This window comes from Eulemur rufifrons, chromosome 15 (assembly GCF_041146395.1).
Source record: "Eulemur rufifrons isolate Redbay chromosome 15, OSU_ERuf_1, whole genome shotgun sequence".
NCBI classification, from domain to species: domain Eukaryota; kingdom Metazoa; phylum Chordata; class Mammalia; order Primates; family Lemuridae; genus Eulemur; species Eulemur rufifrons.
This window is the reverse complement of record NC_090997.1, coordinates 73307661-73379749: the sequence shown is the minus strand read 5'-3', so window position 1 is coordinate 73379749 and position 72089 is coordinate 73307661. Positions and strand designations below refer to the sequence as shown.

Here is a 72089-nt window from a genome sequence, read left to right as displayed (position 1 = left end):
GTTGATTACCATAAAACCAGTCATGGAAATGGGCTATCAACACCGACTAAAGTTGCTTCAGCAAGACATGTGGATCCTCAGTGTTATAGTCCTCAGATGAGAGCATTGGCAAAACCACTGTATCTCATTGCATTCAAATAAGCCTCCCCTGACCAATACGTGGTACCAATGAGCAATGATATATATAGGTGAGGTATATGGGGACTAGCCCATCATTTGTATTAAAGCATATAATCTGCTGTAAGCAATGTAATCTGAGCGAGAATATCCAGAACATTACGAAAACAGGAAGAACCATTCTATTCATCTTAACCCTCCAAAAGAAGTGTTGAAGTGTTATTTGCTCTCTGTTAGTGCACAGAAGCATTTGTAGATAAAAATTAATATAACCACTACAAAAACTGGGGAGGGAGTTGATGGAAGTTGTTAACCAAGTCCCAAAACAGAGAAAACTGATGTACTGTGCCCAAATTTCAATAAACTGAAAATGATTTCTTCCCCAAAATTCAGTCTCTCATTTCTCTTCCCTCCATTATAGAACCTTGATTTTCTTTAAAAAATAAATAAATAAATTTATTGGTATAGTGCGTAGCATTTAGCAATTCTTAAGGAAAGGCAAGCATCTGTTGCTCTTTACCCAGGCTTTCTTCTCTTTCCCTGAAAGACCAAAAAGAAAAAAAAAAAGAAAGAAAGAAAGAAAGAAAGAAAGAAAGAAAGAAAGAGGGAGGAAAAAAAGGCAGCAGGGAGAGGCTGCTGGCGCTGCCCGGGTCACTGTCATGCGATGCTGATGTCAGGCGCTGGGGGCACACTGACTGGCTGCCTCGGAACTGGTCATGCTCTCTTCACACATGCAGCAGCAATCAGCTTACAACTAAATCACATCTGAGCACAAGCTGTCTCCACAAAGGCAGCCAAAGCTGCAGCATTCAAAGGCTGACAAAGCATCCCTAAAGCAGGGAAGAAAAGGAGCCCCTGAGGCTGCTGACAAGGCTTCCAACATTCATGCCCGGTCTACTTGGGCACTGCGCAGACCACGGAGGGGGAGGAACTGATGGAATACTATCTGGAGTTACACTTCGGGGAGCGGCACGCTTAACACCAGAAGTGGGAGGAAAGTGTCAAGATATAGAAAAAACAAATAAGACAGAGAAATAAAACTAAGAAGGGAAATTCAGTGTCATGGGATAACATGGGATTGATAATATCTGTTGCATTTTGGGCTTCTAGTAGGCTCAATTATTTCCGAGCAGGAATTCTATGAATTGCATACACTTTACATGTCATTTGCTTTTAATATCAGCATTAGGAAGAGAGTCATTTCTTAAAAGTGCAAAGGACTTTCATTTGGCAACACTTAAAAAATCATAAAACCTGACTAAAAATCAAGTGATAACTAAAATATAGACTAACCATAATAAATCTGTTCTTCCTGGGAAGATTGTTAATTAATATTTTAAAAATTATTTACAGTCACATCACTGGTGATCTCAGTAATGGATTGTACCAGAAGAAACATACCAGCTCTGACTTAATGTGGCCCTGAGATCTGAGCCACTTCTCTTTACTCATCTACTAATCTCATCTGTGCACTTGTCCCCCATCCCTTCTTATGCATCTTTCTGTCCCTTCAAGCCCTCAGCAAGCAGCTCACTACTTGCTTGACTGTGTTTACCTCTTTGTCAACACCTCCTTCTTAAAAGACTTCAACAATACCAAGTCCTACCCTTTTAATATCCTTTCAAAGAGATATTGGTAAGATCCATTTATGGAACCTGTTTAATTTTAAGTTGATAGCATGCAAATATCAATCTCCTTCTAATTGAATAAACAAAATCATCAAAACATTGAGCGCACTATAAATTGAATGCGGGATATACAAAGATTTTTATACTTGGAATAAAAAATATAGAGATTCGTTCACACTTGTGCATAATTCACCCCATTTATTTAATAATGATAATTTACATTAGGTAGTACTTACTTTTTTCCAGATAACAACTTTATAAATAAGGAAATTGAAGCCCAGAAACTTGCCAAATTCCTACAGCTAACTAGTGGTAGAGATGGCATTTGAAGCCTGATGGCTCTGTAATGTGTCAGCTAGGCTAGGCAGAACTGTTTTTCCCAGAATTCTCTTTCCTGTATGTTTCTAGTAAGGGTGGCCCCCAAAGAGAGCCTTGTGGGAGTGGAGACCAGAGGACAGAAGTGAAGCAGCAGCCATTTTTGTAGCTCATGAACTTTGTTGCTTCTCTGTCTGCTCACCCTGTTGGCACGGCTCAGTAGCCCGATCTGCCACTTCTCCCCCTGCCCTCGGATCCTCCAGGTCGTCTAGCTCCTGGGACATGTGTGTGTTTGGCTCTATGATGAAGAGCACCAGCCTCTGCCGGATCCCCACTTCATTATGGTTAAGAGCAGTGAGAACTGACGTAGACTCCAATCTGTCCTTTCTAAGCTTATGCTCAAGAGACCCAGCTTTTTCTCACTCTCCCTAACTTCACATTTATTTCCCCTTCCAGACTGAGACAGGACTTCAAGCTCTAGTAGCAGACACAAAAGCAGCCACCTTGCAGAGACTGTTTAACCAGTTCCCAAAATCACATAGGATTAAATCCTTAAAACAAACCCCTTGTTTTATAAAAATATATACATTGATTGATTAATAAATGATAGAGGTATATAGATAGACAGACCCCCCCATCGTTTTGCATCTCTGATTGAACCCTAAACATTGTAGTGAATTAATACCTATGATTACTCTAAGTAATATTAGTATAGAAATGCCAATTCATTTTTGAATTCCTTCCTAGTTACAGTAGTGATCTAGCATCAAAATTATTTTTAACAATCTATCAGTATATTAATAGCAAAGAATTAGAAGTCACCTGATTTGCAAAAGGATTTGCTTTCCAGTCATTTGAAGTATTCACTTTCTCAACACTGCAATATTTCTAAGTGTCCTTTTATTTGGTATCTGGGAAATTTTTATACCCTGGGGTCATGAACCATAGAAAGATCCTGAATAGATGAGGAGAAAGCCTTTCTTTATGGGAGAAAAATGGTTATGAATGGGGCAGTGGAAAAGAAGAACTGGCCTGATGCTTTTATCATAAGTGCTTCCTTAGGCATATACATTTTAGAGAGCAGGTATCTGGAAAATTCTTGTCATTATCTGGGAATGAAACTCTACTGTCTTTAAGCTTTCATTGCTATGATCACATAATTCTGGAGATAAAATAAGTATCAGGAATTTCATCAAGCACTTCCACCTATATTCAAATAAACAAAATTAATGCAATATATGCAAAAAAAATCAAAACATTTCTTGGACTTTTGTGTAAGGTCACAACTTCTTATTACAAATGACATAGGAGGTTTTTAGGTAATGACCCCAGCCCAAAAGGTTTCTTCATTTGCAATGAAAGACGTTTAAACCTTTTCTCTTCCCAATATAATAGTGTAAACCACTTCAGTAGTCACCACTTATCTGTGGTTTTGTTTTCCTCAGCTTCAGTTACTGGGACACAAAAATATTACATGGAAAATTCGAGAAATAAACAATTCATACGTTTTGAATTGTGCATTGTTCTGAATAGGTTGTCCTGACTGGAACGTGGGTCATCCCTTTGTCCAGCGTATCCACGCTGTGTTCACCACCTGCCTGTTGGTCACAGCCGTCTGGGCTGTCAGATTGATTGTCTAGTATTGCAGTGCTTGTGTTCATGTAACACTTACTGTATTTAATAATGGCCCAAAAGCTCAAGAGTAATGATGCTGGCAATTTGGATATGTCAAAAAGAAGTTGTTATTTTCTTACTGTGCCTGATTTATAAATGAAACTTTATAATATGTATGTATATATGTATAGAAAAAACAGTATATACGGGGTTTGGTATTATCTGTGGTTTCAGGCATCAACTGGGGGTCTTGGAACATATTTGCCATGGATAAGGGGGATAGCTTTATTTCATTATAAATCTAAGATTCTTCAAAGAGAAATAGAATCAAAGGGAAACAGGCTTGGAGTAACTATGGTAGTAAGAGACACAGTAGGACTGATTAATTCTGCCTTAAAACTCTGCATTGGAAAGGAGGTATCTTAAAAAAAAAAAAAAAAAAAAAAATCCCCTGCTGCTGAAGAGCATATTTGACAAGGACATAAGAGCAGCAAGAAGCACCAGGAAATGAAGGAAACCCCAGGTCACGTTATGAAATGTGATGAAATATTATGAAAATACAGTTGACCTTTAAGCAACATGGGTGTTACAGTTCTGACCCCCAAGTAGTCAAAAACCTGTGTGTGTGTGTGTGTGTGTGTGTGTGTATACACATGCACAAACATACTTAATATTTATATTTTACCTCAATAAAAAAATTTTAAGAAAATCTGTGTATAACTTTAGATTCTGAAAACTTAACTACTAATATCCTCTTGTTGACAGAAAGCCTTACTGATAACTGTAAGAGTCAATGAACATGTATTTAGAGTACTATATTATTATATACCATATTCTTATAATAAAGCAAGCTAGAGAAAAGAAAATGTTACTAAGAAAATCATAAGGAAGAGAAAATATGTTTATTATTCATTAAGTGGAAGTGGATCATCATAAAGGTCTTCGTCCTTGTCTGCTTCACAAGTGGGCTGAGGAGGAGGAGGAAGAGAAGAGTTGGTCTTGTCTTACGGGTGGCAGAGGCAGAAGAAAATCTATATATGAGTGAAACCTTGAAATTCAAATCTGTGTTACTCAAGGGGCAACTGCACTCTAAAATAGTGCTGGGTAAGCTCTTTCATTATCACCTGCCAGTTTTTGTCAGTAAAACCTGAAAATACTGAAAATATAAATTGGTATATTTGATTGATTTTGCATAAGACATTAGGTAATCACAACCACATACACAAAAGAAAGCTTTATACTTCCTCCTCTAAGCTTCAAAGGTAAACTAAGAGCAGTACCCTTTCCCCAGGAAAATGCAGCTTATAATCATATAGCTTCTGACTACTCATTGTTGAATTAATATGTGAAAGAAAGAAATATTTTCTTCTGGACCATTTCTATAGAGGGACCAGAATGCCTTAAAGAGATGTTGAAAATGGAAAGACGCAATGCTGAGCAAGGTTATCCATTTTAAAGGTTCAGAAAGAAACTGAAAATGGCTGTGGGAAAGGTAAGAGAACGATTCATACAGATCTTGAACTTGGCCTTTTGGGAAAACATACATTCTGTGCTGTGCTTACAGAATCTAATCCTGATCACCTCTGCAAGAAAGCCTGTAATGAAAGCCGATTACCTCACAACATGCCACTAGAAAGAATGATCCATCTAATTTCCATTGTTTACTGAGTTCCAAGGGGTTACCATGGCTCAGGCAACCTCATTACAAGCAATGCCAAACATGCAGACTGTGAATGGAGAGTACATAAAGGCACCAGGGATGATGCTGTATGAAATCCAATGGTCCCTTGTTTTATAGCAACAAAGCAGATTTCCTAAATGGTGAGCATAGCAAGAGAAAAAAACTTCAAGGAAATATAATTGTCACATCCTATGTGAAATTTCATAAGCTACCTAAAACAATTAAGATAGTTTATGATACTAGGCAAAAAAAAAAAAAAAAAAAATGGACATTTTAAAGAGCTTGCCATAGTAAAAGGAGTATAAATAAAACAAAGCCTCACAAATTTTGTCCTTAATCTTCATAACTTGATTAAATTAATCCATTATTTCCAAGCCGCAGACTAGAGGTAAAACAACCATTGCAGGTTCAGTAATTTTTGTTTTCTTTTGTTTTGTTTTGTTTCATTTTTTAGCTTGGGACTTTTTCTTGAATTAACTTCTCCACATTTTACTTTTGAACATTTTAATTTATTTTAATGTATATGTATTTGTGTATGTATATATACATGTATGTGCATGCATGCATGTGTATGCTAATTTTATCAAATTCAGGAGACTTATTGTTAATACAATATTATACAATACACAGCTTATTTTTAATTTTCACCAATTATCCCAATAGCATCTTTTATGAAAATATTTTGTGCCAATCCAGGATTATGCATTGCATTTACTTGCCAGGTCCCTTTAGTCTCCTTTAATCCAAAATGATTTAGTCTTTCTTTTTCTTTCATTATATTGACCTTTTTGAAGATTATAGGCCAGTTGTTTTGTAGAATGTCCCTCAATGTAGATTTGTCTGATATTTTCTTAAGGGTATGTTCATTTTATACGTTGTAGGCAGGAGTATTATATCATTCATGCATCACAGCAGGAGGTTCAGCTGTTTGTCCCCTTGTTAGTGTTGTTAGCTATGAATTCTTGGTTAAGGTGGAATCTGCCAAGTTTCTCCACTGTAAAGTTACCGTTTTAATCTTTGTAATTTGTTTACAAGCTGTAGAAAAAGACTTTGAGATAATGCAACATACTGTTCCTCTTCAGTAGTTTCAACAGCCATTGACGATACTTGCCTGAAATAATTATTATTGTGTTGGTTAAAAAAAAAATTTTTAATATATTTTGAAAAAACTATATTAGTAGAAACCAAGAAGAGAGTTTTGGATTGTGTCATTTCTCACTTTTATGCCTTTAGATGTATTGAGAGATACCTGTGCGATTTGATCAAACACGCAGTTTAATTCTTCTTGAGAAATACAGAAATATTTCTTTCCCATTCCCATGTGTTTCAGTGAAAAGCCTTTTCCCTCATGAGGGTACCTTAATGTGGGTGGAAGTGTGTGTGTGCACAACAGTTTTTATTATTCACACTTCCTAAGAAAGTTCTGGGGCATAATATAACCTATATTTGAGTGTGTTTTTTCCAATATTATTCTCCTTTCTTTAACGCAATTATAGTGTTTTTACCCTTCTTAACAAATGAACTGGTGAGTAAGTGCCCAAAGGATGAATTATCTTTTAATATAAAATGCTCTGGGGCCCCTCGATAATCCTGTACCAGTGCAGAAAGTTGAAAGCCATTCCATAAACTGGAGTGATCGGGAACTAACTGTGAACCTTGCATAAAATGATGATAAATAGGCCATGTTAAATGCATAATTGACTGAGACTCATTAAATATATTAGCAGATTATCAGCACGTTATTAGCAGATAAAAGAAAGCTTTCTAGCAACATACTTGAAAGTAGTTATGCATTTAATATATGATAATCAAGATTGAAAAAATAATTATCTAAAACCTAAAAAGTTCCCTTTAACCTACTCCAAAGTAAAGGAAAAAGGATAGGCTCATTCTTGAATGATTCCTAAATTATATCTTGGTCAGAAGAAAAAGGAAACCAAATTATGAAGCAGGTGTTTTAATTTAGTAGAAGCTGGTCACGAAACATCACACAGCCTTAGTGTTCCTTGTATTTTCAACTCACCAGGCACAATAAAGTGAGTGTTTCCGCATAAGGAGGCATGCAGTATCAGAAGTGTGTTTATACTAAGCACTCAGTATAGGCAAATTCTAATAAGACAAAGAGGCAAGAGTTTTACTGAATAAACACAACATTTTAAAATACTGACAGGCAATCTTGGAAAAAATCCATTGTCTAACTCAATTGTTTAAAAAAAAAACAAAACCCTGAAATTGTTTTAGTAGAAGAGTTTATTATCCATTGCCCTGTGAATCTAATGAATTATTCATCAGTGTGGAAAGTGCTGGAAATTGCAAATTTGACTAGTATAATGGAATTAGTGCTGAACTTGAAGTCAGAAGGCTTGGGTTTGAGTTTCAGCTGCTTTACTTAATTAGGCATATCCCTTAAGCAGTTTACTTAATCTTCCTGAGCCAACTCTGCCCATACATAATGTGATAGAAGGACTAAAATGCTTCTGAAATATTAAAGTACTAAAGGAATTATTATTTTGAAAGTCCATACAGGAAATAGATAAAATGCTCTAGTTTTATTTAACAATTTAAATCTCCTTAATGAGTAATTTGTGGATATTTGAATAGATTGGACTGGTAATGACCTTAATATTTGAAATTCACTAGATATGCTGAAAGTGTTTTAGTTTGGACTTCAGTGTCAAATCTATCCAGCAACTCTTGTTACTGCTACTCCATGAATTCACAGAATAATATTAAAAGGCACAAGAATTTAAACTTCATAAAAGCAGGGATATTTTTTCTGTATCCTCAGTGCCTAAAATAGCAACTAGTATATAGAAAAAAAATCCATAAACATTTGATAAAAGAATAAATTAATTAACCAGGACTAAGAGTCTTACTGTTGTTAGAATCTGGAAAGAATTTCAACTGACAACTGGATGGGAAGACAAATAGTGACCTCTGCAAAATATATAATAAAGTAATGCAAACCTGCTGCCTTCAAGAAGAGAAGCCTTTGTCCTTACTTCACTATCTGACAATGACAGAGAAGCACAAGACATTTACCAACCAGAAATCAAGGTATATACCGCCATCCAGTCACAGTGTGGTACCCTGAGTGTTGGTTTCTGCTATGGTTTGAATATTTGTCTTCTCCAAAACTCGTGTGGAAATGTAATCCTAAGTGTGGCAGTATTGAGAAGTAGAGGCTTTAAGAGGATTTTGGGTCATGAGGGCTCTCCATTAATCATGGATTAATGGGTTAATGGATTAATGGGTTATCAGGAGAGTGGAATTGGTGGCTTTATAAGAGGAAGAGACACCTGACCTGGCACAGTCAGCCCCCTCGCTGTGTGATACCCTGTGTGGCCTTAGGACTCCGTGGAGTCCCATCAGCAAGACGGCCCTCACCAAATGAGGCTCCTCAACCTTGGACTTCTCAGCCTCCATAACTGTAAGAAATCCCTTTTCTTTATAAATTACCCAGTTTCAGGTACTCTTGTTATAAGCAACAGAAAACAGGCTAAGAAAATTTCTCCATCTTCAATCAGTCTACCTCTTTCGTATAAAACTAGTGACTAGGACCTCTAGAAAATAATTAGGTAAGAATTGTGAAGGAAAAATGTAAAGATCTGTGAGATGCAGTCCCCACAAATAAAATTATAAGTACGTATGGAGGCAGGGTGAGCCTATATGCTACTAAACATAGGAAATTATGAGTTGTCTCATAATTATGATGTTTTAGCATCTCAGACAACTAAACAGTAAAGAGAAAATAAGATACCAGCCCCCAAGTCCAGGGGGCTTGCTGTAATTGAATTTCACATGCTGGGTGGTCAGCTAACTTACTATCAAGAATGCAGGGCCCAGGATCAGTCAGCGAGAGTTCTAATCTAGAAGCTGTTGTCCTTTGTTAATTAGCATACTGGATCTCAGACATGGGGTTTTATTGGTCAAAATAATGGCCTCTGGATTATAACTCTCAGTGATGAAATGAAAGATGTGAAATATGTAGACGCTAGTGTGTGTGTATTCATATATTTCTTTCCAGAGACCTCACTCCTCCTAACATGCATAAGCAAGGTAGAAAGAACCCTGAAATGATACCTTGAACTAAATTCCTATCCCCTCCAACCTCCAGAGGTGAGCTCCTGAGGGATTTGAGTAATGCCCTATCAAGCCTATTGCAGCCTGAGCTCAGCAAAGAAAAAACTGTGTTTCCTTATCTACACTTACAAAAGTATTCTCCTACATTTTGAACTAAGTAGAAAAAGTTAATAATATCTTTACAATCAAAAACCTTGGGCACATAAATATCCCCATGTTGCCCACTGTGTTGCCCGATGGGATTGCCTGCCGTTGTCTACCCTTATAAAGCCATCCTGGCAAACTGGAACCACTGACTACTTGGAAATGACTTTTCTTGTCGCACAGTAATGTGGAGACATATACAACAAACAACAGCCTGCCTTTATTTAAAATTTTGATATTTTGCTCATAATTTTTTTGCGTTCACTTTGATTTTTAAAAATACTACCTTAAAATATTATTACTGAGTTTTTGGTGCATTTTTAGATTTTGCACCTGTGATGAGTCCCTCACTGCCCTGATTTTGAGCATCTGAGGAAGCTTCAAGGCTGAAATACCTTGTCTCTAGAATTTTGGCATTTGGCTGCAGTGAAACTTTCATTCAAGGTAGTGCTCAAAGCACCTAATGGACGGAGAACTGGGGCTACCTAGAGACTATAAAATGAGCTGTACAAAATATTTGTTGTTTTAATTTTTTATGGTTTTATTTGTTCTCTTATTTAGAAATATTTAGTTAATAAATGCCTATATGTGTGGTATAATTTGGCTGACAGTTTCATTTTAACCTGACACCCAATAATTTAGGGATGACTCTATTTCTACTAAAAAGAAACAAATGGTAAGTTGAATTAGGTCAACCACAACCCAATAGACAATGACTGGGATCAAGGATAATGTATATTCCATTTTATTTAAGTACATTTTTGTAACACTTACTATGTGCCAGACGTTGTTTTACATGCTTTGTAACAACTCTAATCTTCAAAACACTCTATATGAAGTACTGTCTCTATTTAATAACTAAGAAAACTCTTTTCTTTCTCTTGGTGAAATTCAGAGTTAGGTGTACCTCATTTGATGCTGGCTGGAAGAAAATGTCCACCATGGATATTATAGAAAAGTAATATAACAAAAGGGAAAAATTCATCTCTAAGACTCACAGGGGTACTATGTTTCTAAAATAACCCATCACAAGAACCAAAAATAAATAAATTAGAAAATTTGTTAAAATCCTCAATTGAATGCAAAAACCAGGAACTCAAAACACAAAGGATTGGCCAAAATATGACAGCTCAATCGATAAAATTTCTCTACTATAATATTTCTAAACTTTTTCTATGTATGTATAAAATACATATGTAGAATATATATGCATAAATACATTTCATGAGCACATTTCATGTGTATGAAATGCATGTGTAAAATTCATATTTCAGATATCTCTGTACCCCATACCTAGCACAGGCCTCGCACATGATAGGCTCCAAGAAAACGCTTGATGAATAAATGCATGAATCCACCCCTCCCTTTTCCATAAATAATTATGGAACATAGGAGTAACTTAAATAAACACATTGTAGCCTCTAAACAAAGTAGCCCCCAGTTTAATATTCTGTGGCCTAATATCCTCAACTGAAGAAGATAAATAGTATCTTAAACGTGCCCTTATGGAAGGGATCCTGTTTTGCATCTAAAGCATAAAGATTCCAAATCAAAGATTTTGGTTCCTTCTAGTGGGGCAAACATACCCATTAAACTATAAACAATTACTAGATGGTATTTTGAATTTTTAAAATCACTTTTTTATATTTAAAGGATTTTAATATCCATATATTCTAAAATAATTACCACCAACCCTTCCCAAACAAATGATTATAAGAAACCTGATAGATTAAGATTCTAGCTAGATTGGAAGGGGAAAGGTGATTAATGAGCTTTCAGATGAATAGAAGCTACCTCGGGTTGTTGCTATGGTGCTTTGACACTGCTTGGCAGCAATTTGAAGGCTTAATAGGAAAGAAGACAAATGAACACTACAGTGAAATTCGCCAGGTAACACTAGTCATTGTTCCAACCACAATTCCATTGTGGTCTGAGTGATCTGAGAATAAATGCTTCCAAGGCACATCCATAAAAAAGGATTTTGTGAGTATCAGACAGGTATCTCAATATTGACCAGCGAAATAATAAAATCTGCTAGAGAGACTAATCAGAAAATAGATTTTTCTTCTATATTGTGATAATCATTTCCATGTTTATATCATTATATGATTTTAAACAAACCAGTCATTTTAGTAACATTTCATTATTCTCTCCAAAGATTTAAGACAAGTGGACATCTTTGTATTAAATAATGTAGCTGTCATTATTTCTGACATTTTTGTTTTGTGACATGACAATCACAGTCCCTATTATTTAATAATTAGTTCTCTGGTAATGAAGTGCATTGTAATGAAGGTGACTGTGTGAAAATATATTAATTATTAAATCAGTTTTTATTATCTGTGATGTGGCTCAAAGACAGTCAGTGTTTCCTCTAAGCTACACACACACACACACACACACACACACACACAGATGTGGCACTATTGGGTATGCCAGAGTGAGCTCCCCCAGGGCAGGAGTCTTTGTTCTGCTGAGTGCTATATCACTAGCACCTAGGCAGTTCCTGGAACATTAACACAACTCAATCCATATATGTGGAGAAAATTGTGTCAGTTTAGGAAAAATCTCCCACCCTTGTTATCTGACCACCCTTGATATTTCAGCATGCTGGCCTGCCTTCAACAATGATCCTATCAAGTCGGTACAGTGAGAAATCCCCTTTTCTTTCCTGTTTCCTTCTAGTAATTTTCCATCCACTGACCCTCACCGGGCTTCATGGTTATAAACCCCTGCTTGGCCGCGTTGCAGTCAGAATTGAGTCTACTCTCTCTCCCCCACTGCACTGGCCCCAACACCTATCACCATGGCCTACCTTGAATACAGTCTGCCTTATCATCTCTAACCAGTGTCATGAGGAATTTTTTTTCCTTTAACTGTCTTCTCCAGCAAGCCAAAGTACTGGGGCATACAACCTTATCTTCCCTTAGGTCCCTCAGCCTCCCCCTCCTCTCTTCTACTTTAATTCTCCCAGTTTGTCTAGAAGCAGGAAACAGCCTGAGCTAGCCATTGAAGAGCCCTAAAAACAATCTCCTTAAATAAACGTTCATTTTTATCCCCTCTTGAAATATCATGACAAAGAAAATTCCACCACTGCCTGCTAGCATATTTCTTTGAGAAATGGTCATAGCTTTGGATTCAACAATTATTTAGGAGGTACTGGGCACTGGACTAAGAACCAGGCCTCGCACTAGTACTGAAGTTGCAGTAAGTACAACTTGTGACATTCTCACCCTCTTACAGTGTCAAAGACTCATGGAAGGAAGAAAGCTAGGCAATACCTGCCCCAGTATGTTTTATAGACTCGGCCATGACCCTAAGGAGACCTTGGTATTTTCTCAAGAGAAGATTATGCATTTAAACAGTGTTAACCTAGTTTATACATGAGGCTTTAACAAGAATGAATACAAAGATTGAAAATTATCATCTTAAGAATACTTCATCATATTTTGGGAAAAGTCCTTTGCTTTATTGTATAAATGACAATTTCAATAAGAGTATAAATTAGATATAATTATATAAACTTGAAGATGGGATATTTACATCTAAGCATCATTCTATTAATGGGTAGTTTAAATATATTCAGTATAATAAAAATTTAGAATGCTAGAGATAAGAATTCTGCTTGCCAACTCAGTAATTCACAAAGATTTACATAAAATTCCCACAAACTGATCTCAGAAACAGCAATGTTACATTTTCCATGAACATGAACTGTGAAATACTAATGATTGTGCTTTATATAATACTGTCTGAGGCAATTTTCATAGGAAATATGATCAAGATTCATAATTGCACAAATTTGAAAGGCCTTACATGTCTTATCACAAATTATACTGCTGTCATAACTCACAAAGTAGTAATTGTAGTATTTCATAAACTGCTTACTGTCTAGAATTGCAAATTGTTTAGCTAATCCGTATAAACTTTCTGGCTGCAAATCTTTGATGCCATAGGTCTGGGTCAGGATATACTCCAGCTTCCAGTTGGCCTCTCCCTTGAGATTTGCCTCGGTCAGGTTCAAGTAATACTGCCACATATCCTATAATTAAGAACAGTAACAAAGTCTGGTTTATTTTTTAGCATAGGAAGCACTGTATAAGAGTCCATATTAAGATTTCTGTGACATTCTTAATTTAAAATTGTAGTCATTAAAAGCAAAGCAGGAGCCTGGACATGGTGGCTCATACCTGTAAGCCTAGTACTCTGAAAGGCCGAGGCAAGAGATGGCTTGAGGTAAGGAGTTCGAGACCAGCCTCAGCAGGAAGGAGACCGTCTCTACTAAAAATAGAAAAAATTAGCCGGACATGGTGGTGTATGCCGGTAGTACCAGCTACCAGGGAGGCTGAGGCAGGAGGATCGCTTCAGCCCAGGAGTTTGAGGTTGCTGTGAGCTAGGCTGATGCCACAGCACTCTAGCCCGGGCAACAGAGTGAGATGCTATCTCAAAAAAAAAAAAAAAAAGATAAAATAAAAATATAAAAACAAAGCAGGAATTAGTTTTAAAGAAAAAGAGGCTTGATTAAAAAAAAAAAACTTGGTCAGGCACAGTGGTTTATGACTATAATCCCAGCACTTTGGGAGGACAAGGTGGGAGGATTGCTTGAGGCCAGGAGTTCAAGACCAGCCTGGGCAATATAGCGAGACTCCATAACTACAAAAAAAAATTTTAAATTTAGCCGGGCGTGGTGGTACGCACCTGTAGTCCAGCTACTCAGGAGGCTGAGGTGTGAGGATCAATTCACACAACCTCAGAGGTAGCCATTCCTAATCATTTGTATAAATCAGTAGCGTGCCGGAGGGCAGTTTGTACCAGCTCACGAAAAGCTGATTGTCACAGTTTTAGGAATGTTGTGTCAGCGTATGTCACTTTGGTAGTTTGAAATTGTCCAAGATGGGAGTATTTTGATCAAGGAAATTGGCAAACACTATAAATCAAGACATTTTTTTCCCTCAATGAGCCAGTTGTTAGACATTTACCAGCACAATAGTGTTGTTCTAGACTTTACGTACAAAGTAAACATAAATATTTGGAATATGTATACCTACTTACCTTTTTGGCTTACAAAAAAAATAATGGAGTCTTACTACACAAACTGTTTTGTATTTTAAAAATTATTTGGTACATGGGAGGGGAGAGAGGATCTGTGTGACGTATGCGTGGAGGAAGGACTCAGTATGACACTGGAATGGAGGCTAGGGATGACAAATGAGTGGACGAAGGGCTCAGTGTGACACACGAGGGGACTCAGTGTTTAAGATGAGTAGGCAAGGGCTCCGTGTGATACACGGATGGGGAGGGGTTCTAAGTCACAAGTGGGTGAGGGTCACATGCAGTGTGACATGTTAGGGGAGATGCTCCATGTGACCTGAGAGTGAAAAAGGGCCTCAGGGTGACACATGGATAGGGAAGGGACTCAATGTGACAATGAGGGGGACTCCCTAAGACACACAGATGGAGGGGGGGCTCAGTATGACACATGCATGGGGGAAGGGGCTCAGTGTAACACCTGTGAAGAGGGAGGGGTCACAACACAAGAGTGGAGGAGGGATCAGTATGACACAAGATTGGGAGACTAAGTGTGACACATGAATGGGGAAGGGGCTTGGTATAAAACACAGGTGGAGGGGAATTTCCATGTGACACAAAAGTGGGGCAAGGATGCAGTGTGACAAGGGGGTGAGAGGCCCTATGTGACACAGGGGTAGGGTGTCAGGCTCTGTGTGAACATGTTGGGAGGTGGGACTCTATGGGATGCATCAGCACGGGAGAGGCTCCATGCGACACATGACCTTCAGTAAAATTATATCAACTCTAGCTTTAATTGAATTTTTTTAAATTATATTTGTAGGAAGGGGCAGTTACCCAAATTGAAGTATCCATAAGCCAAATGGCCAACCTGTTGTGCTCAACCGTTCTAAAGCATAAAGACATGAACATGTTACAGAGAACTTCTGTCTCAAAAATAAATGTTCAACTTAAATTTTTTCTTTAAAATAATTTTTTTTTTGTTAACACTTATTGAGCACTTAGTATGGGCCAAGCATTTTTCTAAGTGCTTTACATATAGATTTGTTCATGGAATCCTCATAGCGACTCAGTGAATTCAGTAATATTTTAATTCCCATTTTACAGAGGAAAAAACTGGGACACAGACAAGTTGAGTAACATGGCCCATGAGAGTACAGGTCCAGAGCCTACACTCTTCTTCATAGTTCTGTTCCAGAGAAGAGGCATTAATATGGTTTAGTGAAAAGTTTCAATGTGTATACAAGTCCCCAGATATGATAGTATCTAATGAAAGCTTCATCTAAATAAATGTGAAATCCTTAGCAGGAAAGAAACAGCCTCCCAAAGGCTAATGTCACCAGCCACACTAAGTTCTGACAAATATTCCAAGTACAAAAAATAAGAAAGACATCATGAGATTTCAACATAAAATACATCTCACATAGTTGTGCTGAGAAACATTCAACTAAACTAATGAAAACCGCAAAGACATGCATAAATATGGGGTCAACTCTGAAATCTGCCGACTTACCAATAATTTATAGTCACGAGGATCATACTGAAATAGTCTGACACCAGGATTGTTGGTCTGTTTTTCCAAAACACTCTTCACTGGCGTGACAGCAGGAGCCACAAACAAAGAAGTTATTGGACTTCCTGGAAAAAAACATTCATATAAACATATATTTTTCAAAAAATTGAGTTTAACTGTATTAAAAATATAAACAAGTTCCAGATTAAGAAATTAACAGAGTCAAATGATGTGTCATTATTGATGTAGCCTTACAACCATAAAGAGATAATTTTGAGAAAATAGGGGAATTTTTATTATTGATGTCAAAGAAGTATTGTTGGTTTTTTTAAGTAAGTTAATGTTATTGTGATGTAAATTATCCATATATTTTAGTAATGACTATAGGGATGAAATAGATATTTGAGATTCATTTTCAAATTCTTCAGAAAACAATAAAAAGAATACAAATGGGATAGGCAAAGAAAATGTGGAAAAATCTTAATGGATGTTGAATATGGGTGCTAAGTGCATGGGAGCTCTCTTGGAACATTCTGTCTGCTTTTCTATGTATATGAAAATTTTCATAATAAAAAAACAAGTCTATCACAAATAACACACACAAATACAAATAGAAAACTAGCTTTTTCTATGCCTCTACCTAAAACAATATTCTAATAATTACATAATAAAAATTTGATTTAAGTGTCACCATGTTTTATACATATCTATTATAGGAGTAAATTTCTTTCCAAGTTAAAAAAAAATCTATCAAATGATGAAAAGTGGTCATTTTTACCAAGCCAATTCATTCTAGATGAGAGGTATACATTTCAAAAATGTTCCCCAATTACTGAAAAAAATGCATATTGATTTTTCTCTTCTCTGACTACTATAAAATGAGAACTCTTTTGTTAACTGTCAGTTTCTTGCTAGAGCTTCTTCTATTATTAATATTTTTCTTTTAATGCTGAGTAGGTGACAATGTCAATAAGGGCTTATAAGTAAGAGCTTGATATATTTTATTTACAATTATTATGTAAGATATGCTTTGCTTTTTAAATTTTGAGAAATGAACAAGTCATACCAAAAGCAACTTAAGTCTAGCAAGTTAATAACAAATAGTAATATTTCTCTAAACTCAAAGATCTAGAAGAAATTTTGAGGTAGCTGAGGGTTGCAGAGGCTTTTGTGTTGACAGCTAATAAATAATGCTGGCCCCGTGGAGCTAATAGGAGCTTCTGTTGAAACCCAGTTGCAGGCCTCACCTTATGATTTGAACACTCGTCATATAATTATCAAAGGTAACTCAGAAAAGGCTAATGCTAGCAGGTTTTTTAACGAAACTGTTAATGTACTGAAGCAGTAAATGTACTGGATATTCACTGCTTTGCTCCAGCCTCTTGGACTGAGGAAATGCAAACAGAACATCACATTACCTTTTGTGTCTGAAAGAACCATAATGCTGTCTCGGTGAGTGTGTCCATAAAATTGTCCTGCAATAATATCACTGTATTTTCTAAAAATGTTTAACAATTTCTCATTATAGTTTTCTCTCATTGCTGTGATGCTCCTTGACGAGGGCAAATATCCCACTGGAACATGTGCTATGATGTACACCTGGGGAAAGAAACACAAGAAGGATGCATGAGAATATTTTTGCACATTTATCATAACTAAAGGACATTTGGATACCCAAGATTGAAAGTATATTAATTAAAGTTCAGAAAGCAAATATCCCATCTCTCCTATTTATGACAAAAAGATGAAATATGAAACTATCAAGGTCACTATTTTTGTACTTGTCTCATTTATACTACCCTGATGATATAAGGTAACTATGACCCTGGTCACAATTTTTTGAATTGGCCTCTTTTTATAACAATACGTGTCCATTAATCCTAAAAGCAGTAAAAGCAAAGCAAAATAAAAGAAACAGAAGGGATGAGTTTATAATGTGTTTCACGTGAAAACATCTTCAAATTCTAATACTTCTATTAATATCTGAGTCCACCCCAAGATTAATAAATACACAAATTTAATTTTCTGCTTATCCCCTGATGATTTTGGTCTGTGGGCCATACCTGCTCTTTATTTTGCTGAGAGCTGTTCAGTGTACTTTCCAGCCATTCAAATTGATTTGCTGGGTCAGTCTTGTTCAGGGTCATGACATTTGGACCATAGTACAAGTTCGTGTTTAGACTGATAATCCTAAGGTTCGGATTAGTTCCAACTTTCTGTGAATAAAAGCCACCTATAAAAATAATTTGAAACACATTCGCACACATATTCAGACACTGTGAAAGCAAACTCTCAAGGCTTACAGTACAGTTGGGAAGCTCATACTCATGTCTCACTGTTTAGTCTGCATATACACAGGCTGTCGTTAGGTAAGAATCAGATATAATAAATATTGACTGAAAACCTACTATGTGCCAGGGCCAATGCTGGCACTTTCGCATAGTGAGGTAACAATTGTTGTATCCAGTATTCAGATGAAAAGATAACTAAGTGTTTGGGCAGTAAGCAATGAGATTGATTTTTATAAAAGAAAGATTTATACATCGATCCCTACTTTTATATGACTGTTGGGTTAAGATGGGAGATATTGTGAAACAGAAAATCCAAAGAATGGCAACACACATGGATCTTGCTGGAGACCACTGAAGGAAAGAAAAGGTCAGCTAAACCAGAGCTGTTATAATCCTAGTGGAGAAGAGGCTTGGAGGCATCACCCCAGTGCCCCCTCTGAACCAGTGGTGACAGAACACCCAAGGGACTGCTACGATGACACTTTCAGAGCTGGTCATTGGGATCTTCGCCCAGCTTTCTTTATCCTGGGCCCACTCAGCATCGACGCTTTTCCTTATCTTTCAGTCATGGCCGATAACTGCCTCTTTAATTTCCTTTATTTTTCCCTGTAGTCATAACACCTTATGATTTTTACTGTAATAGTGGCAAGGCAGATAGGTTTGAATTTGTTGGCAGTGATTTTTGAAAAGCTGCACTTTAGGCCCTAGCAGTAGAAGATAACAATAGTTTTCACTAGAGACTCTGGGATGACAAAATTTGAGGCTCTTCATGCAGAGCGTCTCTGCTCCAAATCACTTCTGCGTTTAAGATTTTCACAGAATGCTTTTTATGACTTTCAGCTTTAATATGACACTCCAGTGTTTAACTGGAGATTTGACAGATATCACTGGAATGGATATCAGCGTGAAACTTACATGGCTCTTTCTTAGGGCCAGCACCCCATGTGTCATCTTTTCTCTGCCTGCCCTTGTCTGCTTTAAGCTGAGCCTCCTTAGCATCCAGAGTCTCTTCAGGAATCTTGATCATTCTTTGTGGCTCTCCCTTCTACTTGCACAAGCTCTCCGTGTGCCCTGCAAGTTTGAAGGTACAGGACTAGATACAGTTCCCTAGAGTAATCAGGATCATGGCCTAATTCTAAGACAGCAGGTCTCAAATTCATATATATGTTGTGATTTGCTGAGTGCTAACAAAAAAAAAAACAAAACAATAAAATAGTGGCAAAGCCAAAAGTTTAAGAAAACCAGTGAAAGAAAAACTTTCCACTGACAGAAGTCTAGGCATTAACTTAATATTTGTCTCAGAATTTTAAATCACCAAAGTCTTAGTTTAACCACTGGGCACCTGAGGGAAGCTCACAAAATGTCAGGGATTTACATAATGATGCCTTGAGAGCCCCTGGAGCAGGGAACCTTTAGACATGACCTGGGGAAGGCCTTCCTGTGCAATAATTATGCATTGCCTTTCCAAGCACCTCAAAGTCTACGTTAAAAGCTTAGTTATCCTCATTTTATCAGCTATTTGTTTTATACAATTGTGCTGCTTGTTTAAATGTCAGCGTCCAGTCTCTCTTCTCAATCAATTTTCCAATTAGAAACATATACTTTCATTTACATTCAAATACAAAGTTCAGTTTTTGCTTCACGTGGGACATACCTACCTGATTGGGAGGAAAGGAAGGGAAGAGCTCCCTATAAGACAAACAGGTTTGCAACATGTGTCCCAGGCAGCGTCGCTACTCACTGTCCTCCAGAAACATTGTATACAGAGGCTCTCCAGAATTGGCACACCCAAGCAAACGTTAAAGATTTAAGTCATTAATCAATATGAATGAAAATGGAAGCAAAAGAAGGATAAGTAAGTCTCTTGCTTACCTCCCCTTAAAGTACGAACAGCCTCTTCATCTAGCCATGGTTTCCAGAGGTTTGCTACTGCATTGTACACTTTACTGGAGACCACAGGCAGTTGATCCTGGCCACAAACAATAAAATCCACCATTGAAACTTTAAAGATATACGGATTAATTAACTTAAACATTACTTGAATGCTGACTGCTATGTTAGGCATTTGGAGATGCAAGGATGAATACCAGATAGGCTTAGCCTTCAAGGAATTTATAACTTCGTTGGGGAGTGGGGGACAAAATGTAATCAATTAACTATAAGACAGTGTGCTGGGTGCTATCACAGAGGTCCTGGAGGCGCAGAAGTGAGAACAATCAAGTATGGCCCAGGAGTCAGGGTAAAAGGTGAAGAGAACATTTGAACCAGGACTTGAACAAGAATTTTACCAATTTAATAAGAAAGAGCATCCAGGCCGGGCGCGGTGGCTCACGCCTGTAATCCTAGCACTCTGGGAGGCCGAGGCGGGTGGATCGCTCAAGGTCAGGAGTTCGAGACCAGCCTGAGCAAGAGCGAGACCCCGTCTCTACTAAAAAAAAAATAGAAAGAAATTATATGGACAACTAAAATATATATAGAAAACATTAGCCGGGCATGGTGGCGCATGCCTGTAGTCCCAGCTACTCGGGAGGCTGAGACAGGAGGATCGCTTAAGCCCAGGAGTTTGAGGTTGCTGTGAGCTAGGCTGACGCCACGGCACTCACTCTAGCCCGGGCAACAAAGCGAGACTCTGTCTCAAAAAAAAAAAGAAAGAGCATCCAAACAGCAGCAATGGCCCAGACACAAACAGAGACACAGAGCCATGCAGTCCTAAATACAGAGAAAAGCTCGTGTCGTAGGATGGTCAGGGTATGCCAGGAGTGTGCTCATTAAAGAGACGCTGAAGGCAGGCTTGAGCCTGAATTACAGGGCCTGATGAAGCATGCCCAGGGAGTGGGAACAAATGATGATTTTAGAATTTAACAAAGTCCTCTGAAATGTTAAAGCTATTATGAAGTTTCTTAACTCCTTGAATGAAGATTTATAACCACATGCTTTTGATTTGGAGAAGTCTCTTTATGGCAGCCTAAATCAATATGTTTTGATTTTTTTAATAATATAAGTATAAAACATTATTTTTATTATCATAAAGTATCATTAAGGTGACTCTAAGCTCTAGAGAAAAAAATAAACAAAACTTTAAGAAAGTAAATACTGAATAAAAATCCAGAAATCATTTGTGAAATTGGATGTTTATTTCTATTTTTATAAGAATTATATTTAAAAACTGAAGGCTCCATCTTCACTTTCCTCATTTCCTTCTGTATATTGGTAAGATATAACTATTTTCTGATAGGCATTTCCCTTACAGTATCAATCAAAACACTTCGTTATTTTGTAAGATTATACCCAAGTCACATTAGTTCTTATGACATGTGCCTAATACATGACAAAAATATGGATACATTTTAGTTGGAATTAATTGACCAAAATATATTTACAGTTTATGTCAGAGATCAGGGTTACCTGTCTGAGAATTATACAACAGCTTAGACAATCTATATTCTGATTAAAAATTGGTAAGCATCATCACCATCATCATCATCATCATCACCATCGTCATCACATAACGAAAAGCCACAAAGTCTTGGCCATTTGTTTACTTTGGGATGGATGCCAAAGTATAGTAGGAGGATGTAAAATCTTAAAATTATATAAAAATCACTCTAGACTTTCCTCTCTATTTTAAATATGAAAAACATGAGCACCAGAGAAGTTAAGGGATTTATTCAGGCATAGCTGGTCAGTATCAGAGATGGATCTAAATCCATGATCACTCTTATGTCCAACTGTCTACTGCACCATGTTTCCTTCTCATTCCTTTTTGGCTGTGATGTGACTACTGCTGAGAAATGAGGTTTAATGGGAAGCGACCCACTCATAAGCTTGGTGGCACCAGTCTGGCCAGTGTGGGAGTAAATGGGGACCCTGGCCTAGACTGCTTCCTTGGGTGGCAACAGGAAGGGATACCTGAGCTGCCCACACTAATACCTACTTCTGATATAATGGGTGGGGACACGCATCTCTATATATATGTTTATGTAGCTATGGTGCATCTACATGGGGTTTTAAGGGAAAAATAGCACTTACCAAATGTATTAATATTTGTTCCTAATGTTCTCCACATTTAGATATTAGTCTCTAGGAGAATTTATTGTAGAGCTTTCATGTTACATTTGACATTCCTGAAACTGTGAGGTGGAAGGATGGCAGTAAAATAATAGAAAGAAGATTTTCTGATATAAAGTCATAAAGTAGAAAGAAAAAAAAATAACAGTTAAAGTTACACAGGCTTCCCAATTTCCCCTGGCTGTTTTTATAATAGGATATGTTATAGAAGTTAGATAGTATCTATATGTTTGAAAATAAGATTTGACTTGACAAAAAGAAGACAAAGGTAAAATGAAACAAATCTTCAAAGGAGTCAAGAAAATTACCCCATGTCACTACTTAATGCTATAGTAATGCACAACACACTTACTGAGGGCTTATCATGTGCCAGGTAGTAAGATACGTCCTTTTCTTATCTTATCACTAATTCTCACAAAAACTTTGCAAGGTAAGTATTATTGCTCCTATTTACAAATGAGTGATCTATGGATTCCAGATAATAAGTGGATCACCCAAATTGGCCATACTATTAGAAACAGGGTAGGTTAGAGATTTATATTCTAATGAATATGGCTCTAAAGCCCACATATTTTCCACTATCCCAGTCTGCCTGTCATGTAAGGCACATAAAAGCAATGTGTGTGACCTCAGGTTCCTGGAGCTCATTTGTCCCCAAGCTCTGTACTGTGTAGTCTAACATTTCAACAGAAACAAAAGTTGACCACTGTTTAAAAGGCTGACTCACAAAGACTCAACTATCATCCATCTCAAGATGGTAGGCCAGGGCCAAGAAGCCACTTGAAACTGAAGTTTGTCCTAGGGTACAACTTTCCAAAATCACTATATTCAGGTTAGATTACCTAAAATCATCAAAACCTCAAACCCCTCACTGATCATCCATTTGACGTGAGAGGGAAAAGATACCTTAAGCAAAGAGAGAAACGTGGACAAAGAGAGGCATGAAAGTAATTATCATGTCTGGGAAATATTATGTATGTTAGGCAAGAGCAAGGGATGTATGAAAGTATGCTGGTCTAACTGAACACAGGTCTGGAGTGAAAAGATCCGGAATGTAGGCATTGCCACTAAGGGCTTGTGAACACTTAGACAAGCACTTAACATTACTGGGCCTCAGTTTTCTCATCTATAAAACGAAGGGTTGATGCAGACCAGTGGTCAGCAAACTTTTCCTATAAAGGGTAAGATAATATATATTTTAGAGTTATAGGCCATATGGTCTCCACTGCAACTACTCTACTCTGCCATTGTAACACAAGAGCAGCTGATACAGAATGAATGGAAACATAGCTGTGCTCCAATAAAACTTCATTTACAAAAACAGGCAGCAGGCTGAATGTGGATCACAGGCAACAGTTTGCCAAGCCTTGGACTAAACAACAATCTCTGGGATCTCTTGAATTTATACAAATCTAAGATTCTATACTACTACAACAGGACCCTGTAACCAGGACTGGTATCCAGCTTTTATGTACAGGTTGTTTATCAAATAACCATTCTGGTTGGAGCCAGGGCTTGAACATGGACCTCCCTTGTCGGTTCTTATAGTAGTTTGTTATGTTTTTGTTTTTAATCACAATCTAGCCTGTATCAGAGTACGCAGATCTTTTTATACAAAATAGAAATTATGGAAAATGTAAATATTTCTCAACATTAACCTTCCTTGATAACCCTGTCATGGAAATACAAATGAACAAGAACATTATTCAAAAGAAAGGAGAAACTGAAAAAGACTATGAAGGTAAATGGGAATTAATAACCACAAACTGGGTGATTTGCTTCTGAAAACTCATTACTGACACAACTCTTTATGAGTTATCAAAAGAATCCTCTTAAAGTCCCCAAAGCACCTGTCTTTGCCTTGCTGGATGGTTAGGATTAAGAGCACACTTAATCTCCATGACCCAGTCCCATGCCCTATCACTGGCTCGTCATTGTCATAATCTTGACACTACTGGTAGGAAAAATCCTTTAAGCACTTGGAAGTTGATGTCAAATTTACCTGTGGCCAATAGTCATGATTACCCAGTGCAGGGAAAACCTTTAGATTTGGAAAGAGCCTCTGAATGGTGGTTGTCATATTAGTGATCACATTTATAACAGTTTCTGTAGAGAGTTCAGTTGGTGGAACATGAGGTGGGCTATCCCTGAAAAAAAGACAGAATCATAAAGAACAAATCAGTTTTCATAAAGTACCACTAGACTTATGCATGACGCCTGGCTATAGAATAGAATTTTCTATTCTATAAAATAGAAAATTAACAAAAATGTAATACAAAAAATATACCAGAAATCCTAAAGTCCCAGTCTCTTTCACCGCCAGATTGAAGATTTATGAGAGATAAAAAAACTACAGCAATTAAAAGCACAGATTCTAGAGCCAAAATGATTGAATTCAAATCCCAGTTTTGCCAATTACTAATTGTGTACACTTGGGTAAGTTATATTCTCAGTGCCTTCATTTCCCCATCTGTAAAATGGGAATAATAATAATAATATCTATTGTAAAGAGTAAATAAATTACCATGTATAGATTAATTAAAGCAGTGCTTAGCACAAAGTAAACACTCTACAAGTATTAGCCATGGTCATTATTCCAGGTACAAGAAATACAGACCTCTTTACTTTGATGTGGAACTAGTTATACCACTTGAAGATGGTGCTTTACAAAATTGCCATGACTGGTTAATTCCTACTGTTGCCTTTTGCCTTTGATTATTTAATCAATACCTATTGTCACATTAATCAACACGTCAAGACACTGTTACAAGTCTGCTGTTTATGAACTTATCTCTTTGTTAACACTAACAAATCTCTAAGCCTGTATCCAAAAGGAATTTATTGTGACTTCTAAAATTGTTCTTATTTCTAATAATGTTGATTCATTTGACCTAGTATTTTTTAAACCCAAATAATTCTTATGACATAATTCATCTTTGTACGGAATTTACCATTCTAATGAAACTGAGAGTACTTACTAAATACTGAGTAATTCATAGTGTTTCTATAATCGCTTACCCTGTCCAAATCATGAAAGATGCTTCTTGTCCTGAATTTTTAATAAAATCAAATGCAGACAAAATAAGTTGATATGGAGAATCACACAGAACATCTCCAAAAGGACCAGGATTGGAGGCATTTGCGCCTTGGGATGAAGAACATACTTTTGTGTGGTCATCTGTGATGTGGTAAGTAGGGTCTAAGTGTAAGTCTGTCACATGCCAAAACTGTCCTGTTGATTAGGAAAAAAATGCGCATCAATCTACTTTTTTGGTTTTGAATTCTCATACAAATATATACAGTGAGACTAGAGACAGTTGTTCCTCCCTATGATGGAGGCTTAGTAATTTAAATGTTCATATGTCCAAAGTTAAATACAACCCTTCCCTATGAAGAGATGAGGATTCAAAGAACAGTAGGACGAATTTACCATTATGTGTGTCAAAACTGAATAGCTCAGTTAATACTGACTACCAAGAAAGGCTACATAACAAGGAGAAGTTCGCATAGTAAAATATATAGAGATATTATTCCAGGAGGTCAGTGATAATATCATCTTGTGTCGTATAGCATGTCTCTTAGCAGAATTTAAGGTTTTGGAAATTATTTACATTCTTCTTGTAGAAAATTGGCATAGAAATGTGCAGTTTGTTAGGATTGCATGGTAAGTAGATAGCAGAACAAGGAACTATAGATCACTCAATTTCTTATATAACCTTGCCTCTCAACATAAATTAAAAGAACATAAATCTTTAGTACTAGCTTTAAGACAAAAATAGGAATTCCCAGTGGTTCTTACAAGTTATTTAGTAGAAGTACATTTTCTGTCATACACTTGTATAGAATGTTAATACTATTAAGGGAAGCAGTCATTAAGAAGGATGCTTCCATTGGGTTTTCAGGGACAAGCCAAACCCATTTAAATCCATAACGGCTCAGAAATCATCTTAAGGAAGAGTCCTTCACTGAAGGTAATAGTAGAACAAATAATCATAGTAGTATCTCTCTATATTAAGCATTTACCATGTGCCAGGCACTGTGATGAGCAATTTAAATGTACTATGTCATTTCATTCTTAAAACTACTCTCTGAAGTAGGAATAATGATTCTCATTTTAGAAGTTGAGAAACTAATGCAAGATCAATTAGGACATTTGCTCAAGTATACACAGCTGATAAATGACAGAGTCAAACTCTAAACCCTCATTTTGAAGGGCCCCCAAGTCTGCTTATATATAATTTCCATATATAGAAAATGATTTTGCTGCCTTCTCATAAACAATTTTCAAATTGTTTTAATATTGAGTTTTCTTCACACTTTGAGTTTTTGAATTCGCTCTGATTATGACTAATTTACATCACAAACACATCAGAAGTGGCAAAGTAGCACATAGCATACCAGAAGCAAGAGCAAATAAGTTGAATCCAAACTTTTATCTAAACAAAGATGATAAAACTTGAATAGAACCCAAAGCTGGGAGTGAAAACAGTTAATTTGTTAAGGTGGAAAAGATGAGCTATCTTTTGATTGTTGTTTCTTCCCAACATTGTTGTCGTAATAGTTTTATAACATATTTAAGTTCACAAAAATAAAAAGTGGTAGACAAAAGATTCAGAATAAAGTAGACTTAAAATAGTCTTAGGGCTAATAACTCAGCACTTAGTCACCATTTGAAAATATCTGCAAGAGTAATTTGATTTATTTTATTCCATAATGCATAAAATAACCCAACCTTTATTTATAATTTATCCAGCACACAAAGCAGAGATGGTCAATAGCTCAGAATCACCCTAGAGGATGCCTTTCCTTAGGGTATAAGTAGATAATGCAACTCATTTTAATGTAAACAGGTATTTTTATTATTTGTAGAATGTTAAGGTATAGTAAACTGCACACAACAGTATGTAACCAGCTCTATGAACAAAAATGTCTTTTTGCAGTTTTCTTATGTTTCACGTTCCCAGGCTGGTAAGATTTGCTGACCAGAACTTTGTAATTTTCTCTTTCATTGATCCCCTCCCTTTTGAGTTGTTTTTCAGAAATAGTAAGGAGATCATTACAAGGCCTTACAATACATGATAGTTCAGAGAAGTCAAGAACCATTCCAAGATGAACCTATTCCCCATTACCTGCATGCACACATGACTGAAAGAATGACCGATATTACCCGCTAGCTCATTACACTACTAAAATCTCCACCCTGAAGAGGCTTACCCGCCACTTTTTCATCAGGTAATGTATGTGCCAGTATGATCTCACTGTGCTTATGCGCCCTGCACTCCACCCCAAACATCTAATGATGCTAAGTCACTTCATGCATTATTTGCATTATTCATTTCCCCTCTAGGTAAAACTCTGACCCTATCAGTCAGAGAGGGGTATTGAGGCAGTCCTCCCACCTCCCTGTTGATGTCCTGCGCTATGAATTTCCTTTCTTCCTTGACAATTCTCCTTGTCTTAGTAATTGGCTTTCTGTGTGGCAAGCAACTGAGTCTAGTGGGTTCCTTAACAAGTATAGTGTTGTGGTTAAGAGTGGAGAGTCAGGCTGTCTGACTTCCAATCCAAGCTATGCCACCTAGTAATCTAGCTGTGTTATCTTGACCTGTTTCATCTGTAAAATGGGAATAATAATAGCACCTAATGTAAGGTTTAAGTGACTTAGTAGAAGTAAAGTCCTTAGAAAGTGTAAGACAACAAGTAACTCTATGTTAATTTTCCTGCTATTATTTTGTAACTGCAAATGTTGAATTTCAAATGCCCTATTTCCAAGTAATACTTAAAATTCATTGAGCACTTATGATACGTTTAGTACTGCTATTTATGCTTTACATGTATTAACTCATTATTATTTCCATTTTACGGGTAAGAAACTGAAGTGTACAGAGATTAAGTTCAAGTTACATATATCATTCTCAACAGATCTAAAATATGAATCCAGGATGTCTGACTCCAGTGTCGATGTTGGCCTTAACAGCACACACTGCCTCTTTGTGTGCTCACATTCAAATATCCTCAGTCTCACTTGCCTCACATGAAAATAGATAATGACAACATCTACTTATGAGATACTGTGAAGATTAAGAAAAATGAGATTATAAACATAATCAATTTTTATAAACAAAAACTTAAAATGTATTAGGGGCACATCCCTCTGATGTAATCTAGTACCTGGATTTATATATCTCCAGCATCTAGAATATGCCTGACCTGCAGCAGGCCCTCAACAAATATTCTTTATTTAGATGTGATGACATTTAGGCGAAGACAGGTTTCAAGATTTCCTCAAGATCACACGATGACTCAGTAATGAAAGCTCACCTGGAACCAGTCTCTCCTGTCTAATGCTCTTCCTACTACACGGCATTGCCAGACAGAGAAATGAGGGGGTAATTATTCAGATTCACTGAGAGATATCTTTAAATAGAATCCAAGAACAGAGCTCTGACAGGTTCTTAACCTGGGATTTATGAATAATGAACCCCAGAGGTCTCACTTCCCGCCCCTAAAGGAATTGTATACAAAATACTATATGCATGTGTGTGTGCATGTATGCTTGTATGTGTTTCCAAGGCCACTGACTGGCCTGTGGCAGAGCCCACATTCCAATACAGGTTCCCTGGTGCAAAGCCCAGAGTTGTTTTCACTATATCATAATTACTTTCTTGTTCTACAGACCATCTTTAAAAAGATTTCCAAAAATGTCTGCGTGTGTATGTGTGTGTGTGCGTGTGTGTGTTCAAACATCTAGGTAAATGCTCAAAATTATAGCAGAAAATCTTGAAGTTAAAGAAAATGTTATAATTTATCCTAAAGGACTCATGAATCATAGTTCATATGTTTGGACATATGGTTGTTGTTTAAATAGGTGTTTGACTATAGGGACTTAACTGGGCAGAAAGTTGAGACTAGAAATTTAAACACACAAACACAAAATAACCAAGCGGGAGCCAGCCATGCTGGATGTTTAAAAGGAAGTCCAAGCATTTGGGGCTGGGAGGAGGGGAGAGGAATGGTCACATCAAGTGGAAAACATGTAAAATAAGACACGCAATGTGAATTGTGAAACTGAGTTTCACTTCAGACCTTGGAACTCCAGTTACCCACCTCCCTTCCTCTTCAATAGTTGGTCATTCAACCCTGCAGCTGTCCCAAGAAAAGTGTTCACTGAGTCCTTCAGCTGCCAGATCCTTAAAACCAAAAGGTGAATTTGCCATTGGTTGGCCTCATGCAACCTGAGACATTTGATCTCAAAATCCTCAATAGTCATGGAATTAAACAACTCCAGCTTAAATAAACGCAGAAACCGGCATACATAAACATTTTGGGGCAATATCTTGTTATGACTGACATTTCCCACAGTTGGGAAACCAGATTTACAGTTCTTGTTTCAGATTGCCTGACAGCTGAGAGTCATGAGGACCTGGCTTTCCGACAAGGAGAAGATATTTGCCTAGAGCATTCCCAAATCCTGAGAGAGAGCAGAGACAAGAGAGAAAGAGAAGTTTCAGCACTAACTACTGACTCTCAGGGACAGCTCTCCACTTCTCTAATTTTATTTTTCCTCTAACAGAGCAATTATTCTTAAAGGGAGTCGGGGAGGTGGGCGCATCTTGATTTTTAAAACTGAACGCTCAGATGGCATTGTATAATCTCATCAGACATTTATCTATTCTGGACCAGTGATTCTCAAACTTTAGCCTCATCAGAATCACCTGTAGAATTTGCTAAACAGCGGATTGTCGGGCCCCACCTTCAGAGTTTTGGATTCTGTAGGTCGAGGGTGGGGCTGAAAATTTGCAATTCTAACAAGTTAGGTGCAGCTGTAACAGGCACTGGGTTGAGTGCTGAGTCGCTCTCTGGTTGGGGGAGCGGCAGAAAAAGCCACTCGGTAGAGCAGGGTATAAGTTACTGAGTGCGACTGAAATTTACACCCCTCAGGTGAAAGGGAAACTGCAGTTCCGCTCCGCTCTGGGCAGATTCGGGGCAGGTGGGAGACATCCAACTCCCACCTTCCTTTTTCCGGGAGACCCGCAGCATTTCCTTCCTTCCCCACAGACCAAAGCGCCAAGGACACAGGATGTAAACAAATGCCCAGCTGGCGGAATCCCGCCCTTGGAGCGCCCCCACCGGCGCGGGCATTTCCCCCGGTCCAGCCCCAACCACCCGGCGCCACGACCTCGCTCCCCGCTGCCTAGGTCGCCGTCGCCCTTGCCCTCCCCGCGCCCGCAGCCGCAGTCCACGCCCGCCTTGTCGGGGGCCCAGCTGGCCGAGCAGCCCCCGCGCACTTTCCCCGACTTCGCTCGGGCGCTTCCGCCCAGCGCTCTCGGCAGCTCCTGGGGGGAGGAGGGTCGCGGACGACTCACCCACCGCCGGAGCCGGACCCCGGCCGCCAGCGGGCGCCAAGGGCAGCCCGAGGCCGGGGCGGCCGTACCAGGCGGCCAGCAGACAGCAGACGAGAGCGCCCAGCAGCGCCATGGCTGGCCGTGGCACGGAGCCGGGAGACTCGCGCTGTCCCGCGGTTCCACTCTGACCGTCGGGCCCGGGGTGGGGAGGAGGTAGAAGAACGACGCGGTGTAGACGCCCAGCCTATCACGTGCCAGGGCAGGTTCCGCCGCGGGTCGGTTAGCCTGACCTTCGGCCGTTGCATAGCTATTAGCATTCTTGTTTCTTAGCGTCAGTGACTGGCCTGGGAAGGAATGTTCTTCGGCCAACTCCACGCAGATCATCTTCCTTATACACCACCAGGCCCTAAATGGATAGGGCTCCTAAGCAAGGATGTGATGCAGAAAGCCCTGAATATCATGATTTGGACAAGACCAGCAGAAGCTTTGGATAGCGCAGTGGATCTCCAATTGTAGTCTCTGGAGCAGCAGTAGCACCACCACCTGAGAACTCTGGAATGCACATTCCCAGGCCCCAGCCCAGATCTGTAGAATCAGAATCTGGGGCTGGAGCCCAGCAATTTCTGCAATTTGCGTTTTCACAAGCCTTGATAGTGATGTTTGAGAACCACTGCTCAAAGACAACAGGTGTTGTTTTTTGTTTTTTATAGAATATGTCTCAGAATCATGCTCTATGCATTCTAGAGATACATGGAAATCATAGAGGCGGTTGATTTTACTGTTTCAAAAAATATTTGAAGATATTTAGTCTGGCAAAGAAGCCCAGATCCCCAAAGTGCATTGAGTCCTATGCTCTGTGTTCCTCCTCTTAACATTTATGAGAATGCTGACCTCGTTAAGACAATACAGCTAAGAACTTAAATTCTATAAGGTGTGGAATTCCTTTGGAGAAGAAAATGTCTTCCAGAATTACTAACTTCCTAAAAGATGTTGTAGAGTGTATTTGTTTCCCATCAAAGACAACCTTTTTTTGTACCCTGTGTAATTTAATGAGAGTGAGTCTCATAAAAGGGGCTTTGAAATAAGAATCAAGGCGCCTCTGTTTCCATTTCAAGTCCTGCCAGGGCTGTCCAAGTCTTGCCTCAGCTTTGGGATGATTCAAAAGCGTTTTAAGAACCAAAGTGCATTCCAATGGTGGACAAAATGGTCCTTGGAGTTTCTCAGTCCACAACTTCCAGAGTATGGGAGAAAATGAAGCAGGAAAAAAAATGGTGAGCTACTGAGGGAGAACAACTTTAAGGATAGCAAAATAACATGTGACTTTCTAGTCCAAACATTTTAAAGACAGGAAACAGAAAAATTGTAGAAATAGCTATTTTCACTTTTTTTTTTTCAGTTTCAATACTCTTTACTGGAAGTAAATTGGTTGTGAAATAGTTTTCCAGTAAGTAATCATAAAATGAGGCATACACATTTGGAAACTTAAGAAATGTTTGCAATCCTAAAAGAACAATACAGTATATTAAAATTAGTGGAAGCCCATCCTCCTTTCTACTCTGCTTTCTTTGATTTTTCTTTATACCCACTCTTTAAGAGGCACAAAACTACAGTGCCCCTACATCTCTGTGGATATACCTCAACTCTGAGCGTGTATTTGTAGTTGTCTATATTCCAGGTATATGCATATATCATTGGGAGTGTGCATATCTGGGAGAGGGAAAACACATGTAAGATAAGGACAGAACAAAACAGCCTTAATCTAGTTTGTATCGTTGAGGTCTTGGAATTTAAGACGTGTTCTTGGGCCTAGTAGTAAAATTGCCTTTGGTCTTAGAAATTTTGTCCTTACCTTTAACTATGTTTTTAAAAAAAAAAAAAAAAGGCAAACCAGAAAAGTTAGTATATTGACAGATGACTGTGTGAGATAGAATTTGGTTTGAAGAAAAATGATTTGCAACTACCCTGTAAAAATTTAGGAAGCAAAAATCTGTACATTTTCTTCCTGGAAAACTGCATTTGGTCTACTACTGCAACTGTTGGTCTTGTAGCCCATTGTATCTTTGGTTCTCATTTAGGCCACCCAAAAGCTTTCCATTCTTTGCTCTGTGAGACAGTTGTTCTGGAAATTAATGCCAACAGAATGTTATTTGACCTCATTATAATGAGCTGAAAATAAATCCCCATCCTTGGCCTTGTATCTTTAATAATAAGAAAGTCAGAATCTGTGCTTGTACTAGAGCATAGGCTGAAATCACCAAGGGTTAAGCAACCCTTCACCAGAAGCAGAGATGATGACTGTCAAAACAGTTGGAGCCAATACCCTCTCAATGTTCTGTTTCATACTGTTAATGACAGAGGTAAGCCACGTGTGGTGGTGGGCCAGTAGTCCTAGCTATCCACTACTTGGGAGTCTTGAGGTGGGAGGATTGCTTGAGCTCAGGAATTCCAGACCAGCCTGGGCAACAGCAAAAGCCTATCTCTGGAAAAAAAAAAAAAAAAAAAAAATGGGAATTTCCCTCATACTTACAGCTATAAGTTAATTGGACCTTAAATTAACTTGTAAAAACTTACTGAAATCACTCGGCAAATTAAAAATGAAAACAACATTACATACCCCCTAGCACCACGGCTAACAGAAAAAAAGATTTCCTAAGGAATGATAAGTGAAAATAAAATTTTGCATTTTTGTTTCAAGAAAAAGCTGAAATACTACTTTTGGAGAGGAAATAAGGGGAAAAATTGCAAAGATTGCAGTTCTCAGTTTTATTTACTGGTCATGAGAACTTAGACACATGAATTTAATCTTCAATTTCCTCATTGGAAAAACAATAACACCTGCCTTTCCTCAAAATAAAAACAATAATACCTGCCTTCTTGCTTCTCATTGTGAAGTTGAGAAAAATGTATAAAAATCATCTTGTAAATTATGAAATACAAAATAATATTTGTTCGTTTGTACTTCATAAGTGCAAATCCTAGCCAGTTACAGAAAGATAATCTGCTTTGGTTTAGTTAACTCTGTCACCTTCTCCTTCCCCCCCCCCCAACAAAGGAATTTGAGTGCTTTTGTGCACAATACTCCATTTTGCACTCCTGTTGACTTAGTCCAACTCACTTTAGTTGTTTGGAGAAACATCTTTATAATTCAGGACAAAACTCATTTCTGATTTGCCTTTCTTCAATAAGAAACTTTGATTATATAATATTATGATTATATGTATTTACCTTTTAATAAAACATTTTGATGTACATCATTTTGCTTCATCAGAATATCTGTTTCTAATAAAGACATCATTTCTGTAGCCCAACCCACTGTAATAAAGCTTCTTTGAGTCTTGGCCAAGTGCATTCAGTCATTACAGATTCTCCATGGAAGTCTCAACCAAAACTGTGGCATTTCTACATTTCATAAGGCTTTTGCTTTTTTTCTTTTTTTATAAATTAGTATTTTAAACAAGGTGCTAACTTTTTTAGCCCTATTTTGTGCCATAAGAAAGGCTATTTCATTTACAATTCTCTAATATATGATTCCTAGGCAGATTAATATTAAAAACGATGACAAAATTTCACATGTAAGATTTTTATTCCAATTTGACTTGCATTCCAAAGGAAATTATAAAATGTATACTCTTTGTAAAAAAGTGACAAATTTTTAACGTGAATTATAAAACATGATAAATTTGGAGAATAAAATTGGGCTAGTTACTTGGAGTAACAAGTTTTTAAATCACCATTTTCCACCTCCACACCAAGGATAACCTTCTAATTAGTGATCAGCCATGCTGTAATAGCAGGATCGGACTGAGACTTGAGTAAACAGAAAAAACTGAAGAGCTTCTCCAGCCCCAGACCAGGAACATTTCTATGCCTTCTCATAGTGGCGAACGGCAACCACGTCACCAAAAGTAAGAGTCTGAAAGATTCAAATGATAATCATTTTACACAGGAACATCAGTAGCTGAATTTTAAAGATTATCTCACATATGATCTAAATATGCAAAATAATTTTATAGACATTAAACACTGCATAAGCTCTTCATTTCTTAAAACAAACAAACAAAAAACCTTATATTTTTTCAGTGAATAATATGTATACATAGTTCATGTCTCTACAATGAGAATGAGGCGCAAGCTGAAATTAACAATTTAGACTGAGGTCAAAAGAATTTCTTTAGTCTTAAATTATCTGGGTAATCAAGCAAATTGGGGTGAGGAATGAATTGTCTACATTGTTGTCTGAGCTATCTGCTTTGAAAGTGAATGAGATTTATGATAGGCTTTCAAAATAACAGTTTTCACTTCATAATCTAGATAAATTTTGAGTAGTCTTTAGAAAATCACATCTTTTGAGCCAATGGCATTTGGAATGACTTGTTCCAAAATGAACAGGAAAATGTAAATGTACAAATGTTCTCCTTGGTTTGGCTGTCATGTTTTAGCCTATGTGAACCCAATGGTTAGGTGAGTCTAATGAGGAACGTTGGCTCTATTACTTCAATGTCAAGTCCAACTTGAAGAATTGCTATAAAACCACTTTACAAAGTTTAGAGGGTTTTGGTGGTCATTATTTTTATGTATTGCTGTGATTTTCAAGAGCATCCTGTATCCTTGCCATCCATTGTTTCAACCTTCCCTTTTGAAATCAGTCTGGCCTGATTACAGCTGTACATGCCACAGTTGAGCTGTCTGCTTTTCTGTATGCAGGAAAAAACAGTGGAGTTAAAAGCATGAAAGAGAACTTCAGATTGAATCTGTTAGAAATGAATCCTTTCTTTTGTTGATTATTGAAGAAAAAAAATGTGGGCAAATATCCTTTAGCATGAAAAGAAAGCTGTCCCTGTGCTCCCCACCTCACTTCCACAGAAGCGAAAATATCTCAGTCTGGAACAGCTCTGGTTGCAATAGTCAAGGGGAGGAAAAGGAAACAATAGTCAATTTTCTTAAATAATAACAACAAAAACAAAATCTTTTCTGTTGTTATCTTAGAAAGAATATGTAAAGCAATCCGCCCCCACATGAATGAATGAGGCTACTTGACTTTGTCAGTATCCTCAAAATACCATTACAAAATACCATCACAAAAAGTGTCTGAGGAGGGCTTGGTCAAGACATAATACTCCCAGTTTGTGATACTGCTCCATCATTAGAGAAATTGTTTGTAAGGAAGGGAGGGAGAGAGAAGTGGGGGATGAGGAGGGAAGGGAGGAGGAGAGAGGGAGGGGGGAGGAGAGGGAAGGGCAGGGAGGGAACAAGAGGGAAGGAGTTGAGAAGGGTCAGGAGAGGGTGAAAAGCAGGAACCGTCATTACTTACCATAACCATTTTGCCATCCTTAATTTCTCTTACAAAATTTGTTTCTTTGCCATTCCATTTCTGTACATGAATGAGTTTGTCTCCATCCAGGCTAACAACAGACTGAGTGAGACCAACAACAAAATGCAGAACATGGCAATGAGTACAAGTCAGATTTCTGATATGGAAAACAAATGACATGACTTTTGACAGAGTTGTATAATTGAATAAATCGGGATCAACCAGTTATCCTACTGGTACCACATCCTCTGTTACTTCTAGATTTATTGTTATGTAAATTCTAGTAATTCATAATTTGAAATGTGTACGTCTACATGCAAAAACTTCATGTATTATAAATAAAAATCCTAAACTAGTGCTTTCTAACTAGTCACTCTTCTGGTTCAAAGCCTAAGAAAGGCAAATTGTTTATTTAGTTGATCTGAGACAACCAGAGGGATTAAACAAAGTGCAATCTTTCTTTTAAACAAGCACTATTAAATACTTTCTGAAATATGTTTGATACAAAATGTACAAAATGTATGGTAAGCAACAAATACAGTCAAGATTTGAGCTATACAAGAAGTGCCCATTGTTCAGAACATAACATATGCTCACCAGAATGCTAAATTAACTTTGGTGTCCTTCTCCCTGAACTGAAATACTGAAAACATTCTCCACTCCCCAACATCTAGAAACCTTTATCTTTTATTACTCCCTCCCCAACCTCACACCTGAAAAGAAGCAGCTTCTCACCTTACAGTTTCTGTCATCTGCAGTGGTTTCATCAAACTCTTCTCCCAGATGGAAACTGATCTCTGTGTTCTTGAATGTGCTTTGAGTCCTGATCACCACTTTGTCTCCTTCCTGACTGATAATGACCGTTGGCTTGGTCACATTTCCCACCTGCCTGGTGGCGAAGCCCACACCTAACATAGCAAAGAGAAACAGTACAGTCAGCATCAACTTCCAAAATAGCCCACAAAGCAGGAATCTGCTTTCTGATCCTAGAATCCACATTCTAAAGTATAAGTTTCATTAGAACATGATTAGTCCATTAATGATGTAATAAAACTACTAAGCACAAATAATAAATGGATGCAGGACAAAAAAAAAAAAAAGTCACAGAAGTTTCACATTCTCCACAGAATATCAAATGCTCTGTTATTTGGTCCCGGACAAGAAAGCAGGTAAATGCCATGTTAAAAATCCATTCAGTGGGAAATGCATAGCCTAGCATCTGATTAGGACAATGTGCTCTTTGTCTCTTGCTGACCTGATGGGTGAAAAAGGGAATCTGCATGTATCTGAAGGTGCAAGGTAAGAAGGAAACAGCAAGTCTTATTGTTACCTACCTAGAGCCTTCATGTACTCATCAAAGTTCTGGCTGTCCGTCAGCTTCCAGGTAGCACAGAAAGCCTCCACCATCCTTGCCTTTCCCCCTCTTTTAGATACAGGAGCGAGGATCCTCTGGTCTTAGTGCTGTTCCGAAGACCCTTTGCGCCTCAGCAGCAGCTTCTGCCCTCTTATTTGGAAGGAGGGCAGGCAAAAAGCCAATGATTTGAATTGTAAACACACTCTCACCAGTGTGCCCCTCTTTCCAGGAGGCTGTCAGAGAGAGGGCATGGGAAGGGGGGCTCCGGGAAGCTCCAATCCTCTTTGTAATTGGCTCAGGCCACTGGGTTAGCGGAGTAGGTCGGGTTCCTCCCAATCCTCCCACTGCAGCTCTTATGCCTGAGAAAGCTCTGCAGGGATTCAATGGTGCTGGAGGCAGGGAACGGAAAAATGTGAGAGGGTCTTTCAGGTTCAGCGAGAAAAACTTGGCAAAGGCAATCTCAGACTGTGAGGAAAGAAAAAAGACTCATAATAGGACATTCAGATTGATTTCCGTTAATGGCAAAGCTGGTTACAAATGAGGACCCCCTTAAAGGAAGCCACTGAAATGCTAGGCTTTCCAGACAAAGGAGGCTGAGCAGTGTGTTTTATTTTCTCTAGTATTTACAAGGAGAGCAAAATGCAGGCCAGAATACGCCAAACTGGGAAGAGAGGAGGGGGAGGAGGTGCCAAAGCCTTCCCTAGATGAACTGCTTGGAGGCTGCTCTGATTGAGTGTCCACAGGAGGCTAAATAATTCTGCCCCCTGCCCAAGACAAACTGAGCAAACTTAAGGATGCCATTGTCCTTTCCAAGAATGTGAGAACCAGACTGGGTTGGATAGGGGCCTAAGGGAGAGTATGGTTAGGACTTAGTAATGAGGTATAAAAATAAAGAAAAGAATGCTCTTTTTTCCCCCTCCTTTAACAGATTATAGAATCCATGTGGAAAAACTAGACAGAAGATTATTTAGTAAGATTTTAAATGACCTGCACTGTAGGACCTTTTCACTTCCTGAGGCCACATCTACATAAATACAATCTGTGTACATGTTAGGGATGGGGGGGAGGGCGGGAATTAGAGAAGCACTGGGAATCAGAGGGGCAAAATACCTTGAGGGTGCAAAGTAGAGTATTTAAAGGCGTTCTCTAAGATTCCCTTTCACCCAGGTTTTCCTGCTTAGAGCACCAGTGAAAAGCAGCTTCCCTGCCTCTCATGGGGACAGAGCAGGAAAATCTGACTGGGCAATTCCTGCTCTTCTCTCTCCCTTCCCATTTAAACACAGCCCAGTGCCTTTCTGCTTCTGCCCACACCAAATCCAACAGACAAAGCTCAGAAAGCATCTCATGCTGACTGCCAGTGTCCTGATCCCGCGTCAGTGTCTCAAAGGTGCTTGTTTAACATAAACGATAGTCCTTCCCCAAGCCTAGTCTCCTTCCATTTTTCACTATATTTGTGAATGGCACCATCATGTACTCAACTGCAGAAGCCAGAAATCTTAGAAATCATTTCTAATACTTTACCAGCTAAAATCAAACTCAATGTCATGGCCTATCTTTTTTACTTCTTGAATATTTCTCTAATTTGACATTCTACCCCTATCTCCATAACCACCATCTTAATTCAGGCAACTATTAGCTTTTACTGTTTCTATGTCAGTAACCTCCCACCTGTGCGTCCCAGAGCCCCTCTAGATCTCCAAGCCTGTCACTACACTGGAGCCTGAGGGAAGTTTTCGAATACAAATCTGCATCTCCCTAGTAACTAATGAAGTCCAGCAGCTTTTCATGTGCTTCCCTGCCGTTTGTGCTTCTTCGTTAGTGAAGTGACTATTCAAATCTTCTGCCCGTCTTAAACTGGGTTCTCTTCTTGCTATTGAATTATAAGAGTCCTTCATATATCCTAGGTAAAATCATTTGTTGGGTATGTGTTTTGCAAAAATTTCTTTATTTGCATTTTCTTCATTTTCTTGATTGTGATAATGGTTTCCTTGATGTGTCCAAATTTATCAAGTGTACACATTAAATATGTGCAATTGATTTTATGTCAATTATACTATAGTAAAGCTATTTAACAAAATCTAAATCTGATCTTGTCCTTGTGGTACAGCAGATTATGCCACTCCAAAAATATACTTCTTTGGCATATTTTAAGATAGCTATATAGAGAAATTGCAGACATAAGAGTAGATCTAAAAAGCTGTCCTTTTGTAAAAGAAATTTACATCTATCTACATTAGTAATGTAAATGGCAGATGTAGAAGCTTTCTCTGAGGCACCTTATCGGCCTAAAGATGGACCTAAGGAAAGATATCAACACCCCACCCAGAGATTATCATTTATTCTTCTGTGGAAGAAGAGATAAAGTCCTGGGAGACTTTATCTGCATAATAAGACAGGCTTTGTTCACCCTCCCGCAGCTTGTGGCCAATACCCTCCAAAGCTCTCCAGTCCCTATTCTTTTCCTTATGGCATAAAAACTTCAGCATCTGGTCCTTCTTTGAGTCTCATATTTTGCATGGTTCCCGTGCATATGTATACATAATAAATCTGTATGCCTTTATCCTGTTAATCTGTCTACTGCCAATTTATTCCAGAGACTCAAATTATGGAAACTTCAGAAGGTGGGAAGAAAGTTCCTTTCCAGCCCTACATCCGTCTCCTGCTTAAACCTTTTCAAATGGCTTCCCTTTGCTTTCAGGTTAAAGGCAAAAATTCATAGCATTGCCTATACCAGCCTTGTCCCAACAGTTGAAGGACTCAGGGTAAGAATCCAAATGGAAGCACACATGCCAAATGTCTAAACAAAAGTTAGAGATCAAACGATGCCCATAGCCTGGCCCAGCGCCCCAGCCAGTACTCAAGCCTGCTCCCAATCCTCTCACCAAGGCCATCCTGTGCTGTCTGTAGGCCTGAGCACAGATCTGGTGGGGCAGACAAGACAGACACTGGTCTGGAACCCAGAGTTTCCAAGCAGTGAATGGAACTCCCTAAACCTGGGGTGGGGACATGAGGATCAACCTGGAGTTGGTGTTGTAATGACATGAGCTTAAAGATGCCCTAAACCACCTTGAAAACCTTGAATGGAAGCAACCCAGAGGACATCAAGCTTAAACAGTAAGCCCCCTGACATCATGTAAGCTTCTGGACCAAGTACCTGAAGCAGCCCCATCCAGGGAATTTTCATAAGTTCTCTCTCTCTCTTTTTTTTTTTCCTAAAATTTAGATGACTAATCCATTTATGCTAACCATTTCTATGGTAAAAGTTCTCAAACTAATAATTTATTTTATTACCATAAAATATTCTCATACGTTTCATCTAATAAATCATGTTTAAAATGGTGGTATGTTTAAGTATCATTCTGAAGTATAGTAAATTATTCCATTTTCATATTCTAAGAATGTAAAGTTATTGTGAACAGGGATGATACATTACACATCTTCATCTTAGCTGCTTATAGATCATGGGTGCTGAAATATTTGCCTATATCCATTTATTTTTTCCACTCTTTATATGAAGATATGAGATGATATATTTATTCTGATTTAAAGCATATATTCCTATAATTTTGATTCTTTTATACCTTATAGGAAACATAAAAGCCTCACATTTAGAGGCAGGTTTTTTTTTGGTTGCATATTAATTTCATAATAGGCAGAAGAGAATACATACTGTTATACAGATATCTATAGTAGACATTTTAGGAAAAGTCACTTGACTATCTTTTACATTTTTTTATTTTTAATTTCTATGGATATAGTAATATAATAGTTATACAGATTTATGGGGTACATGTGATATTTTGATACAAGCATACAATGTGTAATGATTGAATTGTTACAGCCCAACCAGGTTCTTTGCCCCCTGCTCAAGAGGAAGCCAATACCCCCAGATAGCAGGGGTTATAGCAGAGAAAAATTTTAATATCGCAGACTCCATGTGAGGAGACTGGAGAAAGTTTTCAAATCTGACTCTCTGAGAATTTGGGAGAAAGCGTTTAAAGATAGTTTGGTGGGCAAAGAACTAGGCAATTCAGTCTGCTAATTGGCTGGGTTTGAGGTAGGACCATAGGGGTGTAAAAATCATCTTCTTGTGCTGAGTCAGTTCTTGGGTGGGGGTCACAAGATCAGTTGAGTCAGTTCCTTGCTGTAGGCCACTTGTCTGAGGCGGTCAGCCACTCCACTGGAATGCGGGCCTGGACTATATCTCAAAAACTAGTCTTAGGGTTTACAAGGGTGATGTTATCTACAGAAAAAGTTAAGAATCTTTATGACTATCAGCTACATGACTATTGAGTAGCATTATAGGCAAGCTAAGTAGGGGACAATGGCTGGTTATTATTATTATTTTTAACTATACCTGTGCCTTTGCAGGGTTTAGGCCCTTACCACGGTTCTTGCCTTGCACCCTTTTATTAATTTGTAAAAGGCAGTTTCAGAATCCGGGTAACTCTTATATTTATCACCTCAAACATTTATCATTTCTTTCTCCTGGGAACAGTCCAAATCTTTTTTTCTAGGTATTTTGAAACATATAATAAGTTATTTTTAACTATAGTCACTCTATTGTACTATTGACTATTAGAACTTATTCATTCTGTCTAACCATATTTTTGTATCTATTAACTAACCCCTCTTTATCCCCTCCTCCCCATTATCCTTCCCAACTTCTGGTAAGCACTATTCTGTGGTAAACACTACCTCCATGAGATCAATTTTTTAGATCTCACATATGAGTGAGAACATCCAATATTTGTCTGTCTCTTCCTGCGTATTTCATTTGATATAATGTCCTCAAGTTCCATCCATGTTGCAGCAAATGACAAGATTTCATTATTTTTATGGTTGAATAATATTCCATTGTATATATATCCACATTTTCTCTATCTATTCATCCATTGATGGACACTTAGGTTAATTCAATGCACTGGCTGTTGTGAATCATGCTGCATTAAACATAGGAATGTAGATATCTCTTAAATATACTTATTTCCTTTCTTTTAGGTATATACCTAGCAGTGGGATTTCTGTATCATATAATACAATGTTTTTACTTTTTTGAGGAACCTCCATACTGTTCTCCATAGTGGCAGTACTAATTTACATTCCGACCAACAGTGTGCAAGTGTTCCCTTTTCTCCTCATCCTCACAAGCATTTGTTATTTTCTGTCTTTTTGATAATAGCCATTTTAACTAGTTTGAGATGATATCTCATTGGAGTTTTGATTGCATTTCCCTGATGAATAGTGATGTTGAGTATTTTTTATAAACTGGTTGGCCATGTGTATATCTTCATTTGAGAAATGTCTATTCAGATCATTTGCCAATTTTTAATCAGATTATTTAGTGTTTTTTAGTATTGAGTTTTTTGAGTTCCTTATATAGTCTGGTTATTGATCCCTTGTGGGATGGATAATTTGTAAACATTTCCTCCCATTCTGCAGGTTGTCTCTTAACTTTGTTGATGATTTTCTTTGCTTTTCAGAAGCTTTTTAACTTGATGTAATCCCATTTGTCAATTTTTCTTTGTGTCTTGTGCTTTTGAGGTCTTACTCAAGAAATTTTTATCCATACCAATTTTCTAAAGCATTTCTCCCATGTTTTCTTATAGTAGTTTTATAGTTTCAGTTCTCACATTTAAGTCTTTAATTTGATTTGATTTTTGTATGTGGTGAGAGATAGGGGTCTAGTTTCATTCTTCTGTATATGGTTACTCTGTTTTTCTCAGCACCATTTATTGAAGAGACTATCCCTTCTCCAATGTATGTTTATGATGCTCTTGTTGAAAAATAGCTTGGCTGTAAATGTGTAGAATTATTTCTGGTTTCTCTATTCTGTTCCATTGATCTATGTGTCTGCTTCATGCCAGTACTGTGCTGTTTTTGTTACTCATCTTTGTCATATATTTTGAAGTCAGGTAATGCAATGCTTCCAGCTTTGGTCTTTTTGCTCAGGATTACTTTGGCTATTCAGAGTCTTTTGTGGTTCCACACAAATTTTAGGATTTTTTTTCTATTTCTGTGAAGAATGTCATTGGTATTTGATAGAGATTGCATTGAATCTGAAGATAGTTAGGGTAGTATGGACATTTTGACAGTATTAATTCTTTCCATCCATGAATATGGGTTATCTTTTCATTTTTGGTGTGTCTTTTTTAATTTCTTTCATCATTATTTTATAGTTTCCATTATGGAGAGCTTTCACTTCTTTAGTTAAGTTTATTTATAAATATTGTTTTTGTAGCTATTGTAAATGAGATGGCCTTCTTGATTTCTTTTTTAGACTATTCTTTGTTAGCATATAGAAATGCTACTGATTTTTGTATGTTGGTTTTGTATTGTACAACTTTAATGAATTTGTTTATCAGTTCTAACAGTTTTTTGGCCAAGTGTTCATTTGTTCTAAATATAAGATCATGTTGTCAGTAAAGAAAGACAATTTGACCTTTTCCTCTTCCCTTCCAATTTAAGTGCCCTTGATTTCTTTCTCTTGCCAATTGCCTTGGCTTTTTTATTTTATTCAACATAGTTGAATAAAAGTTACTTGACTATTGTGTAACTCCCTAAACTGACACACTTAACCTATTTTAAATTATTCATAATATAATGGACTTATACCTAAAAATGATTGTTTTTAAGTAATAGCTTATTTGTTCTAATTATTGTGGGTTTTAATAGAAGAGAAAGTGAAAAAATAGAGACTACGTTGTGCTAAGATTCAACAAGTAAATATTTTTTCAAGTTTCCCAAGCCTGGGAGCAATCTATGATTTTGACATGGCTTTTATAATACAAATGTATATATATGATTACAAGGAAAAGATTGTGACAGATTGGACACCTTACATAGAGCTATTACCTTTATTATTAACTAATGGCAATAAGGACTCTAAAAAATCCATTATAAAGATTTTTTAATAGTGAAATAAAAGAAACAAAGGAAGAGAAGTTGCTTTGGGAGATCTTGGCAAACTCTTCACATGAGGCTGAATCTCCTGGCATCTGCTTTATAACAGAATTCTTAAGAGAACAGCAGAATTTGACACATTTTTAACATCGCTTTGAGCAATGTAAGCCAACCAAGGTCACAACACTTTCTTGTAAGATATCTAAATGTAGGCACCAACAAAATTAAATAACATTCAAAGTACTTGCTTGAGCTTCCTTTTTTCTTTTTTCCTTTCTTTCTTTCTTTTTTTTTTTTTTTTTCCAAATTACACAAAATAAGATAGTAATTTCTGTCATGGAAAATGAAAAGTGATTACACAGTGAAGGCACTGTTGATCCACAATCTCTCCCAAGATAGGTAATAGCTAAAATCCAACAAACCCCCTTTGCCGAAACAGTGGTAAAGGGATTCCCTGGGGGCTCACATATACATCTTTTATTATATCCACTCTCACCAACCAACCAGTTAAACCAGCCCCTGCCCAGGAGTGATGACGATTTCACCCTTCAAGCAGGGGTGCAATATGGGTAATGGAATTTGATGGAGTGGAGGGCTGAGGGAGTAAGAGGACAGTAAATTATCTCTCCCTTGGTGATGGAAAATTTTTATTTTATTGCACTTTTAAAACTGTGAATTAGATCAAAGAGGAGATGCTTCTCCAGGTGAGGTGCACCCTTGAAAGAAAGTGTTTTGGGAGAAATGTTCTTCTCATTTCTTTTCTATTTTCTGCAGTTTTTTTTTTCCTTTTCCCTCCCATTATCTAATTATTCAATACTCCATATGTTCTTCAGCATGAACTATAGAGGAAGTTCTTAGCCTGCTTCTAGATCTAACAAAGTTAGATCTCAGGAGAGAATTTTGTTTATTCCAGGTTTGTTATGAAAGAGTTAACTTTTAAGTAAAAAGCCTTCTCAGGCCATTTATATGCCACATCTCTACCACAAAAGCTCTTCTTTCTAGTCCCCTAGTTAATTTCCACTTCCCTGTTTGGGTTTAGCTCAAATATTATTTTCTCAAGGAAGATTGGATTGAAATCCCATGGTTATGTCAACCTATGGTTTCATTTATGTCTTTTGCATATATCATAATTAAATTAAATACTTTTGTACCAGTTGTTTAATATTTTTCTGCCCCATAAGAACACACATTCTTTGAAGGATCTATTTTATTCTGCATTGTACTCTACACCCATTGTCTAGCAAAGTATCAAGTCCACAGTATGTGCTCACCAAATGTTAAACGTATGAACAAATATAGAGAGTGAACACAGAGAACTTCAAAAAAGTAAGAATTTAAGCTATTGTCCGTATGGTCTTTTCCAAGTCTTTATCCAAACTTTTCCTCTCCTTGCAACCTATACGATCCCCATGGAAGGTTATCTAAGCCTCTTCCTCATTTCTGTCATGCTGATGTTTGGGAGGAAATTAAGAATATTGTTTTTAGATTTTTTTTCCCTTGAAGTAAAAACACATACAATAGTCTGAGAGAATATCCAAATGCATAATGGATTTATTAAAATATTAAATGCAAGAGTAGGAGAGTTTTGTGCTATGCCTTATGTGGAACCATGATGGTAATGAGCATGCATGGAAATTGCCCTTTCAATGGATCCTCTGGTCGTATTATGGGCTATTATCATTTGTAAATCAAACATTTAGAAGATTTTTTTTGTTCTTATAGTCCTTGAAGATCTCTGTTGTTTACTCTGCTTGAAATACCAAAGTAAGCTTTGAGTAATGATTACTATAAAAGGAAGTTACTAATCCGGGATCAGGTAAAGATTAAAGAAACTAGCTGTTTTTAACAGAAATATGACCACATATAGGGAATTAGATGTTTACAAAACTCTTTGAAGAGTTGAAGGAATAGGTTTTAGGTTGAGCCGAATACTCCCAGATCACCACCACAAGACTGGCCTGCTTAGGCAACAGTTATCTCTATTACAATCTTGAGAAGCTGGAGAATCAGGAAGCTGTTTTCTCCTCTGGCTGGCTTCAGGAATATCCTGCTAGTTGTCACATAGGAATGAGAGAGCTTCACGTAGAAGTATTGATTCCAAGACCACACCACACCATATGGGTTGAATCTCAACAGCAAATGGATATCTTGTGTGCATTTTCTTTCACCACTTAAGTTTTGAATTCTCATCTCACACAAGTAAGTATGATAGACAGAATCTAAATCAAGTATAGGTACAGGGAAGTTTGGAGATGTTGTTTTACCCTTGGCTGCTTCTGCAGAGCATAGGTCAGATAAGTCAATCTATCACACCCCACCCATCATATAGAGATATTGGGTATGTTTTAAATTTGTTTGTTAAAAGGCAAGAATAAAGGAAAGATAGAGATTTTATATGTCTGGAAATATTCTAGAGTAGTGGTTTCTAAAACTGAATGTACATTAGAATCACTTGGGAAGATTTATAATTATGTGAACTCCAAGTTTCCCCAAAGAGATTTTGATATAGGTGCTCTTGGGGTAAGGCTGAACTTTGTATTAAAAAACCAGGATCTTAGGTTGAAATATTATGTACGTAATGTATTTAATGCCTTACGATTTATAAACTAGTACATTCCAATCTGTCAGAATCATATTAGCAAATTTGGATTCTAATATTTCTTCAATGCTAAGCACGAAATAGGATTACAAGAACAGCAATGTTACTAGTTCCTTGACTCTACCAATGATTGCAGAAATGGTGTGTGATTTATACCAAGGCTGCCTCCATGTTAGATAAAATGTCATGTGATTCAGCAAGGAAGGAAACATGACTCATAAGTAAAGGTGAAATATGTTAAATCAATGTTAACATATAAAGCTCTGTGTTGCAGTGAAGAATATCCCCAATCATAATATAAATTTCCAGGATTTACACTGTTTAATTAGCTCTTTATTAATTTTTACAGGGACATTTCTGAGGATACTGAAAAGTTTTGTACCAAGAGAACATCTGTTCCATTTGAGCCTTCAGATGAATAAGATATTTTCACATTCATTTTACAGAAAAATCAAAATCTTTATGTAAATATTTTCCAACTGAATTTGAAGTCTTTACAACAAATTATTTTCAAGACAATTTATTGAAAAAGACTTGATATAGATTGATCAGTAATTTCATTATAAATTATAGATGGATCATTGAAATTTGTGATATTTTTCACCTAATAGCTGATTGGAAGCAGAGTATTATAAGCATTTCTTTAAACACTAGTGATATAAAATGAAAATAAAATTGGGACATTTTTATATTTTTTTCATTTTCAAAGCAATTTTTTAAACTGAAAAGATTAATTGAAACCATTATGATTATAGTATTTTTGCTATTGTTTTTAAGCATATAGTTTACAAATGTTTATACTCATCAATTTAGTGAAAGATGGGTCTCCATTTGGGCCTGTTAAGAAAATGTCAGCATTTCATAAGTTTTCTGCTTAGCCTGTTAATTTCCTATCCATTTGAAAATATTTAATATCCTGAAAATAACATTTGTAGACATAGACAGATATGAGGGATTCTGTGTAAGTTAAGATGTTTCTAGAACTCAAATACATTCACTGAATGTATTTGTTTCTACCACTCTGGTATATACAAGAAGTTGCTAATCACTGAAGAAAATTAAAATGACTCTATGTGAACATATACAATAATGCATTTTGTATATTTGTGTGTTTTTAGAAATACGACTTACAATGGGATATGAGGTCGTAAATTATAATTTATATTATAAATATATACAATTTATAAATTATAAATGAGTAGCAATTCTGGAAGACTATTGAGTCATGGAGAATATACCTCACTTTTATCCATAGTCTAATTTGTAATATATAAAAGGAAATTGAAGATGGATAAATAACATTATTTGGAAAACCTTTCCATGTTCTTTGAAAGTCCATGTCATAATCATCATATCTTTAAGTTCACTGAGGTGAGTTTCCTGGGTCACTTCCAGATTCCTGCTGCTGCTACCAATGGAGGAGAATTTCAGGGTACAGTTTGCCTTGCTATCTTCATGTGCTCAATCTGTTTTGTACCGTGACAGGCAGATGTAGAACTCTGGCTCTTTCCTTCGTCTCCACAGAGAAATCAACTGACAGGAGGCATTTGTGAATTTTGCACTTTTTCCCTGAAGTTTTAGGAAAACAAAGTTTACATTGCAAAAACACCAAAAACCTGTGTTTGAATGGTGACATCCTTACTCCTTTCTTCATTGTTTCCTACAACTAAATTCCTATTTGTTTCTAATCTCGAATAATTTAACCATCTCTTTTATTTCCTTGACACTTGTTTTTTGTGTTTATTTATTTATTTATTTTTTTAGACAGAGTCTCGTTCGGTTGCCCGGGCTAGAGTGAGTGCCATGGCGTCAGCCTAGCTCACAGCAACCTCAAACTCCTGGGCTTAAGCGATCCTACTGCCTCAGCCTCCTGAGTAGCTGGGACTACAGGCATGCGCCACCATTCCTGGCTAATTTTTTCTATGTATATTTTTAGTTGGCCAGATAATTTTTTTCTATTTTAGTAGAGACGGGGTCTCGCTCTTGCTCAGGCTGGTCTCGAACTCCTGACCTCGAGCGATCCACCCGCCTCGGCCTCCCAGAGTGCTAGGATTACAGACGTGAGCCACCGCGCCCGGCCCTTGACACTTGTTAATCCATGATCTTAGTACTAATTGCTTATTGAAGTATTTCCCAATTAAAAAACAGCTCCTTTCCTAAGAGAAAATTCTGATGCAATCTGGCTATTATCTGGAGCACAAAGTTAGATTAATCACACTCCTTGATTAATGTCATAATCTTAACATTTGTCCATGAAGGCCTAATTTTCCTTTACTTGGTTAGTGACATAATTATTTTCAATAATGTAATAAATAAACAAAATTCACCTTTTGGCTCTCTGAGCAGCACCATGGCGGTTGGCAAGAACAAGTGCCTTACGAAAGGTGGCAAAAAGGGAGCCAAGAAGAAAGTGGTTGATCCATTTTCTAAGAAAGATTGGTATGATGTGAAAGCACCTGCTATGTTCAATATAAGAAATATTGGGAAAACACTAGTCACCAGGACTCAAGGAACAAAAATTGCCTCCGATGGCCTCAAGGGTCGTGTGTTTGAAGTGAGCCTCATTGATCTGCAAAATGATGAAGTTGCATTTAGAAAATTCAAGCTGATTACTGAAGATGTTCAGGGCAAAAACTGCCTGACTAATTTTCACGGCATGGACCTTACCCGTGACAAAATGTGTTCCATGGTTAAAAAATGGCAGACTATGATTGAAGCTCATGTTGATGTCAAGACTACTATTTGCTTCGTCTGTTCTGTGTTGGTTTTACTAAAAAACGCAACAATCAGATAGGAAGACCTCTTACGCTCAGCACCAACAGGTCCGCCAAATCCGGAAGAAGATGATGGAAATCATGACCAGAGAGGTGCACACAAATGACTTGAAAGAAGTAGTCAATAAATTGATTCCAGACAGCATTGGAAAAGACATAGAAAAGGCTTGCCAATCTATTTATCCTCTCCATGATGTCTTTGTTAGAAAAGTAAAAATGCTGAAGAAGCCCAAGTTTGAATTGGGGAAACTTATGGAGCTTCATGGTGAAGGTAGTAGCTCTGGAAAAGCTACTGGTGACGACACAGGCGCTAAAGTTGAACGAGCTGATGGATATGAACCACCAGTCCAAGAATCTGTTTAAAATTTAGACTTTTAATGACAAATAAAGAGTCCTATTTGTGAAAAAAAAAAATAAATAAACAAAATTCATGTGAACCCTTCATCCAAAACAAAGCCTAGCACTTTGACAACATTCCTGCATCCATTTCCCTACTTCGGCTCAAAATAATCAGTCGTCTTCCTGAATCTCAGGTTCATTATGTTTTTGCTTTTATCTAGTTTTATTGCATCTATATAATTTTCCAAAATATATACACTAATCTGGGTTTTTTTAATCTTTATAAAATGTTTTACAGTATTATATAATATCCTGGGAATTAACCTTTACATGTACAATTGTTTCTTTGGGGTACATAGCTTGAATTTGAATTGCTGAGTCATAGGTCAACCCTCAGTTTTAGAACGTAATGCCAAATTGTTTCTCCAAAGTGGATTGATCAATTTATATCCCCACCAGTGGACTCACATCTTCTCCAACGCTTAATATTGACAGATTTTTAATGTTAGCCAATCAGATGCATATACAATGACATCTAATTTTTTTGATTTGCACTTTCCTAATCACTAATGAGATGAGCATATCTTTATGTGTTTATTGGTCTATGGTTTCTTCCTCTGTGAAATGTCAGTTCATCTGTCCATTTTCCTATAGGTTGGTTGTGTTTTTCTTATTTTGTATACTTGATCCTAATTTTTGTAAAGTGTGGGTGTCATAAATATCTTCTTCAGTTTGTAACTTACTTTCACTTTCTTTAATGTACTTTTGATGACCAAAAGTTCTTACATTTAATATTGCCAAATGTATTAATATTTTATTTTATGATCAATGTGTTTTGTATTTTGTTTAAGGAAACCACCTAACCAAAGTCCAAAAAACAATCACCTATATTTTCCACCAAGAGCTTTAAAGTTTTAATGTTTAAGCCCTTAACTCTCTGGAGTAGATTTTTGGATATCATGAAAGTAGGAATCTAACTTCACTTTTTAATGTATGGATAATCATTTTTTCCCCACTCCATTTATTGAACTGAAATGGGATGACAATTCGGTGATTTATCAAATTTCCATACATATGTTAATATATTTCTCTGCACCCTATTTAATTCCACTAGTCAATTTTATAATCCCTTTACCATTGCTAAGCTATTTTAATTTTTATAGCTTCATGACAGTCCTAATATTTGGAAGAGCAAGTCTCCCAAACTGTTACTCTTCTTCAGGAATATCCTGACTACATATGGCCTTTTATATATGTGGGTGGGTATGTATGTATACATATATCTAGCATTTTTTATTCATATGAAATTCTGTCTTTTTATTGAAAACACATCTATTTTATATATCAACTTGGGAGAATTGACATCTTTATGACATTGTCTTCCTGTTCACAAAAATGATGTATCTATTTTTATATATAGTCTTTCATATTGCCTAATATTTATAATTTCCTTCTCAGGGCTTTTGCACATATTTTGTAGATTTATTCCTAGATAACTGAGTTTCCCTGAGACTACTGAAAATAGTGTCTTCTTCTTAAGCATATTTTCTAGCAATTTGCTGCTGGTATATAGAAATACAACTGATTTTTGTCAAATGTCTTCTATCTAAACTTGCTTGCTACACTATCCTATTATTTTTAATAATTCATGCAATATTTTCAATTTATCATAATATAGACAATTAATGGTATTTTAATTTCCTCCTTTCTAGTTTAATTTTCCTATGAGATTATTGTGTTATCCAAGGACTTCAATTTCAGGTCAAATATAAGTTATCACACTGCATATTGTTGTCTCATTTTTGATTTTTAAAGGAATGCTTCTAGTGTTCACCTACTTATTATGTCATTTTCAGGTGTTTTATGCTCCTTTTTTCATAGTAAAGACTTTCTGTTAAAGTCTTAATTCCCTAATCATTTTTATTATAGGTGGATATGCTGATGGGTAAGATGCACTTTGCCATCTAGTGTAGTATGGACTTTAAGACCTAAGATAAAGCAGGAAAATCTTTTATCTACCCCACCATATGCCTCCTCGCTATGGGATGCTGGGTCTTTGCCAATCAGAAACCTGGCAAGACCTCTTTTCTTGGATATTACAAACAGCAACGCTACATTTCAGGTAATTAGAGTCCTGTTCCCTCTTTCCTGCACATTCTGTCTTCTTTTTCCAACTCCTTGAAATTAGAGAAAAACTAGAAATAGCGTATTTTACTCAAAGAGTGTGGTACCTATGTAAAAGTGCTATCATTCTGAACAAGGACTTAAAAACCCTTAAATCAGCAAATGTTGAATACACATACAATATGTCAAAAGCCTCAGAGAATTAGGCAGTGGGTGCAGAAGATTATCCCAACTCATTTCACAGCTGTTTCAAAACTGGTAGCTGATTCCATAAACCTATCCTTTAGCTGAGTATTTGAGCGGAGAGCTTTACCAGTTACCACAGTGGCAGCAAACTGGGTAGGAAAAAAATTCATTCACATTGTGTATAATAAATCTCAGGTCTAGATAAATACTTCTCTTAATTTAAAGAAGAGAGACAGAAAATAGTCAAATCCAGCATGAAAACCGTGGACTTATTTACCAAAAAAAAAGTAGAGGACACATTAGCTTGAAGACAGAAAATAAGAGTATGCTTTGGAAGACAATTTATCAAAACAAACAGAAGAAAAAGAAATCTCTTTGGCATATCAATAGGTACAAGTGGCTTCTGTGAAACAGGAACAAGAATCTATAAGAAGAAAACAGATTGAAATAAAAAGGTGAGCCAGATAAATAGGGAAAAAAGGCTGAGATTAAAAAAAAAAGCTGATATGATTAAAAGATTCAAGAAAATTATTAAATAGAAGGAATTAGATCAACATAGCCAACAGTAATAAATAGAATGACATTGTGTGAGGAGAATTTGCAGAATGCAGAGACATCATAAATAGTGAAAGTAATAATGTTAGGTGTGAGAGAATGGAGATGTGGTCTAATAAGCACAGATTTTACCAAGAAAGATTTCAAAATAATTGGAATGCAAAAATATATGTAATAAATAAAACCATAATTGAGGAAAACTTTCACTAGCTGAAAATAGACATTAGTATATAGATCAAAATACCACACCAACTGATGTAACGAATGAAAGGATAACCAAAACTTTCTAATTCTAATTGTATTTTAAATCAAATATAATTCAAATCATTAATATAAAACATAAGAAGAAACCCCAGTGAACATCTAATCAGAGAAAAAGATACCTAAAATATCATAAGTATGACTGGACATCATCTTTTATATGGGAGCATTTAGATACCAAATAAACATAGAACAATGTTACAGAGGTTTTGAAAAAGCTGTGACTCATTTTTTTTTGCCATTATGTGTGAATGTAAAAGAGGTTTTGTCTTTGAAAATCAATCAACTGGCATTCTCACTGTAATGTTTTTATGTGTTACTTATCTGCATGCAGAGACTACATTAGGCAATGGACTTAATAACCCAATATACTCTACAATTATATTCTCTTGCAAATTAGTAAAGTCTGACTGCATACATCAGTCTTGCTTGACAACCTAGTTGACTTAAGCCTGCCTCTGAGACAAGATCAAGTTTTACTGTCAAATTATGTAGCAAAATCTTCAGGATCAAGGCAAGATTCTAAACAATGGCAAACACTTTAAAGAAATGATTTTCAATTCACAGGTAAGTTACGCTCATCCCTTTCTAACAGAGAGGATCTTGGGTTTGGGCAGAGAAGATGTGTTAAGTTTGATAAATTATTTTCAAAATTGCTACTATTTTGACTTATAATATCAAAAGAAAGTGTGTAGTTTTTAACACAGAGAGGATGGGTCATAAAAGATTGACTCAATGCTTCAGTTCAAGATTTCCTTTGAACATCTGCTTTTCAAAATTTTAACATCAGAATTGAGTTAAAATTGCAAATTTTTTCAGAAAGGATCGAATCGTTATTATAGGTAGTCTTCCAATTTAGAGACCAGGAGGTTTCAGCTCTATTTATTCAGAAGTTTGATACTTCTTTCAGACAAGATCAGGCATGCTCAGGGTGGTATGTGTGGCCACAGACAATAATACTTCTTTCAGTAACCTGTTTATTTTCTACCTATAAGTCAGTGGTCTCAATCCTTTTACACTCTTCAAAATAGTCTTGGGTTTTGAAAATAATTAAAACAAAAACAAAATGAAGCAAAACTCCCACAACCCATGGATTAGCATTTTAAATCTTAAATCCATTCAAATCTAGTACTTAGATCAATTAATATAAATAATCTTTGACTGCCCTATATTAAAATCCTATTATGAGAAGATTTTCTTGTTTTGACTTTGAAAGAGTACCAGCCAGGTTTAAAATATAGGGCATATCTTCACATAAACTACCTAGCCTGGCCAAGTTTCAAACAAAGGATATATCCTTAGATAAACTATCTAATTGCTTTAGCATATGATTCTTTGGAAATGATGGTATTACTCTGGTTCCTCTCTTAGGTTCCTTTTTTTTCTCCCCTAATGTCCTAGAATTTTCTGATACTTCTATATCTGGTTCATTTTCAAATTTAACGTCATGGAAACTACCAGACAAGTTAGGAGATCTTTATTTGTATATGCTAACAGTCACCTTGTGGGAAAATATTATCTCATACCTCATGAAGCAATCACCTAGATGCTATCATGATTCTAGTTCAAAGCAAACAAAACAATTCTACTGAAATAAAACTTTAGGATATAAAATATTTTTAATATTTTCAAAGACAGAATTTGGGAAGAGAGAACTAGATAGCTGTCTTTGGGTTTTCAGGCATATAAAGCTAACTTTAACCTGGAAATCTCATAAATCTTGCTTTGACTTGAGTTTTAATAAAAATTTTATTATTTAACTAATGAAGAACTATATGCCAATCATTTGCAAAGCTGCAAAACATTCATTTAAGTTGTTATAGTATAGTAATATATCCTTAATTCATCATTTTATTTTAAGTATTCATGACTATCAAAATAGCCCTAGTGAACATCAAAGAAAATGCTCAGCAAAAACTCATTTTATTAGTCACATCAATTTTGAAACAAATGGTACATTGAGGAAGCCACATTTATGGATTCATTTCTCAAAAACTCCATTTTCTCATTTCTTGCATTTTGCAGTTTTCATTAAATTGGTTTTGTCCACTAAAATATAATAATGTTATTTAAACATAACTTAATTTCAATATAATGTTACAACAATTTTTTGCTGTTTTCAAAAAAGAACCACTTATAATAGACTAGCTGTTCAGCTGACCAGTTGAATAATGTACGTAAATTACTTCCCAGCCACATTTGTCATAGTTAAAATATAATGAAAAGAAGTATAGCTAATAAGCGAAAAGTGGCTCTAAAATAAAAAATGCTAAAAAAATTCAGTTATTCCAAAAGAAGGCAGGAACAGAAGGAAAAAAGAACAAAGAACACATGGATGGGACAAACAGAAATCAAAGAGCAATATAGGAGAATATTTTTTAAAGGCCCCAAGTATATCCTGTCTGCAAGAAATTTCTTTTAAACATAAAGTCACATATGTTAAAAGTAAAAGTAAAAGAACTATATCATGCAAATGCTAATCATAAGGAAGCTGAAGTGGTTAAATTATTATGAGACAAAGTAGACATCAGCCTCCCTGCATGGGTACCGGTAGGGGCTATGGCTGCAACTTCCCTTATGTCCGCGTTGGCTACTCCGCTGTTCCGCCCCGCGCAGAGCTGTTGTCTCCGCCATCGCCCCTTCCACCTCGCTGCAGTTAGAAATGAAGCTGTTGTCATTTCTGGAAGGAAACTGGCCCAGCAGATCAAGCAGGAAGCGCGGCAGGAGGTGGAAGAGTGGGTGGCCTCTGGCAATAAACTACCCTACCTAAGCGTGACTCTGGTTGAAGAGAATCCTGCAGTCACTCCTATGTCCTCAACAAAACCAGAGCCGCTGCAGATGTGGGAATCAACAGTGAGACAATTGTGAAACCAGCTTCAATTTCAGAGAAAGAATTGTTGAATTTAATCAATAAATTGAACAATGATGATAATGTGGACCTCCTTGTTCAGCTGCCTCTTCCAGAGCACATTGATGAGAGAAAGATCTGCAATGCTGTTTCTCCAGACAAGGATGTTGATGGTTTTCATGTAATTAATAATGTAGGGCGAATGTGTCTGGACCAGTAGTCCATGTTACCAGCTACCCCGTGGGGTGTGTGGGAAATAATTAAGCGAACTGGTATTCCAACCCTAGAGAAGAATGTGGTTGTGGCTGGAAGGTCAAAAAATGTTGGAATGCCCATTGCAATGTTACTACACACAGATGGGGCACATGAACGTCCTGGAGGTGATGCCACTGTTACAATGTCACCGATATACTCCCAAAGAGCAGCTGAAGAAACATACAATTCTTGCAGATATTGTAGTATCTGCTGCAGGTTTTCCAAATCTGATCACAGGAGACATGATCAAGGAGGGAGCAACAGTGATTGATGTGGGAATAAATAGAGTTCAAGATCCCATAACTGCTAAACCCAAGTTGGTTGGAGACGTGGATTTTGAAGGAGTCAGAAAAAAAGCTGGTTACATCACTCCAGTTCCAGGTGGTGTTGGTCCCATGATAGTGGCGATGCTAATAAGAATACCATTATTGCTGCAAAAAAAAAAAAAAAAAAAATTGCTGAGGCTTGAAGAGCAGGAAGTGCTGAAATCTAAAGAGCTTGGAGTAGCCACTAATTAACTGTTGTGTCTTCTTTGTCATGAAGAGCATTCCAAGCCAGTTCAAGAAGCAAAGCAGGCCACTAGAAATGGAATAATTTTATTTATTCTACTGAAATGGTTTAAAATGATGCTTTGTATTTATTGAAAGCTTAAATGGGTGGGTGTTTGTGCACACGGCTCTGCAGTACCTCACCAAGGAGCATTCCAGTATCATGCTGGGTCATGTGATCTAGCCAAGAGCAGCCATTAACCTAGGGACTAACATGGGAGACACCGTCACATTGAGAATGGATGCTTCACTGTGTCAGCTACCTCCATTAAAAATTTGCCTTTTCTAGGATTGCATTTCCCAAGTGCTATTCCAATAAGAGTTGATACTCGTTTTAGGTTCTAAACCTTCTGAGGTCAACTGGTCAAACCAAAGGAAAAACGTTGCTAGAGAAAATTAGGGAAAAAGTGAAAGGGAAAAAATGGTGGTAATAGAAAAAATTACTCTAATTTGTATATGTATTGATGGATAAACAGATTTATCCAAGTAGAACTGAATTGGCTAGGAAAAAAGAAAACTTGCCTGTTAGTAGTTTTCCTAAGCTGTTTTTCTGTGGCTTAGTCAGTCATTGGGAAAATGTTTCAGTTCCATTTGCTATTAGCCTTCATTTTATGTATGTTATCCACCAGTGAGGTCTCCCCATTTTAGTTTTCTGTGACTAAAAGGCTTATTTTATAAATTATTCATGTGTATTATCATATTTTACTTTTGCTACATACTTAAATTTCATTGTTAAATTTTTGTATTGTTAGAGGGTATCTACGGTTTCTTTGGGGTATCTTGAAACCTATTTTTGAAAAACAAAACCTGGGCTTCATAATCATTTGAGCAGCTCATATAAATATGCAACTTACTTTTCCACCAAAGAATTGTCAGCAGCTGCCTGCTTTTCTGTGATGTACCCTGTTGGCTTTCCCAAAAGATTTTTAAGAGCTTGAGTTAATATTGAATTTAATCAGACTTTCTGATTAAAGGTTTTTTTTTTTTTTCCTTTTTTAGTAAAACACATCTGTGTGGAAAAAAAAAACAAAGTAGACTTCAGGACAATGAACTTTGCTAGGGACAAAGACGAATGTTTTATAATGATATAATTATCAGTTATTCAATTATTCCTCCAAAGGAATATGAAGGAACTTTTTAGGGTGATAGAAATGTTCTCCATGTTGTTTCTTTGAATATCTGGGTATGTACATTTGTCAAAACTATCAAACTGTACACTTGAAATGGGTACATTTATTATATGTAAATGATATCTTATGAAAGTTAACAAAGAAAAAGAAAAAAATGACATATGCAAATGAACATCAAATGGGCTAGAGGGGTACTACATACAACATGGTGATTTAGAACGTTTTCTTTGGCCAGACTGCCAGGGGGTAAATCTTGCCTCCAGCTTCCATATGTTCCTTACCATATATAAAATTAACTGAATTAGTTAATGTCTCTATGCTTTAGTTTCATTTAAAAATGGACTTTATTGTCAGTTAAAGAATCATTGAAAAGATTACATGAGTTACTAGAAATAAAATGCTTGGAAGGGTGTCACAGTATGTATTCAATATATGTTAGCTGTTATCATATTTTGTATCTTCTGCTTAATCCTGATTAACATTGAATGCTTGTGATAATCTGTAGTATTATTTTAATGCATTCAAAGGAGAAAAGTAGGAAGGGGAAAAGGAGGAGGAAAAAATAGCCCTTTACTGAAAATCTGTTTTTAACCCAGAAATTAACTAGAATTAATTTGTATATCTAGATTTTTAGCTTGAGCAATCCAAACCTCTTCTTGCAATTTGATTTGCGTAGTTGGCACACACCCTATGGGGGCAGATGGTGGCCAAATACCAAGAACAATTTAGAATTGTTGCCAAGAATTCTTGTTACCTGATTTGGAAACTCCCAGGGGGAACTTCTGGGCTTTGTACTGTCACTCTCTACACAAAGGATGTGCTTCATAAGAATGTTGGAATAAATTAATGAATGGGAGGGTGTGGGACTTATTCTAAATGTGTGAAAGCTAGTGGCCCTGCTTTATAACTTTACAAAGGAAAAACTCAAGAAGAGAACAGAACATGCTCTTGGTCCCAAGGGAGCTTGTTTCTTTAAGTAACTTCTTGGAGCACTCTATAGCTCTACCATTTTCCACTATAAGATTTAGAAGCAGCCCTGCTAATTGCTATCCTACAGAGCAGTGGTCCCTAAATACTTTTTATGTTTCTCTCTATCAGTAATAAATGCTTGTCCACCTCATATATGTATATTTATTTATTTGTAACATATGCATACATTATTATCATACTAACAGTATGAACATTATAAAACTTATAAAATATAAATTGAGGAGAATGAGATGAAGATAAAATATAAATAATATTTTTATATGTAGATTTGATAATTATAGATAGCATTGTAATACTGTTAGCTACTCAACATGCACTTAAGGTGCTGATTATCTTCAGTAACAATAGGCACAAAAATGCGCATCTCAAGTCATCTTGTAATTGTGAACTTTCTTAGTCAATTTTTTTGTTAAAACTACTCATGTGGCCTGAATTTATACCTTAGAATGGGGCTGACAAGAACTTGCGCTAGGAGTAGAACACATATCAGATCAGTGCTCATTTTTTGTTGCTAGGTTGTATGCATATTTCTATGATTGTTTTATGGCATCAGGTTTTTTACAGACATTCCCCCAATCTTTTTGCCTCATTTTAGAATGTTTAGTTTAAATAAAGCTAGATAACATCATTTATGAATTCACTTAATTGAGTCCACATTCAACACAGTAAATCCCAGTAAACTGGGATTAAAAGTGAGGCTGTCCCTGTCCATCATGCACCCAGATAGACAGGTGACTATCTGACGTGAGTGAGAGTAAAGGACAAATGTCAATCCATACATAAACCTTAATAAAGATTAATTTCTATGTCATTTTATAATATATAACAGTAAATATTAAAGGGAGTACTAATGTTTTCTTCTGGCACCTTAATAGATCATTTGCAGACTCACTGGAATTCATCTGCAGCCCCTGAAGGGATCAATCATGAAAGAAAGCCCAGAAGCTGAGGAAAGAGGAGAAAAATCTCAACGATAGGGGCTAAAAATTTTTAGTCCATACCTACATATAATAATGTGTTTCATGGCTTTTCCTTAACTGAACTTTTTAAAATTTTTTAAAATTTTTTTATTTTTTATTTCAGCATATTATGGGGTACAAATGTTTAGGTTACATATACTGCCTTTGCCCCACCCGAGTCAGAGCTTCAAATGTGTCCATCCCCCAAACGGTGCGCATCGCACACATTAGGTGTGTATATACCCATCCCCTCCTCCCACCTGCCCGCCACCCGATGAATGTTACTACTTTATGTGCACATAAGTGTTGATTACTAACTCAACTTCTCATTTCTATCAAGTAGAAGAAAACTTTACTTAGTCACTCTTCTGCAAGCTCTGTATAATTTGTGATTATTGAGGGTATTGTGGTTGTGATTTTTTTAGTGTTTCAATAAATTAAATTGTGATTAGGGTTTCAATAAATTAATTCAAGGATTTCCTCCTCTCCCTTCTCCATGATATTTCATCTAATATCTGAAGACGGGGGTGAGATGAAAGGGCGAGGGGCCAGGGGCCAGAAAGTAACCTCCACCTGTTACGGGACTATCCCAGTATCTAGTCCTAGGTTGTCTTCTGGAGGTTGCCCTTCCTCCCCAGTGTGTCTGATGCTGATCGTGCTGTCCCACAGGAGAGAATAGGAGCCGTCAAGAAAGAGTTATAAGACTTTGGAGCAACTGATTGAATTGTAATTCTACTTAGTATATTGAGGAAACTAGGGAAAAGCTGTGTTGGAAGGGGTAAATCAGTTTTTCTCTTTTGAAAATAAGTTTGAGATATGTCTATTATACATTCAAGGCAGACATCAAGCAAACATTTCAATATGGCAGTCTGGACTTCATACGAGAGATTTATAGTTATGACACACATCTAGAAGCAACCAGATCTTTAATTGATCTTTAAAGCCCTGGAACTGACTTAATGTCATTTAACCCTTGGGTTCCAAGGAGTGAGTGTGAACAGTGCAGAGAAATGATTCAAAGACGGAGCCTCAGGAGCTCTCTAGCATTTAGAAATCAGGAAGAGTAGAAGGATCCAGACAAGAAAGCTGAGAAAAAGAGGCCAGTGAAGTGGGAGGAAAACAAGGATAGTGTCTACATCAAAAGCCAAAGGAAGAGGTACTTCAGGAAGGAGTGAGTTTTTATCTGTCAAGTGCTGATGAGAAGTTAGGAAAGACGAATGTAGAGTTGATGTTCAGATTGGGTGACATAGAGGTCATTAATGACATTGATAAGGGTTATTTCCATAGACTGGAGGAGACTGAATTTAACAGAAACTAAGGAGAGAGAAATTGGACACAGTGAATATAGACAAGTCCTTTAAAAAGTTTTGTCATAAAGAAGGACCCAGAAATTGGGATAGCAGTGGAAGGTTATGTGGAGTTGTGAAAACTTTTTTTCTTTTTTAAGATGGGTGCTATTACAGCATGTTGGTATGCTAATGAGAATCATGCAGTAGATAGGGATGATTGTAGGAATAAGGCATTTAGGTGAGCAAAACAACACAAGACCTAGGATACAAGTTAAAGTTTTGGGTTAGATGTGAGTAGAATAGACTATATTGCTACAGATGAATGTGTGTTGGTGGACATATTGGTGCAGAGAGGAAGTCATTTTCTGATTGCTTCTATTTTCTTATCGAAATTAGAAGTAACTTCATTAGTAGACTGAAGAGGGGAAGATATTTGAGAAGAGTGTATGTATGAAATAGATACCTCACAGAGTAAGGGAAGGAATTTATTCACGAAATGTATCGGGAGGTGTAGAAAGTATTGAGGTCTCACTTCAGAATCATGGTTATAAATGGAAATTTGTACTTCATAATGTATTTTATAATATAATTTATGCTGCATTATAATGAGATATAATATAAATTAATAATATAAAAATAATAAAAATGGGTATGGGTTTTTTATTTGTTCAAATACAGCCAAGAATAGGAAGAGAGGTGGATTTTACCAGGGCTAGGTTTCACAGGTGAGAACAATGGAGAGAGAGGGTCAAGTGACTTCATAATATTTCCAAGGAAGTACACCAATGGATCACGAAGTGTAAGCCAAATATTAATAGAAGTGAGGAAGTGTGAGGGATAAGACACAGGGAAGAAAGGGTAAAATGGTAGAATGAATTCACTGGAGATCTCTGGTGGTTCAAAACCTTATTGAAATGGCACTATGAGAAGTAATGAATTGGAAAAAAATAGGTAATTGTTAAAGAATGAGAATCTAGAAGTGGCATAGTTATTGGTAATGTCAATATCTGGAAAATGACCAGAAAAAGGGTTGGTGAATAAGCAATGTAATTGAAAGGGACCCCAAGGAACTGCATGAAAGTCCTAGAGGTTGGGTAGATCTTCTATGTGAATATCAAGGCTATAAGAAGAAAGGTGTTTAAGAGATAGGTAGTGAGCTCAGTGAGTTAATCTTCATGAAATGAAGAGGTATGATGGGCAGTTCTCAGGCAAACAAGGAGGGACAGAAGAGAGGATAGTTTTAGAGCACGTGCTTCAAAGGAGGCTACACACACAGAGAGGGAAGAAACAATGATCTGGAAGAAATGGAGAAAACTAGGAGGAAAGTTACCTCATCACCAGCTTCAGGGATCCACAAGGTATAGGAGGAAAATGATCAACACCGTTTATGGAAAGCCAGAAATCAGAGCAAGAAGATGAAGGAAAAATTTTTATAAGAGGAGGAAGCATGTGAGTGTTTTGCTGATGAAGGACTGCGAATTCCCACAGACTAGTACAGTGAAGTTTTAGGGCATTGGAGTTATAAAGCATGAGAATATGAGTTATAAAAGATGACCTGGTAGGTTTGGACAGCAGGGACAGTAAAATTATTTCAATTATTTCTAATGATTGTCTCCTAGGCAGAAGTCAATGTTTAGTCCCTGTCAGAGCCTTCACAGAGGTGGCAAGGTCAAAGCTCAAGGAGACACAATGATATCGTAAATCAAAATGCAATAGGATAATATATTTTTATTGTTTAACCAATGTCTTTTCATCCTAGAAATTTCCTTTTATCCCACTACTTTTTCAAAGTACACTTCAAGACGTCTATTTCTACCATTGAAAAGTTAGGGAGTAGTGAGTTTTAGAAGCTAATGTTTTTTAGTTTAAAAATCCTGAACTTTTTAACTACAAAAGTTTAGACTTTGAAGGTATCAGGGCAAGTGAAGAAAACGGAGATAATTTCAGAAGAGTTGCAGCAGAGGAGGTGCTTTAGGAGTAGAGACATTTCTTCCATTGAAATAGGGGTGATAGATGGCATAACACGTGGGCACTGAGGCAGAGAAGCTGATGGATTTGGTGAAAGAAGATGAGAAAATACTTGTCTGACTTTCATATTTCTATGAAATATGATGTATTCATTAGCTAAAGACATACCTTAAATGAATTGAGCTTTTCTAGAATTGATGGAGATTAGGCAGAAACCACATTGTAGAACTCCTATTTGAAGCTAAATTCAAATTTTGAGAAATAAAGTTGCACTTCTTTTTTTTCTTTTCTTTTCTTTTAGGGAGTGCAAGTTGAATTCTGTTATATGGTGGTCCCCAGCCTTTTTGGCACCAGGGGCTGGTTTCATGGAAGACAGTTTTTCCATGGACTTGGGGTGAGAGGAGATGGTTTTAAGATGATTCAAATGCATTGTATTTATTGTGCAGTCAGACCTCTCTGCTAATGATAATCTGTATTTGCAGCTGTTCCCCAGTGCTAGCATCACCACCTCAGATCAACAGGCATTAAATTCTCAAAAGGCATGTGCAACCTAGATTCCTTGCATGTGCAGCTTACAGTAGGGTTCATGGTCCTATGAGAATCTAATGCCACTGCTGATCTGACAGGAGGAGGAGCTTATGCGATAATGAAGTGATGGGGAGCGGCTGTAAATACAGATAAAGTTTTGCTGGCTTGACTGTCCCTTACCTGCTGTGCTCCCAATTCCTAATAGGCCACAGACAGGTACTGCTCTGCCACCTGGGGGTTGGGGACTGCAGCCGTTACGTGTATATATTGCATAGCGGTAGAGTCTGGGCTTTTGGTGTACCCATCACTTGAGTAGTGTACATTGTATCCCGTAGGTAATTTTTCATACCTCTCACCTTCCTCTCTCCTTTTAAGCCTCCAATGTCCATTATACCACTTTGTGTGTCCTCGTGTAGCTACAGTTCGGCTCCCACTTACGAGAACATGCAGCATTTATTTTTCTGAGTAGTTACTAGTAGTTACTTCACTTACAAGGGCCTCCAGTTCAATCCAAATTGCTGCAAACACATTATTTAATTCTTTCTTATTGCTGAGCAGTGCTCTGTGGTATACATATATCACATTTTCTTTATCCACTCATCAGTTGATGAGTACATAGGTTGATTCCATATCTTTGTAATTAAAGTCACATTTCTTATACAACTGAGTCTTGTGGGCTAATAGTGGTACCCACTAGATGTAGGAGCCCATCCATGACAAATATGTGCACCACAAAAGCAAGTAATATTGAGTTGCTAGATGGGAGAGAATTGGTGACGAGGCTGACTTCAAAGTCAATACTAATTGCAGATGAACCAGTGGACTGAGTGTGAGCAAATCACTGAATGCTTTAAATTTTCTGGGTAGATGCAGGGGAATCTATATTAGGAAAGAAACAAGAGTCAGCTGAGCCTTGTAAATTTCCACAGCATACAGAACACTTAGAAATGGGGTGAAAATTATCTTTAGAGCCCATTCTTTAAGTTCTGAATTTAAAAAAAAAATACTATCTACAAAAACATAGCAAGACAGAGAGCCCCAGTTACCCTGCAGGGCTGCCAGAAGGCAGTGGCTTGGACACATGCTGGGGAGACAGACCTTATTTTTGGAGAGGAATTAGGACTTTGTTGTAAAGCCAGAGAGAACCAATTAGTCTCGTAGAGAGAATTTTTTTAGACAGCTGCTAAGCATTTAATCTGAAGTAAGCATCTTTCTTTTGCTTTGCCTTTATGAAAATAGCATTTTTTTTTTTTTTAAATCTGGGACTCTTAAAAAGAAACCACAGCTAAAATCAGCAAAACCCACACAGGCTTAGAAGACTCAACAGATCAGAGAGGGACCACTGACCCTATGCAAGCCTAAGCTCTGCCAATACTTCTTAAACTTGGCAGTTGATGGTAAAAGACTAGGCAATAACCATGCGGAAGGAGTAGATGTGGCTAAAACTTAGGGGCTGGGAAACTGACTATACTGTCTGTAAACTCTGAGTAGAACCACAAAGCTTGCTTTGCCAAGGACTATCCCAATCCACACCTGTTATTCTGGTGTATGATTAATAGTGTCCTCTTTCACTTTTCAAAGTGTTCCAGCTTAGACAAAAGGTACAAGACACCCTATCTCTAAGGAAAGCCAATTCTTCACCCCTTATGAAGAGCTTATTTACGAAAGAGAACTTCAGCCTGCATCATGGCTAATATCTCCAGGAGGGTAAGGAGGGATGGGAGTGGCTGGGGCCAGCACTTGGAGAAGGGAAAACCCCCATAAAATGACTGGCAAATCTAGCCAAGAGAATTGCAGATGTTACACACTGTTTAGGCGTAACCCTGCAGAGGGTAAGAAATGTGACCCACAGAACCACAGATTGCATGCATGACCGAGGGACTTACTATTCTTGTGAAATAGATTCTGTACAGAAAACCAGTTCTCACCCTTTTAGCGACTGACTGCAGGCAAGGTGAACACATCTAAATGAGAAGTCAACTTTCTTTCTGAGAACACAGAGGTACTAGCACAAAATAACACTTGAAATATAAATCATTGATTCTTTCTTGTCGTTTCTTTCGGTCACATTAGTACATTAGCAAAGTTGCCGGGGGAGGCTTGCTAACAAAGACAAGCAGAAGGTGGAGGTCGGGGTGGGGGTGGAAAGCTGGGGTAGGGGGTGGCTTTTCAGAAGCAGAAGTCACAGTGTTTGCGTTTAGGGACCCATGGACATAAACAACGAGCCTGGGAGAATGTCTGCTGATTTAACAGCTAGTGCCCCAGCTAAGATTTTATAAGATGTGTAGGAAGTAAAGATGACTTGGGCTGGGGCAGAGGGATGGGAAGAGAAAAATGGGAGAGGAGCAGGAAGCAGGAGAGTGTGAGAGCTAGTGAGGCCCCCAGGAGGGCCAGGGTCCTTCACCTGCCTCTTTCCCCAGGCTGAGCCAGGAGGTGGGCAGAAATCCTTCTTCAGTTTGGAAGGATCTGAGGGATGAAGAGTTCATGCCTCCGTTTCCAGGCGGAGTGAGAGGTAACAAGCTTTGTTGAGTTCTCTTCTAATGCAGCACAGCAGAGCATTATCTAAGTAGATGTCTCTGACTCAAAATTCTCCTGAGCTAAATGTCTCTCTTTGTGCTCAAAAAAACAAAAAAAGTGTGAAAATAGCTAAGTGTAAAGTGAAACCAGAAAGGCCTTGCAGACAGGATGTGGTAGTAACTGGTGTGGAAACTTTAAAGGAAAGGTGATTTCTCAGCACAGATGCCTGCCTGTGTAGATAAGAGCCCAGGACAGGATGCACCCACTATACCTGGCTCCCTCATGGCCCATCCCCACCCGCTGGAACACAGGAACAACAGTGCTGATAAAGGTGGAGGTAACAAGAATGGTAACAAACCTATATATAGGGCTTTCTTTGGACCAGGCACTATTCTGTGTAGTTTACATATATTAACACATTTAATTCTCACAACCACCCTATTATGTAGGTACCACTATAAAATTCACTTCACAGATGAGGAAAAAGACATATAGAGGTTAAGAATAAAAATCCTGAATTAATTTAGATGAAGTAGAATTGATTGACATCAATTTTATAATACCTTCAAGACTAGAGAACTCAAAGAAAACATTTAAGCATACATATATTTTATTTATACATAACACATATTAATTTATTGCACACCTAAATTTTCACACAGAGATTTAAACTCATTAAATATGCCTATTGTGAATTTTTAAGTGTGAGGTGTTAAATATAAACCAGGTAATACAGAATCAAAATAACAGCATTTTGGCACAAAAACACAGAAAAAGTCAGAGTAACTCAAGGAATTCAGAATAACAGGAAAGACTCCAAAATGTGTCCTTTTCTCTTCAGCATAAAACTAGTCTTTCAACTTTCCCTTGTTCTCCCACTTATCAGCTAACTCCTGGCTTCATCTTTCTCTCTTCATTGGCCTTGCCATGGAATAAATCATTTTATCAACACCCTAAATTCTCTCACGATATCCATGTTTAGACCAAGTTTCTTGTCTTTTCTGTCTAGTTCTTCCTTTAACTTTAGTGGGGCCCAGAGGAAGAATAAAAATGGAAGCTCACATACCATTAAATATATGTCCTCTCTCTCTACCTTAACAAATATACCTTCCTAATGACAAAATCCAAAGACATGTGCAACACTGTAATTTCATAAGGCTGAAAACTAGCAAAATACTGAAGACAAATGAATTTAGTTACTGTTGCAGACGTCTGGTTGTGCTGTTGATGGACTATCAATGTACAGATGAATAATAAAGACAAGCATAATTTATGAATTATCATACATTTATTAAATAAAATGTGTTTTTCTTGACTTCTTATTAACAAAATAACTATGTGGTAATAATCAATATTTTTCACCTATTTTGTGTTCTACTGGCAGCAGTTATACTAAAAGATAAAAAGATAACATGTAATTATATTCAGTGTATACAAAGCTTGTGTGTGGTTTCATTAAAAAAGCAAATTAATATACCAGTAACAAAATCCAACTTGTACCCCTTAAAATAAAAAAATTTTAAAAGTAAATTAAAATTAATGTAAAATATTCAAAAATTAAAATTATTTTCTATATACTCAAAGCATTATCTTTCTTATGAAATAGTCAACATTAGCTATTAACATTATAAAGCAAAGACAATGAATATTAAACATCGTTATTTTATTTTGAAAAAGTTACATATATCTGGGTATGTTAATAAAATAGAAACTACTCACAATCCTAGTGTTCAATTTTCAGCTAGTTGATCTGGTATCACAGTTCATGTTACATCTAAAAGTAATATAAATTGTTTGGTACTATAAAATGTTCCTCAGCCACCATGTGCAACTGTTGTGAATGCTGTTCTAATTTGTGGTTTATACTGGAACCACAAATTGCAACACGAAACATGAAAGAGTATGCTTGGTATTATGGAAAATGATACTTCATAATGCAAGAATCTACATTCTTCCTGTCTGTGAGAATTTGATAAGTTAATTTGTCTTTTTTATGTTAGCTAAATGATTCTCCTGCCTAAACCTTCTCTGCACTCAAAGCGTTGTCTGTCTCCGACACTGGCAAGGAAACTGACCACGAACGTTCATGGCATTTAAGTACAGCTGTCTTTCATTTCAAGGTATGGGGTATAGGAAAGGATATACATGGAGAACTGATTCCCTGGGGCGTGCGTGGTGTTAGTCACCAGAGTGGTTATAAGTCATGCTGTTCCATCTTGGAGCATCAGATCTTAAGAAACAAAAGCACACTTCTTTTCCTTAACTAATATAGAAATGTTTACACATAAACACATGTCGAGGGAATGTTAATCATTGCTCAACTTCCACTGCAATCATTATGATCATGAGTTCTTTAATAAAAGTGAGCTCCATCATAAAAATTTAAAATTCAGAAAAATAAAGTGTTTACTTCTTTTTACTGTTTTGATAAATGTAGGTATCAAATTCTTCTCCTACAACTGAATTCCCCTGGGTTCAGATGGGGCCAACTCTGTGTTCCGTACCACCATGGCGAGAACACATCTCCATCATGGTCAATCCAAGTGTCTTCTTTCCACAGTGAAAAGGTTCAATGACAGGAGCATGTCTCAGGTCAGACAGATCAAACTATCCCGGAAATGATTTGCTGAAATTGTTGGGAAGCAACAGTTTCTTTCCCCTGGGAGATGTCGAAGCTGGGAGTTAGGAGTTTGGGATTGCTGGTGGCCATCTTGCCTGCCACGGGCCTGGCCCTAGGGTGAAAAATGAAGCCAGGCAGAGACAAACAGAACCAAGAAAGAGAGCTTTTGGCAAAGCTTGAGCTCCTGGACACAGCCATAAATAAAACCAAATAGACACAGAAAGCTAAGAAATATAGTTAGAGCCCAATAACGTTATTGAAGTTCCTGGACTCACTTTTTCAGAGGTTGGCTACACCTCTGGCCTTACATTTAGTTACATGAATCAATAAATTCTTTTTGCTGAAATTCAGAGTTCGGTGTCTGCTTTCTGCACTCAAAGAGCAGTGATGAACACTTTAAGTTCAGCTATGATAGATGATTACTGATTGATATAATAGGCACTATCTAGACATGGCAAGCAGGGGTGGAGGGGAGGGGGCAGGAGTGTGTGCTCGCATGTTCAGTGTGGACAGGAGTGGTACAGACTATACCACGGTAACAGCAGGCACAGCAGACCCTCTCCCAGCTGGCTGAGTAGTATTGAGTGGTCTATGAAGCAAAGTGAATTGGTTTAGTGTCCCCAAATAACAGACATTCAATTTGTGATTAGAGGGTTCCAAATAGTGAAAGTGCTCATGGTATAAATGACATTGCATGACATGAAGAAGAAAATCACCATCATTATTTGCATCTCTGCTGTCTGCACTTCCTTACTGTCTCACACTTTCCAGAGAGCTCAAAATCCTGGACTTGTGAGACAGTGGTGCTATTTGAAGTATTTTATTTTGAGAGATTAACTTTTTACAATTGCAATAGGAATATTAAAACAATTCATAATCTTTATGAAAAATAATAGAAAATTGGGGTACTTGGGAAAATTTATTTTATTTTTAAAACCCCTTTATGGAGCTATGGTTGACATACAGCAACCTATATATATTTGATATATACTACCTAATAAGTTAGGAAATAAGTATGTACTGTGAAACCATCACCACATTGTATGCCATAAACCTAGTCATCACCTTCAAAAGCCTCCTATTTATTATTATTGTTACCATTATTATTTTGTGTGATAAGAACACTTAATATACGATCTACCTTCTTAGCAAATTTTTAAGAAAAAAATACATTTCAATTTAGCAATCTCTATGAATATTAACACATATGTAAGAAATAGTAAAATGCAGTCAGAATAGAGCTTTCTGTTCATTTTTTTTTTTGTCTTGAAATACACTTGGCTACAAATGGTAAATTTAGATTAATGAATCATTAAGTTTAAAATTCTTGATAATTAGTTGCCTAAGAGACCATGTAATCCCCAAAATAAAGTTGAATTATTTCATTACTATAGAGCCACAGGGGAAAAAAAATAGTAATTTGATTAAATTAAAATGTTTTCCAGTATATTGGAAACCAAGATTTAAATCTTTTCATTGTTTCAAAGGAATTAAGACTTACCACAGCAAAAAGGTTTCACGCTGAGGACATCATAGTAGCCAGTTTTTATAAAATATACTGTCATCCTCACTAAAAATTAAAAACTTATGATTGGACTTAGGATAGGTAAATCTTATTTACTGGAGATCTTTTATTCAGAATATATTGTCAAAAAATTCCACAAGATACTATGAAATATATAGATACAGATGATATTAACATGAATATTACTTGTATGAAGATTTACTTATTGTTACATGGTAATTTTGTTTTATTGTGTATAATTCATCAAATGGAAAAGGTGTTTTCTTAGTGAAAAAGCATGTTTTATGTCTAACTCCGTATTTCTTGGAGACTCTGTAGTTCAAATATAAATAGCTATAGATTTATTGTAAATATATTAAACAAACTAGAAGAATCTTTCAAGGATCTTATAACCTAAACTGGTGATAACTTCATAGTTCTATTATATCAAAATACTTATATGAAAAGTAAACAATTTGGTTAAATCATTTGCTTACTTTATATGACTAATAGAAAATATCATTTGTTGAATTTAAGTATAACATTAAGTATTAGGTCTTTAAAAATATACAGCAATTCAAACATTTGCCAGAAGCCAAATAATTTCTTTTTTGCTTTATGCTATACCTTTCCAATTTGTCTGTAACCATAAATATTTATAATCCAGGATTTACTGTATCACACAGAATAGGATATGATCTTGCAAGTTTCCCTTATAGAAAACCTCTCTGTGTTAATGTGAAGGAAAAAATAAGACGATATAACCAAAGTCTGTTTCCAACCATCAGCAAAAATTTTCACAACCTTAACTCCTATTTTTGTTTAGAAAAAAAAGATAGTGTGAGTCATTATGGAAAACAATCCCTCCCACGCCTGTTGGCCCTATCCTCTCCTGCAGTTCTCCAAACACACACACACACACACACACACACACACACGCATTCTTTCTCCCCTCCCCCGCCTCTCTCTCTGAGAATTCAGCCCAAGAAATACAAGAGGGACAACTTTGTAGAGATGAGTTAATTTATAACAGTGTAATATTAACATTATCTGCAAAACATGGTGAAATATAGGGAAGACAGATTCAAATGGGAGCTGTAAAGCATTTTTTAATGCTCTTTGTTCTTTACAAATTTTTGACTAAAACAGTAATGAGATGATCCATAGGGCTGCATGCTAATGGAAGATAAAGAACTGCTTTGTAATGTGAAACTGTCTCCACACTACATGACTTCAAGTGTACCAAACTCTTTACATGGAAAATGGTTTTCAACAGAATACTGGGCTAACTGTAAAGATGATCTCCCTTTGCTAAATGGGCTTTGAGCTGCTCTCCTAATTGACTTTTCCACGGTTTGTTGCTTGGTGTTGCACATACCAATGTGCCATCCTAGACTAATCTCAGTTTGCAGAAGTCTCACCCTGCCTGTGTTTCTAGGTTTCAGTCTTGTAATTCCTCTGCTATTACCCTCCAAAATTGTTGAAATTGACCACTTCTGCTGTTAGAAGCATGATATAGAAAATATGGTCCTCATAACTACTGTGCCTGAAGCATAAGTTTTCCAGTTGACACTAATAGAAAAGAGACTTTAAATTCAGTGTGCCCCTCGATAATTATTCAGCAGAGAGAGAACCAATCCTAGTTAAGTTTCCTAGGCAACCATTTGGTGAAAAATGTGCAGTTATATTTTATTTCCTCTCAT

General features: G+C 36.9%; 2 protein-coding genes and 2 pseudogenes across 4 annotated transcripts; 2 read left to right on the top strand and 2 right to left on the bottom strand.

Annotated features, from left to right (window-relative positions):
- Nucleotides 1-13049: 13049 nt before the first annotated feature.
- SMPDL3A (sphingomyelin phosphodiesterase acid like 3A) lies at nucleotides 13050-31046 on the bottom strand. 3 transcript variants are annotated; one of them, XM_069487919.1, is made up of 8 exons: nucleotides 30846-31046; nucleotides 25501-25714; nucleotides 24485-24629; nucleotides 20287-20383; nucleotides 18187-18356; nucleotides 17542-17722; nucleotides 16124-16248; nucleotides 13050-13624 (listed from the first exon to the last, which is right to left on the bottom strand). In XM_069487919.1, exons 1-8 carry the CDS (start codon nucleotides 30955-30957, stop codon nucleotides 13307-13309), a joined length of 1362 nt encoding a protein of 453 aa, XP_069344020.1. In that variant the 5' UTR covers nucleotides 30958-31046; the 3' UTR covers nucleotides 13050-13306. The 3 variants fall into 3 exon arrangements, with proteins under 3 accessions (XP_069344020.1, XP_069344023.1, XP_069344022.1); XM_069487922.1 differs by lacking the exon at nucleotides 30846-31046 and adding an exon at nucleotides 29587-29670; XM_069487921.1 differs by lacking the exon at nucleotides 25501-25714.
- Nucleotides 31047-34388: 3342 nt separating this feature from the next.
- FABP7 (fatty acid binding protein 7) lies at nucleotides 34389-37614 on the bottom strand. The gene is made up of 4 exons (XM_069488532.1): nucleotides 37470-37614; nucleotides 36871-37043; nucleotides 36136-36237; nucleotides 34389-34737 (listed from the first exon to the last, which is right to left on the bottom strand). Exons 1-4 carry the CDS (start codon nucleotides 37540-37542, stop codon nucleotides 34687-34689), a joined length of 399 nt encoding a protein of 132 aa, XP_069344633.1. The 5' UTR covers nucleotides 37543-37614; the 3' UTR covers nucleotides 34389-34686.
- An 11727-nt stretch (nucleotides 37615-49341) lies between these two features.
- LOC138395484 (small ribosomal subunit protein eS1-like) lies at nucleotides 49342-50141 on the top strand (annotated as a pseudogene).
- Nucleotides 50142-55789: 5648 nt separating this feature from the next.
- On the top strand, nucleotides 55790-56892 carry LOC138395442 (bifunctional methylenetetrahydrofolate dehydrogenase/cyclohydrolase, mitochondrial pseudogene; annotated as a pseudogene).
- The last annotated feature ends 15197 nt before the right edge of the window (nucleotides 56893-72089 follow it).

Coding starts and splice junctions, on each gene's coding strand:
- SMPDL3A (XM_069487919.1), bottom strand. CDS start 30,957: ATGGCGCTGCTGGGCGCTCTCGTCTGCTGTCTGCTGGCCGCCTGGTAC. Junction 25,715..30,845: donor GGGTCCGGCTCCGGCGGTGG/GTGAGTCGTCCG, acceptor CCTAATCAACAG/GACAGTTTTGGCATGTGACA. Junction 18,357..20,286: donor TGTTCGTACTTTAAGGGGAG/GTAAGCAAGAGA, acceptor TTATTTTTATAG/GTGGCTTTTATTCACAGAAA.
- FABP7 (XM_069488532.1), bottom strand. CDS start 37,542: ATGGTGGAGGCTTTCTGTGCTACCTGGAAGCTGACGGACAGCCAGAAC. Junction 37,044..37,469: donor TGAGTACATGAAGGCTCTAG/GTAGGTAACAAT, acceptor TTGCTATGTTAG/GTGTGGGCTTCGCCACCAGG. Junction 36,238..36,870: donor CAGATGACAGAAACTGTAAG/GTGAGAAGCTGC, acceptor GGTCTCACTCAG/TCTGTTGTTAGCCTGGATGG.